Raw genomic sequence first — 72,089 nt, forward strand, 5'->3', positions numbered from 1 at the left:
TTGCATTATAGAAGCCGAGGATGTGTGGCTACCCTTGCATTATAGAAGCAGTGGAGGTGTGGATACCCTTGCGTTATATAAATCAGAGAAAGTGGTAGAATTGAATTGGGTTATTATTGATACAACAATAATATGTGGTTTTCTGAAAGTATATTGTAGGTTGTGGTTTATTGGTGGTTTGGAAATTATTTGGAGTGAAAGATTTGGGTGTGGTGTGTAAAGTAACAAGCACGTTTGGTAATAAGGATTACAATTTGTTATATATATTATTATATATAAATAAAATGGACTCCCCACTAGTGCACGTGCGAATCATTTCCCCAGTATAGGGAGAAAATAATTAAATACCATAAGGAATGGATACATGAAACAGCAGGGCAGATGTTTCAATCTTGGTCTGCGGAAGGCACACATAATAAGAATATGTTACAAAACATGTATGCATATTTAACAGCTAAATATAAAAGGAATAAACTGGAAAGTAGATTAAGTATTATAGAATTGTGGAAAATATTTGAGAAAGAGGAGGATGATAAAAATGGAAATGAAAATTATGTGAACATTGAAACACACACGGAGCTAACTGCCCCTCCTCTGTATGGGTCCCCTCACCCACAGACGGTATGTGGACACTATCCCTTACAACCTGCAACAGGCTATACAAATCCCAAATTTATACCCCCAGAGGAGGATAATAAATATGAGCAAGACCCACCTAAAGATGTGCAACAAGATTTAGAAGCACAATTAAAGGAAACACAGGCAGAATTGGCAAGAGCAAAGCAGGGGCAAGGAGATGAACATGGGGCATTGGTAGCTACAAGCAAATGGAGGGTAGGACAGATTTTGTTTAAAATACACAGTAAATACTTGAGTAAATGATGAACAGACGGTAGAGGAACAGGGTGAGTGGTCAAACGAACGCTTGTGCAGTGATATCTCTTACTCCCATTTAGGGTATGGGGATATTTGAGAAAGTTGGGAGGATGTAGATTTAGATCGCAACAGTGAAATGGATGAGGTCGAACTTGAGGAACCCCAGAGGGCGGAATGGAGGGAATCTCTTTACACGGACAGGAATGGTAGAATACCAGGACAGGTATTTGCAGCAAAAGAAAGGGGAAAGGGAAATATATATCGGTACACAAGAAAAGAGGTACACAATTTCCTTTATTACAGATAGGTCCAGGAGTATCACAGTAATGTTCCATGGCTAGACATTGATAAGGACAATTTAATGAATACTTTACCATCACTTACAGCATTAGTGGGTAAATGGATATATGAGCTAGAAAATCGAATGGCAGGAGTTAATTTAGCTGTAGGCAACATGAAGAGTTTATTTGCCTAACTATTGGGAGAGCAAGCAGATTGTCTCTGGAAGAAGGCAAGGTACCTAGGAGTGACATTGAAGAACAATGCACATGGTGGCTTGCCTTTTAATGATTGTCGAACACGTGTTTGGAGAGTGTTAAGGGTACAATACCCAGACACATTGGAGATGAGCAGCATCATGACCCAAACGATGAAAGTGGATTAAGATGCCACACAGTACATACAGGAATTGCTAGAGGAATGGTATTTAGAAGCAAGGGAACTATTGGATAAAAATCATTCCAATATCTTATCACATTTTGAGTAGGGGCTTACTGAATGAGGTCCAATCAGAATTGAGGAAAATAGTTGGTACATAAATGAAACCATGGGCCGAAATGCAAGCATTAATAGTTCATTTTTCCAGCTTGAGGGGAGAAAGGGAGAAGACAACAGCTGAACAAGAGAGAGGGATGGGGCAACATTGGTACAAAAGAAATTAGCAAAGGTTACAATGGAAGCAGCAGTGATTACTAACCCTGTGGAAGGTCACTTTGAACAGGATAGGTCACAAACTGGACCAACAGGCTTTATGGCTAAAAGGGGAGGGAGAGTGCACTACCCCAGAGGAAAAGGAGTTTTTCAGAGGGGGAGAGGAGGATTTGGAAGTGGATTTAGAGGTGGATTTGGAAACAGATTTGGGAGAGGATTTGATGGTGCAGGTGAAAGAACAGAGCTTAGATTTAGAGGGTTTGGAGGATTTGGAGCACAATGTTGGAAATATGGGAACATAGGACCCTATGCACGGACATGTAGAAGCAGAGGGGCAGTATCTTATGGGTCAGGGCCCTATGGAGTAATGGGAGTACCAGCACAGAATACATTCCAATACCATACACAGTATTAGATACAACACCTCCATGATCTGCAGCATACTATGCGACAGCCGACACAATACCCCTTTGCAAATGCACACAGTACAATGCAGTTACAACAGATGCCATATCCCATGGCAAACAAAATGGACACAATGCAACCACAGTAAGAGCAATACACTGCTATGGCACAGCACAATGCACAATCGCAGCAACAGACACCAATTACTTTGCAAGCACGCACTCAGAACACCCCAGAGCAGTGGAATAAAAACTTGATACCGCAAGGTGCTATACCATATTTTGGTACAGTAAGTGTGGGGGGGATCCTTTTACACCCTCAAGCACCAGCACATATACTCAATAGGATAGCTCACAGAGGACTCTGACATGCCCGATACTATCAGTAACCCCAGACCCAGAAGTGCAACCAGGGGGTGCAGTGAAGATAGCACATATTCATTCCTGGCTGACACAGGAGTGACCAAATCCTGTATCAAGGCACAAGGGTTTCCTTTATCAGACACCATAATGGACACACTTGGATTTTCTGGGGCAATGATGACAGTTCCTTTTACAGAGGACTTACCCATAACAGTTGCAACACAAGAAATAAAAATAAGAGCATGTTTGTTAAATTCAGGAAACACGCCAGATTTGGGTAAGGACATCATGAACAATTTAAAGAAGACCATCTCATTTACTGAAAATGGAACAGTGTGTCCCACTCCAGGTATGCACTATGCATGAGTAAAGGCAGTGTTACAAGCGTTTTGTGGCACTGTGTTGCGAGGAGTGCCTCTAGACCCCCATTGATTCCTTTATGGAGTACAGATGATACTAGTATGGGTGCCTAGAATAGAGCACTTTTTATGCTTATCCACAGAATTCTTATTTAGACCAGCACTTCCTAGAGAAATTGCACATGGGACAATTAGTACAGTGCATCTAGAAGCAGTGATAATAAAGGAAGCAGCAGTAATATTACATGGCGTAGATGAGGAGGGTATTGAATGGTGCTCGGTTTTGTCCATTGATCCAACACTTTGTTTCACTGATTTAACTGACTAACAACATTTTCAAGATGATGATGAGGACGGAGAGGCAATGTTTGAAGTGTGCATACTATACCAGTTAATAGTGTAGCATAGGGAAGTACCCCAGAAAGTAATGTTAGCAAAAATGCTTTCGCCGCATTTTCAGCCAGGCTTGGACCCAGTGCCTAATGAATTATGGATCAGTAGCCCCCATGATGTGAGTTTTTTAAACGGAGAAGGGCCACTAAGAATACAATTGAAAGAAGGAGCTTTATACCCAATGTCCAAAAAGCAGATGAGGGAATATACTATTGCAGCATTATTTCAGCAAGCTATTATAGCACCATCAGAATCTCCATGCAACACAGCTGTGTACCCTGTGATAAAGGCAAAATGAGGGGCTTGGAGATTTATACAAGATTTTCACCCTCTAAATAATATAGTGAAAGCAGAATTACCAATAGTTCCGAATCCAGCAACAATTTCATGCAACATACCCATAAGTGCAGTGTATTTTCCATTGATAGATCTAAAAAATGCTTTCTTCAATACCATTGCACCCAAATTCACAATATTTGACTGTGTTAACTCACCACAGCCAATAACTCCAACATACCTGTTTACTTAAGGGGTACTGTGAATCACCCAGCATGTTTAACAGAGTGCTACAAATGGATATTCGAAATATACAGACACAGAGTAAAGTGATACAATATGTTGATGACATCCTGGTGTGCAGCACCAAAGAAGATGAATGCAGGAAAGATTCAGTGATGCTCCTGACGCTATTAGCGGAGAAGCGGTACAACTTAGATAAAGACAAACTGCAATATAGTCAAAAAGAAGTGATATAGTTGGACCAAATAATATCATCAGAAGGAAGAACAGTGACACCAGGGAGAGCTGAGGCAATACACAACGCACCACAACCAGCAACAGTAAAAGAAATGGAACAGTCTCTAGTGTTGTGCAATTATTATGTATTTACTTGATTTAATCAAATTAATGATTTTTACAAAAGCAAATGAAGAAGAAGACGTATATGCAAAAAGAAGAACGTATGTACAGAAAAGAGGAGCGTTAATGCAGGAAAGAAAGTCTAGTTTGCATCACATTTGGAGTTTAGTTTAAGAACCAAAAAAAACAAGCTTTGTTTCAGAGGGCCAAACTATGTTTCAAAGTCTGGGTGGTGGCAATTGTCCAGGTAGCCCTTTTGCCACTCATTAAACGGCCCCACCATAGCTCCTCTTCCCTAGTGTAAGAGGCCGATAGGTGCGGTAGCAGGACCTTTTCGCCTATTGCATTTGTCCCTGGACAGTTAAGTAGCAGGTGGCGTATGGTTTCGACCTCGTCTTCATTTGTGCAGAAACAGCAATTGGCTGAGTTACTTAGCCCTCTGAGCGCTAAAATCTTCTGAATTTCGAGAAGATTTAGGCGCGCCCTCAAGAACACGTTTCTAGCCGATTTACTACTCAGGTAGTTTGGAATCATGCTTAGTTTGCTCAGATGAGGCGGAAGGTGTAGAACTGATTTGGCCTTTGCTGCATTGTCCAAGGTCTTAATCCAGTCGAGCTCGCCCATTTTCTTTTTTTATTTTTTTCAGGTTTCAGATAAGCTCAGCCTGTGGGGTTCCAATAGTCGTTGATAACAATTAACGACTGCTGCGTGAATAGACCATTTTCTTCAGCAGGCTTTCCCCAAGTTAGCTCTGTTGCTAGAAGATATGTGGAGGGTTTCAGTGTTTTCTTAAGGTGTAGTCCGCTTCCCGAGCAGATGGCTGCTATGTGTCCAGAGAAAGGGTGACCAAAAAGCCCTTTTTTTGCTGGAGCGAAAGCTATTGTGTATCCATCCATTGAGGGGCATTCCATCATCCAAGACTCTTGGATACAGACAATGTCGAAACAGCCTAGATTTAAATCTCCTTCCTTGGTCAGGTGGAGGAAACCGCTAGTGTTCCACGACCCCAACGACATCTCCTCTTTCCCAGTAGTTGATCTGATGGTGAGAGGGGCGAGAGGATGCGTTGTGCATTGCTATTTCTTTTTGTTGATCGTAAGAGCTTTGGGTATCCAAGACCATAGTTGTGCTAGTGGAGCTTGTTTGGTGGTTTGTTGGTACTCTGGGTCCTTCGGTTTGGGGTGTTGAGTAATTCTACGCTGAATTTTGGCCGTAGGGTCAGCCGGGAATCGCCCTATTCCCAGAGGGTCTTTATATAGACGTTCGTCAGTAGACTCGTCTTGCGGGGGGAGTTGTGTGTCAGTCCCCACGTAAGATCTCGGGGTAACTCCCCTCATGCCAGATGATTAGCTCCTTTGTTCTTAGAATCCCGGCCTGTGGGGTTCGTTTCAATGGACACCCGTAGGGGTTGTTCTTGGCTGATTGACTCAGAGGCGACACAAAGTTTTTGGGGCCTGGCCACCTCAGACCACTCTCGTTGCGAAGTGGAAGGCACGCTCTCTTCCACTTCAAACAAGTCAAAAGCCAACTTCAGCAGATTTTCTGCCGCCTTGGAGATCCTCGTTTTTGCCCAATTAGTAGGTACGTATAAGTATGCGCTTGCAGTATTCCCTTCATGGAAGGGCTCTACCAGAGCAATGTCTTTTGTCTCCACTCGTCTGAGCGACGGGACACATTTGAAGAGATGTAGCACAAAGCCTCGATTTAATACCACATATTTTTTGTTATCCGGCAGTTGTTCTATCTTGAATGTGCGTTCTGTTTTGGGTCGGAGGGTGGACCTCCGAGGAGCAAGCTTTGGGCTGGATCTTGAGCCATGCATGGTCTTTTTTTCCGAGTAGTGGATTTCTGAGTGTTTCGACACTCCGGATGGCCGTTGGGCCCGGGTGGCGTGGACCCACTTCTGTTTGGGGGAGTTGCGGGGGTATGGGAGAGGGAGCAACTCTCTCAGCCCCCAATCCGGATGGAGAGAAGGCCTGGCCTGAGCGACCTCCACCAGCGTTTATATGGACAAGCTTTGGGTGCTCTTGCGAAGTGCTCCTAGAGGCCACCGGTCCCCAAGTGGGCTTCTTAATGATCTTCTTACAACGATTTTCCAAAGTCTGAAAAGGTAAATCCTCCTCTTCCACATTTGAGGACAAGCTACTGTCCTCTTGGTCCTCGAGTAGCGGGTAGACACTAAGGTTTAGAAGGTCCACCTCCACCTCTGGTTTGCCCGTTTTGTACTCTGGGGCGCATCCCGAGGAGTTCATCCCTCCCGCCCGGTTTAAGTTTGCCTGCCGAGCTTTGGTTTCTGGTTGTTTGGTACTCACAGATTTCGCTGTCCAGATAGAGAGTCCTCCTTCTTTTGTAGCTGTAACCTCTCTAGACGTACAAGATTGTGGAGAGGGTAAATTGTCATTCATTTTCAGATTCTCAAAGATTGCGAATTCGTTGTTTGGGGGTACTGTTGCCCGGTCTTTATGTTCTAGGGACTCCTCACAATCAGGAAGAATGAGGATGACCTCGTTGTTGATTGCACCATTTACGCTACTACCAGCTGTCATGGTTTTGCTCCCAGCGGACCCTGGCCCTTTGGGCCCTAGCGTGGACTTTTCCATTGTGCCTTTTGCAGTGGTGGTCAACCAGGATTGAGGGGTCTGGGAGCTAGAGTCGATGGGCGTTGCTTTAGTAAACGAGGAGGAGAGCAAGGGTCTGTCCTTTGATCCAAGGGGCTGAACTTGCGCCGGCTCCACTTCTCCAAGGCGTTTTTCCATTCGGCTGTTTAGGGCGTTTATGTACCCTTCCAGGAAAATCAAGCGACTATTCATCATTGAAGAGATGGACACGTGGTCTTTCAAGGAGTTATTTATAGACTCATACAGTTTACAAAACGGCGCCAAAGCAATTGTCACCGTTGACATGATTAACCTTAGGTCTGTCCTCTTCCCCGGCGAGTCTTTAGAAGGATTTCCCGGCAGCTCGCTAGAGCGACGGTTTCTCGGAGGGCTAACTGGGGTTTGGGAGCCGAGGGATGGGACTGTCGGCTGATGAAAGTGCTGGGCCATTGCCCGGCTTAGGAGAAACCCTAATGTCCAGAGCTGCTGCGGCCGGGGTTGATGTGAGGTCCACGGTCCCCCCCGGTTGCTCCTCCACTGCCTCCTTTTGGAGGGATGGAGCCTGTGTAGTGTCAATGGGGCAAAGTTCTTTCAGATCCGCCCCTCGTGCTGGCGGAAGCAGGTCGGTAAGTTGGCACTCGTGATTGCCTGTTGTTGTCGAGTGCATCAGCAGAGACGTTCGAAGAAGACAGGTGCCTCGGAACTGAATCGGAGGGTTGCAGCGTAGCCACAGATGCAGAGAGGGGGGCAGATGACCTCCCCGCTTGCGCTGATGTATTTGGGGTGGCCTTCATGAGCACCGCGGGGCGCCCCGGTGTCTGCAGAGTGGTGCCCACCTCCTCGTTCCGAATGGTGGAAGTGGACTGCCTTGGCGAGGACAAGGTACCCGGGCACGGAGAACCAAAGTGCCATCGGACTTTGGCATCAGGCATAGCGCCGCTGTTAAAGCCTCTGGCAGAGTCTTTCAGAGAAGGGTCCCCCACACCAGAGGGCCACCCAGTGTTCTTGCTCGGGGGAACTTGATCCAAGGCTACTTTCAGGATCTCGGTGTCTGAAATTTCTTCTGGACCGTTAGTTTCTTTTTCAGAAAATTGCCAAAAAATATATTGTTGGGTGCCGGCAATGCCATGTCTCCTTTTAAGGGGGATTTGGGGGGGTTAGTAGATGAGTTGGAAAGTCTAAGGCACAAGCTCAGATAAGCTTTAATGCCTCATTTTTGTCGAAGGTGGGCACAGCGTTTTCTACGCGCCGGCACCCCCTTTTTCTTTTGATGGCAATAGTTAGCAGAAACGTGTAATAGTTTGGGGTTGCGGCCCAGCGACAGGTCTTTCGGAGCAACAGCTGGTGAGACAGGCTCAGTCGTTGACCGCCCGTCCGCTGCTGCCCGCGACGCCTCTGCCTCCAACAGCCGCGTTGGAGACAGGACCGCCAGTGCTTGCTCCTCCAACGACTGTGGGCAAGGATGGTGCAGGATAGGGACCACTGTTATGATAGAAGGCCCAAGGGCAGCAGTGCCAGTGCTTGTCAAGTCAATTGGCGCCCCCTCCATGCCCGCGTCTTGCAAGCCCTCCAAGCATGAGGGTGGAGTTGTAGGTGGGAGGGAGGTGAGCGCCGACCCAGTGGCTGCACTCGTGGATGGTTGTGATTCAAGCAATGCAGTGTCCCATGCTCTCCCCTCCCGCGTCATCCTCCTCACCTTGTACGGCCGGCGTTTCCTCTCCTCCTAGGGGTGCTGCCGGACCCGCCTCAAACGGCGAGAGGCTGCCAACAGGATGTGGGAGCAATGTCGCGGGAGACTGGCGGGTTCCGCAGGGACAATCCAGGTCTTCAGTCGTCAAGGAAGGTTTGAGTTCGATGGTAATGCGAGGCACTGCCTCGCTGCTGAGAGCCCTGCCTCCCGACCTCCAGGGACAGAAGATTGTGTCAGCAGGGATGCCATACTCCTTTTGGAGCTCCGGAGGCAGCGGCCCTCCTCCTCAAGCTGTATTGAGTCGGTCTGCAGAGGCGATGAAGAGGAGGCAATGTCCCTTCTGCTTTTGCTTTTTGCTGCCCTTGCTGCCATAGACTGCAGAGACTGCTACTCTGCAGCTACTCCGCGGCCGCTGCGCGGGATCAGAGGCTTTATATCCAAGCCCAGCCCTCTTGTAGACAAAAGTGTAGAAAGACTCCATGAATATCATGCACAGCCACAGGCATGTAGAGGGTACTGCAGAGACTGCTACTCTGCAGCTACTCAGCGGCTGCCCCGCAGGATAAGAGGGTTTATATCCAAGTCCAGCCCTCTTGCAGACAAAAGTGTAGAAAGACTCCACGAATACCACGCACAGCCAAAGGCACGTAGAGGGTACTGCAGAGACTGCTACTCTGCAGCTACTCCGGGTTTATATCCAAGTCCAGCCCTCTTGCGGACAAAAGTGTAGAAAGACTCCACGAATATCATGCACACCCACAGGCACGTAGAGGGTACTGCAGAGACTGCTACTCTGCAGCTACTCCGGTTTTATATCCAAGTCCAGCCCTCTTGCGGACAAAAGTGTAGAAAGACTCCACGAATATCATGCACACCCACAGGCACGTAGAGGGTACTGCAGAGACTGCTACTCTGCAGCTACTCCGGGTTTATATCCAAGTCCAGCCCTCTTGCAGAAAAAAGTGTAGAAAGACTCCACGAATATCACACACAGCCACAGGCACGTAGAGGGTACTGCAGAGACTGCTACTCTGCTGCTACTTATTTCTGGTCCTAGATTTAAGATTTCACCTCATACACTAGGCCCATTCTAAAAGGATTAAAAGAAGTACAAAAAGAGGGAAAAGTCACTGCCTGATCAGTAGAGATAACTGAAAGCATTCAATGAACTGAAACATGCGACCCAGTGATGCATCAACATTTCCCATGTGAACAAGCATTGGCAGCAGCTATCTTCGCAATTGAGAAATCATCAACAATAACTATGGGTTGCTCAGTGACTCTTTATGTATAGCATGCACTGTTTGCAATTTTGCAAAAACCAAAATCCACACTCACAACACAGTGTGGCTCAGGCTATGAGATAATTCTGTCAAATTCTTTGATTAAAATTGTGAGATTCTGCATTGTCAACCCGGCTACTTTTCTTGCAGAACCTGTGGAAAAGGGAGATTGTGTACATGACTGTTCAAAATACACTGATGTCTATGAATATTTACCACATGTTGAGGATGATGCGCTTGAGTGGGGAGAGATATTGTTAATTGACGGGTCATCATGATAAACCAGAATACTGATTTAAGGCACACAGGAGCAGCAGTGGTAAAATGGGAAGATGCAGAATTTGAAATAGTGACTTAAAAAAGATTGCCTACACAATATTCTGTGCAAGTGGCAGAATGAAGAGCTCTTATTTTGGCATTAGAAATGTATCCAGATACCCCTGTAAAAATGTTTTCCAATTCGGGATAAGTCATCTCTACAGTACATTCGGGACTGTCACGATAGAAAAGGAAAGGTTTTCGAAAATCTGATGGTATGCCAGTACAAACTGCTCAATTATTATCCAGGTTAATTGAAGCATTGTCAGGCCCTGCAGCAGTAGTGGTGGCAGAATGCACTGCCCACACTAATGGAACAGACATAATTGCATGCACTGATAAAAGAAGCCTTGTAAATGCTTGAAATATTGGAAATGGTAGTGGTAACCACAAATGTAACACAACAGCAAGTACAGATAACTGAACCCTATAACGCCCTACCTCTAATACAAATAATAGAGTTGCACGGACGGGCCCCCCAACATGAGCAGGAGCTGTTGACTAGGAAAGGGTACGTTTTGTCACCCACTGACCTAGTATGGAGACAGAGTATTTCAGGGAAACTTGTCATGCCATTTGAGCTACTGACAGTTGCCCTTGAGCAGCTGCACTATCCTACACAGACATCAAAGGAACATGTAGCACCAGATTTAAAAGAAGAGTTATTTGTTCCTAATTTAAAAAAGAGGGAGTCAGAATGAATAACTAATTGTGCAGTGTGTCAACCATATGCTGTAGTACACACACTGAAAATAGTGAAAGCAACATTGCCTCACCCATCTGGGCCCTTTTGCTATTTGCATATCGACTATTTCGATATGGGAACTAGGTGTAAGACATATCGCTATATGATTATTGTGGTCTGCCCCTTCTCCCATTGGCTTGAAGCGGGTCCTTGTAACCATTGTGATGCAAAATCAGCTGCATAGGTCCTTGTACGCAAGGTATTCCCCCTGCTGGGGCATCTGTGAAGTATTGAGATCAGATAATGACCAGCATTCTTTCAAGGATTCATTCAAAGAGATAACATCTCTATAGGGCATAACACACAAACTGTGTTTAGTTTAACACCCACAAGCCAACAGGATTGTGGAACACCTTACAAGTCTGCTTAAAGGGCTCCTTGCATTAACTTGAACAAAAAATGGCTGCAATGCTTGCAAATTGCCCTTTTGCACTGCGGAATCAATCAAGTTCTGACACGCATCTTATGCTGCATGAAGTTGTAACTGGCAGAAGAATGCATGCTCCATTAGCACATGCATGTTGAAATCTTGAAAATTCTGCAACTGTTTTAGGTCATGAATTTCATGGATATCCTAGGATTATGACCGATTCTCTTAAATTCATCTCAAACAAGATAACACGTCGACAACAATGGCCGGCCGCAGCTACCGGAAAAGAGCAAACACAACCAGAAGCATCAGCGCTGCTACCACCACTGCAGCTTTAGATGGGGGACCGGGTGTTGATTAGAAACTTTGTAAGGAAGTGGAATAATCATACATTTGTGGGACAGTTTGTCATTGAATACGCCACAGTGACTGCAGTGAAACTACAGGGCCAGCGATGGGTCCATTTTTCCGACACCATGAGAGACAAGAGCAACGTCCCCCCTTTCTGAAGATATGGAGGGCGGTGAAAAGAAAGTGTTGTGAGATATACCATAACTGTTTCAAACTCTATCTTCCAATTTATTAACAGGGACTCAGAACATTGTATCACACAGCAGAGGAGATGCAAAGGCTTTATGGTAATTGTGCCTTGTACAGCATTTATTATTGTTTATTATTGTCCTTTTTTGTTTTAGTTTTAGTTTTCTTTGGATGGAATATAAAAGATTGGTGGCACAAAAAGGGGTTAATTATTTAAAAATATTTGAAAACAAAACGGTCCCAGGACGAATAGAGAGGTCTTTGACTGTGAAAGATTTGAATGAGGTACAAGTGATGGGCTCTCTACTGAGGGTGAAAATATGTGGTATGGCCATATGCAGGTACGGGGATGAGAGAGATGAAATGAGACCTGTTACGTGTGTTCTCTTGTCCACCATGCCACATGTGCTCCCAGACTGTTTATACCGCAGGGAATAAAACCTGAAACAGCACACTTTCTAGCTCATCTTGCCCCATGCAAGACAAAAGAGTTTTTCCACGGACATTGGCATACGCAAAATGTGAAGAAACTCAGTATTTGTTTATGACTTTATAAAAATGAAGAAAACGACAGATAGATTGGGATCAAAGGATATTGATATGATATATGATATGGCATTTATAACGCGCCTATGCGCAAGTGTTGCAATGTGTTAAGATATAAGATATTGAATGTGTTATACACTGGAGGGTCCACACAGGGGGGAAGTAACATTTTGCACTATGAGTTTAAAGAAATGCACAGATGCACAAGGCAATACAAAAGCTTAAAAGCTTAATGCAAAAGCTTAACATACTGTGATAATAGTACATCTTTTACAATAAAAGAACAAAAGATAATGATTACATGCACACATAATTGACAGGCTTTCTGGTTCGGGTTGTGAATAGGCTTGTTCCATCCCGCTGATGCTGAGACTTGCATATATGATATGATATGGCATGTATAACGCGCCTATACAAGGTGCGATATATATGAACTGTGCTGCACATAAAAGAAAAGTCATCCTTGTGTTGGGCCAGAATTGCACTAAGCCCCACGGGACTGGCCTCCACCACACATTTTGTGGACATATCTGTGTCATAATACACCATGCATACGGATGAAGCAATGCATTCTTTTATCTGACAGAATGCTTGTTCTGCACTCTGATGACCATATGAAGTCACGGCCTGTGTTTGTAAGCAGATGCAGGATTATTTATTTATTTTATTTTATTTATTTATTTCTAACGCGCCGTAGCTCGCAAGCATTATGCTTATGCAGTCAAAATTTGTAATGTACTGGGTGCTGTAGCTTGCCATACCGAGGACTATCTTACTGCAGAACCGTTGGGGCTTGGAGTGGACACTGGAAATTGCACAACTGCAAATTGTGCAACAGGTGCAGCGTAAAGACTCCGGAATCCTGCTCTTGTAGCAATCAAGAAATGCTGCCATTACCTTTAGATATTTGGAGCTTCAATGATTAAGAGGCATTCTTTTCCATGGCTGTTACTTACACAACCTGGTCTACCACATTAAGAACAAGGGTTCCTCATTTTTCTTGGCCTTCATATGTCTCGCAGCATTTCAAACATCTGTTAATGGGGCACCCATTGGATTTATTTATTTACTTGTAACGCGCATCTCGCCCTAAGGCCTCAGTGCTCACTTAAAACCACACAAACAAACAACAGCAAAAAAAGGCATTCAGTATGAAAAGAGAGCCAGGAGTCTGGGGAATAACTGAGAGTTAAAAAGATAACTCAATCATTGGGCAATGTCCCTATTTGTCACTATCACCCAGCAATCTAACCAAGGGATACAAAAAGGCAGAAAACAATTATGCTTATAATTCTTGCTAGAACCACCTTCTAGTAAATATGAGGTTTGTGCCACACCCCTACATATGGAACCAGTCACCTACAGCAGCACACTCCTTTCATTATTGGGCAGACACCCCTGGATGAATTCTACTGAGCCAGTGGGTTGTGAAATACCACCTAAGATAAAGTTTCAGTTCCCTTTCCTTGATGGTTTTACACTGTGAAGCATTGTTGGCCCTCTTCCAAATGTTCTGCCCTGGCTCTTTTGTGACTTAAAACCCAAGGTCTTGATCCCAGAGAGCCATGCATTAAAGCTGTTCTAACAGATCATCCCTATCTAAAATCCTAAATAATCTAGACACCCACCTGTCACCAACCCCATTTTCCAGGTGCGACTCCGTAGAGACTTGAACCCTGGGCCGATAATGACTCCAATGATGGAAAAGAAGAACAAAGGCATTGCTTGAAAAAGGCCTCTGTTGGGAAGGGGACATGAACTTCCCGTGCCCCCAAGCGCTTTAGGATAAGGCAAAGGTTGCTGTAGGTACTGTAAGAGACCAGTGGGGTGCCCTTAGGGCTTCTACACAACTACATATTGCCTGCTTTATAGGGCAGCACACATGCAAGAATAACAGCCATCTTAGATATTAGAGGCCATACTGTTGCACAAAGCTTACACGTAGCGTGCCAGTCAGTACCCCAGGCCTAGGCCGCGAACATGAGTAAAGGAAAAGGTTATATCCCAGGGACTGATGAGAAAGGCCAGAGCTGCACGGACCCATAAACCCTCCATTGTTTAAAAAATGTTGCCAACCTTTGCGCCGTGGGAAGAGTGTAACCTGCAAGGCCACATGAGGAGGGTTGAGTGCCTGTGAACAGTGCATCCCATGAGAAGGAGGGCACAGGCCTCCAACCCCCACCAGTCGCAATCCTAGATTATAGCACCCAAATGCCCTGGCTTTAGGACCTCTGAATTCCAATGTACCAGATAACCATCGACCACTGACCATAAACCTGTTCGACACCCGATCGATCGAAAAGATCAGAAAGCGGGGCCGTCCTGCCTTCACTTTTAGGTCACATGATTTGTGCTGTGAGGTGCAGGGAGGGATGAAATTGTAGCCCAGAACGAGGGTGGGAGAAATGCTGGCTTGTCTGGGAGCGAGTGAAGTGTGTAAGTTAGTATGACATCAGCTTTCCCACGGGCCCCTGTCTGCTCGTACCAGGTGCACTGCTACATAGATAGAGCTGTGTTGTTTAGTTTGTGAATACATTGCTAATTGGACAGCTTGTGACCAATGAAGACTGCAACATCGCCCACGTGGAAGAAGATGGATGGATGGGCTGGGTCCAATGGCCTGGCATCCCCTATGGAGCAGGTGAGCTATGTGTAGGGTATGACCAACCAGCAGCATGGGTTTCTACTGTATGTAATGATGTCACTGATGACGCTATGGGCTAGCAGAGCTGTTTGTTTTTTTTTTTTTTTCCTTTGTATTTTTTATCCTTGCAAGAGGTGTATTGGGCCTTTTTCCCTACTGGGTTGCATTTTTTTCTGGTGTGAGCGTCTGGGGGCTTTCCTACATTTGGTGAACCTGATGTGATCCCAGCGACCCTCTGTCACGACAGAGGCTTACAGGCCGCTTCTCTCAAGGCCCACCTACAGCAACCAGCCCCAAGCATCAAATCTGCAGAGGTGTGCAGGAGGCGTTTTCACAGAATTCCTGTCTATTCTTTGGAGCGGGGCACAGCTCCTGGGAGAGTGCAGGTCGTTATTCAGACCCCTTGATGGAGGAGTGAACACGCAGACATGAGTACACCCCTTAAGAGGGATGAGAACAAGGGTAGTGTGCGTGCAGGAGTGCGGCATGCATGAGTGAGAGTAAAGTGTGGTAAGGCCATGTGGCGAGAATTTGTTTTTATTGTTATTTTTGGGATATTTAAGAGGATTTTAGAGAGGAAAAACAGGAGTGTAGGGAACCTTTCTGAGTGAGGAACGATGATGGCACCATTTGTTTTGTGACAAAGAGATAAAGGAAAAAATAAGGAGCGCCGTATAATTTGTGGGCTTGCCGGAAGTAGTGGTTGTTATTTTAGCTTGTTGTTTTAAGAATACTATGATTTTTGTGCAAAAGAGGGAGGCCAGAGGTAGGCTAGAGTTGATAATTCACGTTGAGAGCTTATATTGTGGTAGTGTTTGTGCATATGTGAAAAGGGGGGAGGAGGAAAAGATCACAGGGGGCGACAGGGAAATGGGGGGGCTGTGGACTGTAATAAAACTGCACAACGCATACTTGTAAAAGCTGTGGTTTTGAGATGAGCAAACTGCAAGATGGGAGGGGGGATGCCATTGGAGTATATGTACAGTGCATTACCATTGTACAGGGATAAGATAGAGTAGTACCACAAACAATGGGTGGCAGAGGCACAAGGGGGGATGCCCAGCTCCTGGCCAGAGCAGGACACCCACAATAGAGGGATACTAGACCACATGAGCAAGTTTGTAGCTGCTAAATATGAAGGGAAACAGCTTCAAAAGAGGAAAGAGGTATTGGATTTGTGGAAAACGGTAGAGGATGTTGAGGACCCTGATGGGGATAGGATCCAAAATACTCATGGGGCTGTCCTAGACGAGATATTCGCAACAACTCAGGGACTTTGCCCACTTACCACCTGCCCAGCCACAGAGTACACAAACCCAACATACGTGCCCGCCCTGGCGACCACTCCACCTCCCTACATACCGACACTGAGTGCTATTCCACCCCCGGAGGAGGCCATGCAGGTAGAGCTGGACAGACTGAGGGTGGCACAGGAAGGAGGGGGCAAGAAGGGGCACAGAGTAGATGAATGGAGGGCGGGAGACGTTTTGTTTAGGTTAGACAGCGCGGCCATAAAGGATGTGCATATTGAGAGGGAGGGAGGTGGTGATGGACGAGCGGGAAGCACGGGGTAAGTGGGCGAAGTCCCTGAGTTGTTGCGAATATCTCGAGGAAAGTCCTCTCAGCTAGATCATCCGCAAGCACAGCCATCATGTGCACCAGTCACTTTCAGCCTGCTGGGCCCCAATCCCTCAAGTGCAAATGGGAAAGAAAGACAGAGCAGGGGTGACATATGGGGTAAAAGTCCCCAGCTGACCCCACCGTTCAGCAAGCATGGGCCCTTCACCTCATTCCCAGGCAATTCCTAACCTTGGGCACGTAGATCATAGGCTGACCTTGTTGCATCTTTCATTAACCGGGCACCGACAACGCTTTCATCTTGGCTCTGCTAGCCTCCAATAACTATAATGTGCAGGCTTCATGTGATACAGCGATCTACTCCTCATCGCATTGCCCAACGACTCCCAGGTAGGCTGCACTTACTAGGTCCAGAAAACCCAAAGGAACAGTCTTGGGCACCATGCAACTTGTTCGGTTGTCCCATTCATCGACGCTGTGCTCACAGTGTTCAGGGGCCCCTATCCTCATGGTGCCATATTGGAAGCTTATCCTAGAGCACAGGGGCCATCTACTTTTACACAGTGTAGCTCAGCTAAACAGGGTTCCTTGATCTGCCAAACTACTCATGCCGTTGCACAACATCTTCATGGGGCCATAGCAACTGTCAGAGTGCGTGTGTCCATGCAGTGGGCATTTGCAGGGTGACAGCTACTCTTATTGTAGGGGTCGACAGCTGCCATGGATTCCAGACACCCCCTCCTACAATGGCTCTTTCTTGGGATTTGAGTGTGAGGCCACTGCTCATGAAATGCCTGAGGTTTTTGATTTTTGCAGTCGGCTGTGGGCAAGTTCCCATTTCTTCAGGCTAAGGGACTGAGATGGGGTCAGTTGTTGTGGTGCCGCAGATCATCTTTTCCGCTTTAATGGGGTTACGTTCGAGTTGATTTGCTTTTGAGCCAACTTTTGTGAGGTAGGTATCAAAATATGATTTATTTCAGAATGAGTTGTTGGAAGGTTAATAGATAACGTGGGTATCATCTGCATAGTTGAAGCATGTGAAGCCTGCGTTGTCAATGACTTCCAAGTGGGGGGTGATGTGGATGTAGAAGAGAATTGGCAAAATGCTGGATTCTTGGGGAATTCCAATGGTGATGGAGAGTGGGCCTGACCAGGAAAGAGCCATGTGTGTGGTGTCTGCCCTCCCATGAGGAGGATGTATTCCAGTGCAATGCATTTCCCTCCAACCCGATGGATGTCCCCGAGTCTTTTTAGCAGCATTTCATATCTGATAGTGTTGAATGTTGTGAAGATATAGGGATGAGCACGCTTTGCGTGTTTGCATTGGCATTCTTTTTTACAATGTCCCAAATGGAAAAGGGCATAGATTAATTTCCCTAATCTGTGTTTTGTTTCAGGTTATGATTTATGCAAGAGGTTGTTGGTTTCCAGGAGTTAGGCATTGAAGAGTGTGTTGGAGATGTGGTGATAACTTGCCCGGTCGTTGGGGTTAGCTGTTGTAGAAACTTTACAAAAGTGGTTTCGAAGGCTCATGGGATGACACCTTGTTCTATCAACGAGTTGTAAAGGGACTGGAATATGGGGGCAACTCCGGATATTTGGTTATGACTTGTAGATGTTGTGGGGGTGGTGTTTGGGTGATTCTAGTGGGTTGATGGCATTGACTGTGGTTAGGAATTCCTGCATTGAGAATGGGGGATGTCTTGTGGTTTGCTCTGTGCTGCGTTCAATGCTGATTTTAGCTTTCAAGGGTCTTTTTTCTCCAGGTGATCTTTGATCTGCCGCATCTTGCCACTCAAGTGTGCTGAGATGTCATAGCCGGGATGTGGTAATCATGTTGGTGATGTGTTGCAGGCTGGAAGGTTTATGAACATTTCTTTGTGGCTGTGTTGCTCAGACTGTATGCTATGTGTGTAGTGAGCTTATTTTTGCTTTTATAATTTATGGTCTGTAGATCCAGAGTTTTTGTAGTATATCATTTTGTCCATTGTTTAGTAGTTTTCTGTCCAGGTTCCAAATTCCAGTGTTATAGCTTGAACGGTTGAAGCCACTTACTGGCTTTATTCTTTTGTGAGACTTTGAAGAGCTTCTTAGTGTCCAGTATGTCAAGAGTTTGTGATATCCATGCATGGAGTTTGTGGAGTTCTTCATCTGGTGTTCCCATCTGGTTTTTGGGGAAGGGTTGGAGTTTGGAGGTTTCTTGTTTTTATAGGAGCCTGTGAAGTTTGGTATCCTTCCAGGACCTTATTGGTGTTGGAGGAGCCTTGATATGTTTTGGTAGTGATGTGGCTTTGGCGAAAACAGTGACTGAGATGGCAAGGTGTTTGCCCAGGGAACCAGTGGTGGGGGGATACTAATAATAATTTTGCATTCATATGGCGCTATGACCCCTGCTTATTATTACCCATGGTGTATGGTGCTCATTTATCGACCTCGGAAGGATGAAAGACTGAGTTAGGCTCTGCAGGGATGTCAAAGCGAACGCTCTACTCGCTGTGCAACTTGGCGCCGGCTGTTTTTATTACAGAAGCCTGGGATGTCCAAGGGTGTGTGTGTGAGAGAGAGAGAGAGAGAGAGAGAGAGAGAGAGAGAGAGAGAGAGAGAGAGAGAGAGAGAGAGAGACCCTTTACTAATTTCTTGATTTGCAGGGTGCCCAGCGTCACTAAAACTAGCGAGACGTTAACAATCGCACCTGCAAGGTTGCATGGAAATGACCGTTTGTATATAGGGGGTCACGAGAAAAGAAGCAAGGTCAGTGTATATGTATGCGGGGTGTGGAATAGAGTTGGGGAGTTAATTTTAGTCCACAATACTATCCATGGGGAGCAAAATCACAGTGGGGCAATGTTTATTACCTGGTTGATGAGTGGTCTTTGGTCGGAACTGGGTAGGAGGGTAGCAGTACATGGGCAACACTGCGAACAGTCAAACAGGTGTGACCCTTTGATGGCTGGCCAGCCAAGGCTGCCCTGGGGATCTCAGATGTGTGTGGGCCTGGGTCACGTGACCTGCTGAATGGCATTTTGCACTGGTGTGGAAATTAGAGGAATAGTGACAGAGGTTCTGGGCAGCAAGGGGACAAGGAGATTTAAAGAAATGTGCCCAAAATAATAGGGCCTCACTGGAGTAAGGTCTGTCCTAGGTGTCTGCGGCTGCTCTGAAGCAGAATGCATTGAAGAAAATGTATTCCTGTTGGAGCTCTGTACTTACTGACGAAACACCCATCCTGTTATGTGCAAGGACTACCTTATCATAGGATGGGAAAACCTGGCATGTGATCTTGTGCCTGAGAGGCTCTACGAAGCATGTGAGGCTTTCTCTGTTTTATGAGACTGTGCCTGGACGTTGGATGCCTTATCCGGATATACGCTGGGCGTAGCTGGGCAGATATGGCTGCATTTGGAATGCAGTGCCAGTGCCTGGGTAACTGAGAGCAATACCTGGCCATGCAGAACTGCCTCTATCATATGGTGGTTGTACAGTAATGGTGCAAGGGATGCTGCCCCTTGGCAAATGATGGCTGCAGATGGGATGTGGTGCTGCAAGTTGCTGCAATTCACATGAAATAAAACCAGACTTACTGCCTTTGTCCGTCCTTTTTTTTTAGATATTCCTGGAAAAATCACCTGAATGTTTTTAACATGCAAGTTTATTATTATTTTTTTTAACTTTGTGTATTGAACGTCATATCGGTATTCACATAATACAGTCAAATCACCACCAGTGCAGTGTCAGGACAACAACAGACATATGGAAGAACAGCAACAGATCATGGTGTAGAGGCTGGAGAGAAATCACTTTCGAATAGCATCTCACATAGATAGCTTCTAAAAGGTGCCCATATATCCTTGGGGCGGCTTGTTACCGGCATAGTCAATGCAGACGGCTCCTCGCATTTGTTAACAAATGTCAGTTCACGGAGGAAATCATTAATTTGGGGTGCATTTGTGGCTTTCCAACATTTCAATATACAACGTTTTGCAATGACACATAACACGTTGAAAAGGTGCCTGGTGGTTTCAGCCAATTTGCCAATGTCTCCGAAAAAAGATTTCTAGGGCGAGAGGGATGCCGGGATTGATGTTATTTTCTCGAGAATCTCTGCAACATCACCCTAGAACACAGCAATCAAAGGACATGCCCAGTACATATGAAAAGCATTTGCATTCAGTTCGCTACATTTCAAGCACCCCCCTCCCCAAGCAGCAAGTCCCTCTGAACTTCGCCATTTTGACTGGGGTATACTGGAGTTGTTTGAGAATTTCAAACTGGATCAGGCGTAGGCCAGCATTTAGGGATACAGATTTTGGCAATTGGCAGTATCTGAGCCACAGTTCCTCGCCCAATGACATACAGAAGTCTAATTCCCATGCTGTTTTTCTGGTGTTCAGGGATTTGGAATGTGTCTGCACGTATACACTTGCACAGTGGGCTCCACCGATAACGACGGCCATCTCGCACCGAACGCGGCCCTCATGCGGTGATACTGAAGCAGTTTAAGTTGCCCTCCCCCAACAGTATTCACAAAGTCACCTATGCTCACATAGGTACCCTGTGGTAACATATCCTGCATTTTTAGTTGCTTATCCGGGTCTCGTGTTTTCTGCAATGCCTCGTCAAATGTGGGGGACATTCCAGTGAAGCACCATAGCGGGGCTTCAGGGTCGTAGGGTATTTCTAAATCAATTAATTTGTATATCTTGGACCATGCATGAACGGAGACACTGACACGGTTGAACTTGCAAGAGTCTTTGTGGCGAGCACTGAACATGACAGACCGAAGGTCAGTGGGGAATGCTGCATACCTCTCAACAGGGATATGTCTAGCAGTGTCGTCCGGCTTGTACCAGTGTTTGGCGAATTGGGTTTGAAGTCTGGTGCAGCAATGCCACTGCTCGAGTACAGTTCCACCAACTTTTCCCATTTCGCCCTTGCAGTCCTCTCTTCCACACGAATGAAGTAGCTAGGGATTGCAACTTTGTAAAACATGCTCTGCCTGGCCAGAGGGGGACATTCCCCAAATAGTATAGTAGTTTGGGAAGAACCACCATTTTCAGGAGTGCCACCCGACCTTACAATGAGATGGGAAGTTTGGCCCACAATTGAAGTTTGACTGTTAGTAGTTGTAGAAACGCTTCATGGTTATCCGCATATAGCGTATGCTACTCCCTGGACACAATTATACCTAAATAGCAGACTCGCACGGGGGTCCACTTAAATCCGCTAATATTGGATGGGAATTTGGTTGCAAGTGTGAGAGGAAACAATTCAGACTTAGAATTATTCATTTTATACCCAGAATAACGTGCAAATTCATGTATGTCCCTCATAAAAGGTTCCAGGTTTACCTCAGGGTCTCGGATATAGAGGAGAGTATTGTCCGTGTAGAGAGCTATTATTTGATGTGGACCAGGCATTCTGATGCTCCTCTGCGCATGTTCCTTCCGGACAAACTCAGTCATTGGTTCAGTTGTAAGGGCAAACAGTATGGGGGAAAAGGGGCAACCCTGTCTGGTACGCCTGCCCAAGGGGAAGAGTGCGGATAGAGTATGGTTAGTGATGACTCTCGCACCTGGGTTATTGTAAAGTAGTCGAACACATCTTATAAAGTACGTACCCAAGTCAAAGCATTCAAGCACCGAGAACAGATACACCCAAGAGACCGAGTTGAATGCCTTCTCGTTGTCTAGTGCAGCTACTACTGCATTTGCCTTTGGGCATATCTGTGCCATCAATCCGAATAGTCTCGAAGATTAAGGGCTGTGGACCGAATTGGGATAAAACCAAACTGGTCCGGATGCACCAGACAAGGAGGGGTCTGGTCACAAGGATTATGGCAAAAATGTTTGCATCAGTGCTAATCAGGGAAAGGGGCCTTATGAGGACATGTCGTGAGAGGGGTGTCGAGGCTTCAGCAATACAGTTATTATATCCTCTTATTATAGCCTCGCGCATTGAATTTGGGAGTGTACCCCTGTCCAGGACCTCCTCCTACACATTCAGCAAGATGGGGCTAGTTTCCCGTGGAACTCCTTATATAGTTCAATACTGAGGACATCAGGGCCGGGGGCTTTCCCAGAGACCAGGGCCTTGATAGCACCCGTTAGCTCCTCTAGGACAATCAGCAATTCCAACATGGATCTAGCCTCAGGTGACAACACAGGGAGCCCAAGCCTATGTAGGCATTCGATGTTTCTTCGGCAGACCTCTCATCACGATTACAGCATAGTTCTGTGTAAAACTGTGTAAATGTAGCATTTATTTCTTCCTTCTGGTTCACCACCTCACTTTGTATTGTTTGAATACTAGCAATAGGGTTGCAATAGCTTTCCACCTTCAGCATATTGGGCAGGGATTTACCCGCTTTATTGCCCTCGCCGTACCTAAGGGCACTTGCTGGAGCAGCCATATATTGTACTTCGCTATCAACCAGTTTGTGAAATTCACTCAGTAGTTTATGGGTGTCCACAAGGGTATTTTTATTATGTGTAACACTATAACTTTGTTTAAGTTTCAGCAGTTGGGATTCCGCCTGGCTCAATTCCTTCCTGACTGATTTGAGCAGCCCGATGGTCTTGGCAATGAGAATTCCGCAGATCCACACCATAAATGTTTCCATAGTGTTGCGTAGGAGCTAACAGAGCCTTCGTTAATAGAGTTTCCTGAAGCATCAATATCTGCGGGTTGTGTTTCATCACATACGTAGCTACTTTTCTGGCCTTACTCGGGTTGTTGAGACCCCGCACATTCCAAGAGAGCAGCCTAACTTTCAGCCCGTTGCCCATGTGTGTGTTGTGTACCATTTGTGCTCACAGTGCTTGTCATATGTTGTACACATAGTCCTAAATTCAGTACCGTTCATAGCGACATAACTTTCAATTTTTAATCTTTTAACATCCCCAAATCGGTCCGATTCCCTCAACAATGCCCCCTTCCCACAGGCATTTTAAGGGTCGACCATTGGAAACCCCAACCCCCTCCCCCACCCGCACCATCAACCCCAACACGCTGATGACATTCCCCATTGAACTTGTGAACTTGGTCTGACTCTCTGACCTGTACCTCCCTCCCTACAGGTGCATCAGGGACTGACCATATCACACCTCTTCCCCCACCCCTACCTGCACCATGAACCCCAACACGATGATGTTCCCCTCCTTAACTTATGGAATCTTCCCGAGGTGCATATGCTGCAGCTCCATGGCCGCCGCAACCAAGCACCCACGATCCAGGCTTAACAAACATTTGATATCGGTGCCACCCATTGACACCACATTTCAACAAATCTAAAGGATATCACAGTCTGAGACATTCAGTCTGCCGGGTCTCTCCTCTCATCATTGGGTCGTGGACTCATGTTCTGATCTGCTGCACGATCATGAGTTGGTAAAGGGATAGAGGCTTCGATGTAGTCTATTGCAGCCCTAGGGTTCTCAAAGAAGTATGCTCTGCCACCATGATGTATCCGCATTTTGGCCGGGAAGATCAAGGCGTAGGGGATTCGACGTAGTCGGAGTTGCCACTTCACTGGTTCATAGGATCTCCTTTGGGCCTCTACCCCTGCTGCAAAATCGGGATAGATATGTATATTGTTCTCCTCGTAGTGTGGTGTCCCCATCTCTCTGGACATTCTGAGGATCGCATCTCTATCCCTATAGTTGAGTAGACGAGCGATGATAGTACGGGGCGGAGGTCCCGGTTTAGGCATAGGGGCCAGGGTGCGGTGTGCTCTTTCCCCCAGAAAATGATCTGAGAATGACTCCGACCCGAAGAGGGATTTCAGGAGAGCCTCAACATGCGCCTCCGTCCGGCCTTTACATGAGGATTCGGCATATCCGGATGTTGTTCCTACTGGATCTGGATTCCAGATCCTAGCACTTGCCCCGCATCTTGGAGAGATCTCCCTTCAATTGTGCGATGTCGCGGCCATGTTGGACAAACATATCTGTACAAATGGTACACAACACACACATGGCTTGCCAACGTATCAGGCTGCCCTTCCGCGATGTTGGGCGGGTGGTTGGTATTATGCGAGGTTCAATGTCGATTGTACCGTTACATGCAATTTGGTCCGTATGTAGGAGTGGATTGTGCTCTCCGACGTTGTCAAAAATGCAGGCCGGTATGTCGGATCTGTAGTCCAAAGTGTATGTGGCCCATTGTAGTGTCAGACCAATTGTATTATGCGCTGAATATGGGTCCTGGTAGCTCCGTAATGCTCTCTGCTATCTGCCCCACAATGGCACCACCCCCTTACAATGCAGACCGCAACATGCAATATCTCCCACGGTGCGTGTCCTGGCCCTGGTAAACCGTCTCTGATGCTAGCGCTGCGTAGGGTGTCCATGCAGGAGCTTGTCGCGGACCCTTCTAATTGCCTGATTCTGAGCCCGGGGCATTTCAGGGTCAGAGCAATATGCAGATATTAAGGTGTGGGTAGGGCGTTACTTCTTACCCGCTCTCCTCTTCGTTGCGTGTCGGATGGTGTCTGGCGAGGGTCTCACCATGCGGCCCACCAGTTCACTGCATGCGTCAGGTTTCCTCTGGTCCCGATGATGTGCTGCAGGGGGGAACGTGCACAGGAATGTCTGCCACCCCTGTCAGCTTCCACTGCAGTTCATGAATCGCTGCAGCGCTGGTCGTGTCTCAGACACCAAATAAAGCTATCCACACTAGCATTCAAGGAGCATTCTGCACGTGCTTCGTGCCGGCCAACAAAAGAGTATGTCAAGCCAATTGTATTGTACATTGAGTGTGGAGGCCAAGAATATCTACGAGGCTCCCTGTCATCCCGGTCGACGATGGCCACCTTCTCCGCCCAAAGCAATCACCACAGCTGGTGTCTTCCAGGATGTGTGTCGGGGCCTGGGTAAACTGTTCCTATTGCAGGCACTGCATAGGGAGTCCAAAAAGGAGATCGATACAATCCTGTATCATGGCCCAATGTTGAGCCCTGGGTGTAAATGGGGCTAGGATACACACAAATAACGAGCTGCTGGCTGGGGGGGCAGTATCCCCTGCCCGCTGTCCTCCTCGTGGTCTCTCAGTCGGTGTTTGTTGTGGGCCTCACCACACCGCCAGCCCGGTGCGCGCCGCCAGCCTCCCCCTCGTCTGATGGTGCCACTGGGGGAGGCGCATGCAGGAATGTCCACCGCCTTCCGTTAGTCCTGATCAGCACCGCCGCCAGCCTCTGGTGCGACCCACGTTTTGGTCGCCACTCTGCCCCTGGGTTACACAGAACCCGGGCTACACGTGCAGGGTAGCCAACCCGGTTCGCTACAGTCTCTGTGTGCTCCGGTCTGTGCCCTCGAGGACTCAAGAGGTGCGGCCGGACACCAACAGAGTAGGGCAGAGCACAGGCAGAGCCAGCTGCAGCATAGAGTGCCCACCGATAATTTGTATTAGGGGGGCAATCTGGCTCTCCCATCGAACATGGGCTGTGTTGAAGCGTGCAGCAGCCGTAGGATCACTTTGCATGGGGAGGCTTCCAGTGAAACGTCGCCTGTCCGCCAATTGTCTCCGTTAGCTCCTCCTCCTCCACCTCCATGGGCTTCGGCGCAGCGCCCCCAGCGACCTTCAGTAATTATCGCCTGGATCTAGCAGGCGTCCCCACTCACCTCGCTAGGAAGGATATCTCAGTCATTATTTGTCAGATTTCCACGATATTTGCGAATGGTGTTTTCCGATCCTTAATTGACAAGCGTCACAGCAGATCTTGTCATTAGGTGGCTCCAAAACGGATTTATTTGTGTTCAGGATATGCCACGGATCAGAGCTCGACAGTTAGGCAGCCATCACGTGCGTGCACAACAGCGCCCCCCTAAGTTTAGGTTTGACATGGATCGAAATGTTCAAAATATTTGTAGGAGCTTTGTATAAGGCAATCAGTTTAGCGACGAATAGACATCTTCTATCGTTTAGTAACATATTTAAAGCAGCTCAAACCAAAGGATTCATTTGCACCGCAATTTTGCAGTTTTACCATGCAGAGCGGGGTAAGAGTTTATTTTTGAAATATTCATCTTGTTAGCAATTTGCGTTATTCTTGTTTTTTACACGAGACTTGGCTTTGTCTGCCTCAGACTGGTTTTGAGCGAAATGTTGAGACATGCAGAGTAGGAACCAGGATTAAGTAACCGACTTCGTACACTTCCCGAAAGTAGGGCTCCAGGCTTTTATTTTAATTGTTGTATATATGAATTGAATGGGAGAACATGATTAGGTCAAATTGAATAAAATAGATCATCTGATTGGCAACAGATGGAAGTGGCGGGAGTAGGTAATATGAAGTGTAATTGGAAACATTTTCGGTTTTCTTTGTTTTACACATTCAGCGGTGCCCTCTTCTTTAGCTTTGCTGGGGCACGGAGACCTGATTCACATTGTGTAAAGAACAATCATAAAACAGTGTGCGCAGTTCTGAATCATGGTGCAAGCAGTGAAGCACGATTACATTTCACCCTGTTAAGTAAACAGAAAGGGTACCTGTGACGCAGCTCTCTTCCCAGGCTTCATTATTAATGCCAGCTCATTGGAGAACGAGTGTACTCCAGAAGTCACCAGAGACCCACTGTAGCATAGGATTTGAGTCGCTTCCAAACCTTTCACTGACGTGGGAATTGGGTGCCTTTGTCACTCCAGATTTGTACACCCTTTAAAAATACACGCATGTAATTATTGTCCTTCTCAGTTATCCTATCCCGACGAGCTGTAGGTACATTTTGGGCACAATTGGATCATTTCGTGGCCCATGCTCCAGAATAGTTGGATGAGCCTCTGCTTTTCCAGAATCTGAGCTATTGAACATTCAATCTGACCCAACCCCGGCTACAGAAACAAGCCTGCATTTTCAGACTGGAGAAAATCTAGAAGGTCCCCCATAAACCTGTCTTCCGATATACAATACAAATGACCTATCTCATTGTGCAATTGGTAAATTATGGCACCTAACAGGGAAGTCTAAATGTTGTTGAAGACACACAGAGTTACATGCTAGATGTGCATATTTCTTTACCTACAGCAGTGCAAATCTGGGTGCCAATTTGTACGATATGAAAATCATGCGGCTATCATCTTGTAATCCTAATCTTTGCAAAGATCCTCCGATTGCTCCACAGAGAGCTCTTTGTTACTGCATTTCTGCATTGCCTGCTATCCCTCCCAGTCAGTCCATTGATCCTTGCAGACATTTTCTCTAATTATTCCGAACAAACTCTCAGTTCCTCAAATTAATGCTTGTGCTTGATGATCATCTCATTGTCAAAAAGAGAATACTTTGGTGGCAAGACTTTCCTACTCAGGCAACTGAACTACCGTCTCCCACTACACATCTGATTTGCTCCTGATCAGATGGTATTCAAGACTCTTAAAACTTGTTTTTTTCTCTTTGTACATTTCATACCTTCAATAGCTTATGTGTGGCTTCCGCACTGTTAGCATTACCATTGATGATGTAGCAAAACACTCAACAGCACCTCCTAGCATTAACAAAAGTAAAAGTAACAGGAATCAACTACAAAGCCCACCATGCACTAGTTTATAAAACAACCATGGTATTGATGAATCATAGTAGCCAAAGAGGAGTTTATTTAAGGGATCCTTGTGAAAAACCAATCCTCTTTCTACAAGTCCAAAGAAGTGATTATGTACAAGCTCAAAGTTTGTCGGCTATTAGAAAAAATCCATGCTGAGAAATGTATAAACAAACACATCGAAAAGTAGTGGATTCCCTGGCAATAACAACAAGAATGATTGCTGCCACACTGGCCTTAGAATCCTAAGAAGCTGTCAAATTTCATATGAGTTTGTACCTGGATGGCAGTCAGATAGAAACCTTCTGATGGGGTTATCAAATTAAAATCTAGAACTTGTGAACGTTAAACCTAAAATCATCTGTAGTTATGAGCTTGTAAAAATGTGAGCTGTTGGCAACACAATTAGAGTTCCTGTCAAACAATTGATGTAATATACATCAATGGGCAATGACTACAAAAGAGATTGTTGCCACAATCGCCTTAGAAGCTGCTGATCCAACACCAGACTTTCAACTTAACTCCAACTGGCATGGCCGAACTGTGGCTCATGAATCTACTTGAATGTCTCCTTTTCAAATCCATTCCGCGTTGAACCTCCGACAATCTGCTCCATCTTCTTTGCACTTTTAGTTTCCCCACTTTCCTTATCCTCCCGGTGCTTTGTTCTTGTAGCCTTGGGCCTCATGTACGTGTGGTTGCTTTCTGGACTGTGTGGTGCTAGACCCTTCTGGGAATGATGAGGATTTTTGGGTTAGGTTTAGGTTCTGCTGGGATGAGGAGGATTTTCTGATGGGGACACTCAGGAGGGGATCTGGGCGAGAAAAACCCTCTTGGCTCCTGGCACCATAGCCAGATCTTGTGGAACTCTGGGGAGTAGGTGTGACAGCCAGGTTGATTTAATGTCACAGTTCAAACTAAGCATGTGAACCACACAACCTGTTAAGGGTGGAGATTAATGGGCGGTGTTAGCTTCAGCCGGATGCCATGGGACTAGTGGGGTAGGATAGGGGGACTGAAAATCACGGATCACATGCTCTCCTGTAGCCCCAGTTGCTGCATGCAGGGGATAGATAGACCAGACCTGTCATAGCAAAGATCTTTGACTCCCTTTTTATTAATGGAGGAATTGGGCGGGTATTATGGAGTCTCATGGAGGGCCTGGGAAGGCCTGATCACCACTGAACAGCTTTCCTTGGATATGACCCTTAACCCACAAAGCTTTGTGCTGTAGCAATCAATTTGGACATAGTGGATTTTCTGTGAGCTATTGTCAGTTTCTTTCCACTGTGGGTGATTGTCTTGGAATTTGGAGCTTGGGAGAAGAAACTGCTTTCGCCACTGACTGCCAATTGCCTAGCCGATAAAGAGCACCATTTGTCCTGACGAAGGCCTTCAGGAAAACCTATCTGGAGATGGGGTTTATTCCATAAATAAAAGGCTGAAACGTGTTGACATATCATCTCAAAAAACAAATTAGCTTGGGAAAAATCCTCTTGTATGTAGTAAAACGACAAAAGAATTGGTTTTGAAACAAAGACAATGAGCCTCATTACCAGCATGGTCGCTACCGGCACCGCCTCCCATGATTGGGCAATAACCTGCCCATTACGAGATGAGTTGGCCGGTAATTGCCCATTCGCGAGAGGCGTTAATGCCGGGCTCCCGATCCCCATTCTGCCCCGTAGGGCAGAATGGGGGCGGGGAGCATGGCTGCGCCAGCACCGTTAACGGTGCCGGCAGCATTAGGAGTTCTGCTCGCGGGTGTCACACAGGCTGTCAGGAACTCTCAAGCAGAACTCGTAATGCGCCGGTCCGGTTTGAACGCTGCCAGTGCCTTACCGGCAGCGTTCATACCGGGACCGCCACATTTATGATGAGGCCCAATGTCTGTAACAGAATGGTATACTAAGTGAACCAATCTATGTATAACCCTTAAAAAAAATGTTTGTTTAAGTTTGTTTTAGAGTGTGATGTATTGTATATATAATGTTGTAAAAAAGTAAAAAAAGAAACTACTGTTGAAAATAAAATGAATTCATCAACAGTGATACTTGGCATAAACAATAAAGCACTGAACTCTGGGTATTTTAATATGATGATATATATTATTATCACTTGATGTCATAATACAAGGTCTGGAAATTCGTATTCTATAACGGGGGACAGGGGTAGTTTGTGTTCCATACATATCTCATTAAACCAAAGGAGACATATTTACATATCTTCTCTCTTATTTTCAGTCTCGATAACATTGTGTCACATGCCTACGGGTTTGGGCCTTCTATGGGCCTTTTATTAAGCTCTGGTACCATAAGACCAGAGGTATGCTCCTGATTATTGAATCCTGAGGAAATGGTGGAGAGTTCCCAGCACAGATCCCCATGGACCACTGCTTGTTCTGGGACTCATGCCATTATCAAAGCTCACTGTGCTCCTCCCCCTTCTGGAAGTCCTTCACCAATGCTCCTCTTAAGTCTCTCGTTTGGGGGATATTGAAGATCAAAGCAAGGGCAGGAAATACAGGAGAACGACTTATGAAATTAATGCTATTGGGGGAGATGTTTTTGATGACATGTATCTGGTGAAAAGGGGGGCCTGGTAAAGCCTCGATTGCCCAAGTTAACAATCTACTAACCTCCAAAAAATGATCAAGGACTATATGTCAGACAGACCAATTACTCAGCTGAATTATTCAGAGGAAATAATTATAATTTTCTATTTCAAATGTTTCAAAGCACAAAGCATATACATTTTTGTTTTAAACATTCAATGTAGTGACATACGGTTTATAGTGAAAAAATCGAAAAAAAAATCTCGAAAAAAAGGTCGAAAAAAAAATCTCAAAAAAAAAAAGTCGCATTTTTTTTTCAATACGTTTTTTTCGAAATGGGGGGTTCCCCCTCATCCCCCCTTTTTTCATTTTTTTTTATTTTACCCCTTTTTTTTACTTACCTGACCCCAAGAATACATATAAATAAATAAATAATAAATTCGACCTTTTTTTTTCGAGATTTTTGTTTTGAGATTATTGACATTCGAGATTTTTTTTTGACCTTTTGACTGACCACCGTGACATACATATAACGCTAAGCACAAAATTAATGGTCATACACACCAGAAAAGCTAATACATAGTGACACCTACTCTTACTCTAAATACAATTGACATACACATGTACAAAATGTTGCCAAAAATAAACTCTCTGAACATAGGGAAACAAACTAAGTTAATGCAAATTCACACCAAAGAGAGACAAACATTCAACTTCTACATAAAGAACACCCTACTCCATTCTGGGTTAAAAAAAAATCCTAAATTGTTTTTTCACAACACCTGCACCTATTTCACAATGTGTGTATTACTTAAATATAATATCTAGTCGACACGTGTTTCGGCTGATGTGCAAGCTATTGTAATGTTCCAGCTGTATACAGCCTTCATCAGGACAAAAAACAATACTGGCTCTTGAGCCTGCCAATGGGATCTTGCATTCATGTGTGTCTGTGGTAAAAACAATAAAACCTGGTCTTAGATCACAGTGGTCTGTCTGACATTTACTTTTACACAGAGTCAATCAGTTAATCTGGTGAAGGAAGAGGCTTTTGGCAGAGATTGTCTGACAGAAGCTAAGCTTCTGTAGGCATTTCATTTATACTGCAATATGTTTTCAGTTTGGTTTCCTTAATGTTTCCTTATTGTTACATATAGAAAGAGTCGAGAGGAGGGCCAGGAAAACCCCTTGCAAGTGCAATGTGCCCCACTCAGAACAACAAGACAGGCAAGACCAGGGACAGTGGGACTCTTCTGAAGCAGTTGAGTTACAGGCGATGGTACAAAGTCAGGAACATTTTATGAATTGATTTGTTATATGTTTAAAACATTAGCTTATCATTTCAATTCAAATTGTTTGATGTTGGTTGGATTGCTTACCTTGTTTACCTTGCATGAATAAAGACCAGAGAATGCAAAAATTGCCAAAGAGGAAAAAATTATGTTTGATTCATGGTATTCTAAATTGTGTTCAGTTCAAAGCACGAAGGCCCTATGTGTAAGGTTTGTGACAATTATAGCCACTGCAAAACTTTTACACAAGCGATATACAAAGATATAGCAAGGACTGGACCCTCACCCAAGGACTCACCAGCAGAGTGGATACTGGAACGCGTCTGTGTCTGAAGTGTAGGAGAACCAATGCTAAAGGAATCCCCCTGAAACTCCTCTCTCACCCCGTGACAAAATGCCCCAGGCAGAGAGAGAGAAGAACTCCAGGGAAACCCTTGAGGGGAATAAAACCCTGCGCGCCTGGATATCGTCTGCTTCAGATGTTTCTTCTAGGCAGAAGGCTGGTTCAAGGCGGTGATGTCTACCCAGGAAAAGACTAAATGGATATGGTAAGTTGTTGTAAAATAAAGGGTGTAGTAAGGTAAGTAAAATAGAAGCGGACGAGATTCACCCCTTTAAATGTTGAATGCAGTGGGTAATGACACAAGGACTGAAGATCCGGATCCTTGAGAGGTTTCACTATCAAATAAATAAGAGTTAGACCAAGATAGTGAGAAGGAATAGTGACTGGGTTTCTTCCGACTGAAATATACCTGGGACGCTAAACTGGATAGTATCTGAGCTGTAAACAGAAAGTCGTGTAACGCTTCTTGTAAGGAGAGGACTGAAAGATAGGAGATTACAGAGTTAGGCAAGAACTAGTAGTTGAGCAGAACTAAGAAGCTAACACAGTCATTTACCTCCGAAGAAGCCGGAAAAGGATTGGAGTGGGAACGCGAAGGAGAAGTCTGTGTATGTGTAAGCGTTCGTTCCGGGAAGTCTGGGGTAGAGTTTTCAGGTCGGCGAGTATGAGTCAATTCGCTCTGATAATTTGAAAACAGAAACAGAAAGTGAGCTTCAACAGAGTTTGTAAGAGGAACAGGAAGACAAAGCCTAGGTCCGTACTTACAAAGCGTTGTTTCAGAAGAGTAGCAACGGATCTGCTTGTTGGAGAGAGCGTCAGGTATGCTGTGCGTGGTGTTGGGGGCGGAGTCAAACTGCCATTCGGGAGTCGAACATCTAGACTGCTGCAAGCGGGATGGACCGCCATTTTGGGAGAAAAAATGGACGCCGCATACCATCGAGTCCACGGATGCCACAGTGACCAGCGCCTCCCAAGGGGCGTGACACTATGTGAATGGGACTTAGCGCTTCACCAGGATTTTGTAATTCACAGGATACCACATTACTTACAATATCTGAGTAAAACAACACTTACATTAAATGATAAATCAATAGAAAACTGAATCAAAAAAGTATAGTCTTTTGTCAGTCACCCTCAATTATCGGCAGAGCCTTACATGAATCTCAAGGTGGAACCAATCATCATTCGATCCATTTACTTCCGTGCTGACCCATGAAAACCTCATGTCGCTCTCATTCAGGAATGTAGCTCAACAAAGTTCTTTCTCTCTCTCTAGTTAAAATAAGGGCTTCACCTAAATCGTATACCTGCAACGCCCATTTAAAGCTTCCCTGCTATGTTCAAGTGCCACTACGAACAGCACCCAAATTCACTCTTCATTATTGATATATCGGCCTATTAAAAATCCATACTTCCAATGCCCAGCTTTCCAATTTATTAATGGGTCTAGGGGTTTATGGAATTGTGTAGTTCAGTCTCTATTTATCCAAAGGGAAGGTCATAATTAACTGACTAGTATGAACACTCATCAACCTTACCTAAGATGCCAAACAGATCACAGAACCTCCTAGTACTATCTTTAACAATAGATTTAATGCAAGGGCAAATTTGCGTAACACTCTCCACTGCAATCTTCAGTCCTGAGAATATGAGCCCTGAAAAAGGTTTTCTGCTTTATTGTGTGGCTGAAACGCCTGCATGGCAAGAATCATTGAAAGGCGGCACACCAGGTGGCCCTACTGAAACCATAGAAAACAAGTTTGTTCTTGCAATAGATAAGGCAAGATGTATGGCAAAACGGTGCCTGTAAGACCAGGCTGCTGGCCATACCTGCAACTTGGAGTATTCTTCTAGCATTGGTTCAGTGATTATTTTTCTCTACATGGGCAAGAGTTTGTTTGTGCCTGCATATCATACTCTCTAGAGGGATATTACTCATTACTTGATTCAAACAGTAGTGAGCCCCTTTATGTTTCAATGTGTATGTAGCAGATTTGTGTGAGGAATCCTGTGGAGTCATCACTGATCACCAGCATAAGATCTCCAATGTGGCCAGGGGAGGGCAGCCGCTGCCTGATCCTGGCCCTGAGGGTGGTATTATGAGGGAGGATCACATGGGAGGAGATGACTGTCGGGGAGATGTGGTGACCCCATCAGGAGAGACGTGGTATCCATGTGAAGAAAACCCTATAATTCCTAGTTCTTGATGGCATGTTGTCATTATACAAATCCTTCCAGTTGTAAAACCGTAAAAAAACCCTTCTTGTCAAACACCCTAGACAGGATACCATTCACACTTCATATGTACATAACACATATATAACACCTCTTGTTTCTGATGGTTTTGATCTAAAAGAAAATCCAAAGCAACACCATTTTAAGAAGCACAATAATCCTATGGACTCCAACTCCCAAAAAACCTCAAGTACTGAGACTTGGAAGAGATAGAAGGAGTCAATGTGGATTAAAAGAAACACCAGGCTAAACGTGCAGACTAGTTGCTGTGATGGGAATCAGCTGTGTGGGACATTTAAAAATGGTGTGCCTCTTCAAATCAAAAGTGAAGGTGGAGAAGAGAGATGCAGAGCGGGCGAAGCGAGAAGCAGAAACGAAGGCAGACACCTGTGAGCAGACTGTGCTGAAGGAGGCAGGCACTTCTTCCAGAAAGGTGAGCGACCAGGAGCAGCACAGCGAGTACTGCAGGAGGACCGCTGGGGAGCGAGCAGCAGTGGACAAGCTGTTGGGGAGGCAGTCGCATTGAAGTTCAGCAGTCCAACCGGCGGGTGAATGAGAAGCCGGCAGGAGAACTGCTGAAGAGTCTACACAGTGGGAAACAATTTCCTGAAGCAAGGACTTTACCACAGCCGTACCCTGTGGGTCGGAGATGCCAGCAAACACCCGTTAGTCTGCGCAGAAGTATTGGGAATCCTGGGGCATACCGACAGGCGTACAAACAATTGGAAACTTGTTTTGAATATGAACCAAGCAATAGAGAAAGCCAGAAGTCTCCATGTATGAGATGTCGATATGGGGAAAACTTGAGTAAAATTTATCATAAGCAATTGAAAGCTAATTAAGAAGTTGAAAGGCAAGATCTGTACAAGCCTTCATATATTAAATATCAATATGGGGAAGATTGGGACAAGTATTGCCACAAGCCAATGAATACTAATAATGATGTTAACAAACAAAGTTTGAACAAGCCTCCATATATGAAATGTCAATATGGGGGAAGTTGGAACAATTAATACCTTTAGCCAATAAAGTATAAACAGTGGAGTACAACTGGGTTATACTTAAAGAGAAAGAGAACTGAAAGATATAGAAAAGGTTATAAGAAGACCTGGTGAAAGAAGTACATGAGGCTGTGAACCTTTTGGGGGAAGGATACCTGGCAGGAGAGCATACTAGGGGATTTGCAAAGCCCAGAGGGGGGTTGCTGGCAGGGGAGTAAACTAGATTATCCATCTAGAGTATGTGAAAGGAAAAGACATTGTGAAAGGGTTCCTGGCAGGAGAGTATACCAGGAGACCATATGTAATGAGTTGCTGTGTAGAAAAGACACTTATGCCATCCTTTAAAACACCATTGCTTGGAAAAGACACTTTTTCATCATCCTTAAGAAAGTGTTATGTGAAAGAGATATTGCTACTAATATTAAAGAATCATTGTTTGAACAAAACATTTTCAATATTCTACCTGAGATAGTTCAGGGGAAGGGAATCATCCCCTGGAGGTACAAATTGTTTTGTTGGATTTATATACTTAGTTTTTGCTTGTCACGCCACCGGCTCTGGTGACTGTGGCGTGACAACAGTTAGCAGTGCAGTCAGATGCAGTTCGAGGGCTCAACTGTCTCAAAAAATGTCCTTAAAAGATGGACGCTGGATGATGCTTGTGTGGCACTCCTCCTAGCTTCTTCACTGGGCTTGTGTCCTTTCAAGGCGGATGGCCTAAAGCTCCGGAGATTGATTGCAGGCAACGGCCTTGACTTTTGTCCAGAGACTCTCCAGCACTTCCCACCTGGGAAGCTTGCTGGCAGAACCAAGCAGGGCACGCTGTGTGCTGGCTGGATACTGGTTCTGGAGCTGCTGGACGGGTCCTCTGAGTCCGGTATCTCCCTCTGTTTCCTGGGAGATGCTTAGCAGAGGGATCTTGCTTCCCTCTTGGAACTCCTGTCCTTCCTTCACTGGTGAAAGATGTGAGGTAGACTGTACGTTCAGCTCAGATCCAAATGAGTCCTTCTTCTTACTCCTTTCAAAGTCTTCAGATGATCTGCTAAGTGAGGGGTTCAGCCCTCTTTTAAAATTTTGTTGAATCTAAAGCAGAGCCAATGTCCTTACAACTTTTTTTGTTCATTTTTAGTGTCAGGGTCAGATAAGCTTTGGACACAATGACAGTTTGCTTAATCTTGACGAGGACACACAAACTGATTCTTTCATTTTGATTTCCTAGGCAGAGAAACTCTCTTTAGAATAGGGACAGAACGGCCTTCATCTAAACCCTTTTATTTTGATAACATGCCTAATGTTGAAAACATTACTACTTTGTATCCACCTCTCATTTCCGACCCCTCACATTTCCCTTTTCCTTTACCTAAGGTCGATCCTTTCCTAAACTGATGAAATAGTACTGCTAGACCATCTCCAGATTGGACTTTATTGTCTGTTGGCTGCTCTACAAGAGTACTGTGTCTGTAATGACTCATAACTCATACCAACAAGACAAAACTCATGCAGTGGGGGAATTGGGATTAAATGTTCAGCAGGGTTTTGGCGAAAGACAGATTGGGGTTTGTAGTCGGCTATGTCTATCTAGGGATTTCTAGTGATCGTTGATTATCTCTGACTCAATTAAGTCCAAAAAGGCAAAGTTCACCCAATTAAGATCAGTGCTCAGTAAGTTTTATGCTTAGTTTGGAGATTGCAACGCTGTTTCCTCTCTGACGTTCTATTCATGAAATGTAGTCCCCGCCATGGTATTTGTATGTGAAATATGGAGATTTATGCGTTCGGTAAATTAACTATTTTAGGGGGAACGTTTCAGAGGCAGGGCCTAGGGCTAACCTAATCTACCACTATTCAACAAATTCCACTGGAGATTGGTCTGCACATTACCACCTTATCAATCATTTGAATAAAAATGGAAGCTTTAGATTCGGAGTCACTTATGTTTTTTTTTACTTCTTTCTATAAAGAAGTACACCAAGAAGAAAATATAGATTTTTAGCAGGTATATTTGGGTTCATTTTTACTGGATGGGCCAAATCAACATAAAACAGGAGTATTCAAAAGATACTAAATCAGTATAGCCTGCTTCCCATTTTGAGATAGGCCTCTCTGGCCTTCTTAGTTCTACGAATGTCCTCCCGGGTTCCACCAGATATGCTCAATGTTCAAAAGGAGTTCTGTCACTCCTGTCAAAGTTAATTCAGTGTTTCAGGTTTCAAGACTCACAAACCCTTCTTCTTGTTCTCACTATTTGCAGGGTTCCGAAGTCCTGTACCCCACAGACTATCTCTGGCAGGCAGTCCTCCAATCAGGCATGGGAAGCATTTAAAAACCTCTCGGGATGCCCAAGGGGGAGATAGAGAGGATTTATTTTTCTCTATTTTATCGTAGGCCATTGTTTCTCTTTCCCCTTCCACCTCTCAATACGTAATGTTCTCTCTCTGTCCCCTTTTCATACCTTCTCCCCCCTTCTGATCCTGCCTAGGGCCGACCTAGTCTCTTGGAACTTTCCTTTGGCTGACTGACTATTCCCTTCTCCGGTCTTCCCTGTCTTCTCACTGCTGCATCCTTCCCTCTAAATTGGCTTTCAATTTCTGCTGGTACCACCATATCCAAATTATTGCCTACAGGTTCTGATGTTACCACCCCTTCCTTTATATCTCCTTCACCTCATGATATTGCCACCTCCTCCTCTTTGCCACATTCACCCCTCTTACACTGACTTTCCCACATATTGGCACTTACTCCTGAAAACCACCAGTAACACATACTGTTACCATCTCCTCCAAAGTGCCCCTTCACTTCATGTTGTCACCATCTCCTCCATAATACTGCTTGTACCACCTGTTGTTACCTCCTCCTCCCGTGTACAGCCCTCACCTCCTCTAATCACCATGTCCTCCTTAATTCTGTCTTTGCACCTGTTGTTACCACCTCCTCCTGAACACATCCTTTACCTCCTGCCATCGACACCTCGTCCAATATATCACCTTCACTTTCTGTTGTTGCCAGCTGTGACAAATCAACTTCCGGGGCACCAGTGGTCCAGGGATGAATATCGGTTTCCAAATCATCAATCAACTCCACACCGCTAGTACACCAGAAAGGATCCAAACAGATTGGAATACAAGTGAATGATAACACCTCCTTGTCCAATTTTGGTAACATGGACGGAACTGCAGGCTTATCTCCGCAAGGTCGTGGATCGTTGGTTAGTTGCAACACAGCGAAAATACAATTATTACCCAATGATAAAAGGGACTGTCCAGTCAAGGTTATAAAAATATCTACTTTATTATTACTACAACAGACAGTTCTAGCACATTACAAAATACAACCCACCTTGCAAAGGAACACATAGGACAGACAGTTTCCCAAAGGAAACGGATGTACTCTGGATATGGACAGAAGGGTAGTTGGTAAAGCAATCAGTCTTACTGTTCAAGGTTATTGATTTCAGCAACAAGGGGGCAAAGGGTCTTAACTGTCTCTAGGGGCCTTCGGAGAAATACAATGTACCTGGTGCTGAAGAAGTTCTTGGTGCTTGACAGTTTTGAGGCAGTTCCAGGGCCCTTTGCAGCCCTTGAGACAGATTTAGTGGAGGGAGACAGCTGCCGGTAACAGGCGGCAGGTAGTTCCGCAAGTGAGGCTGGACGGACGTCTGCAGGCTGTCCAGCGCGGCGGCTAGGGGCCAAGAATCATTGTCTCTGAGCTGGTTGGGGGATCTGGAATGCTGGTCGAGGTGTTTCGGACGGTTCTGGTGACTTTGGCGTGATAACAGTCAGCAGTTCAACCAGATGTAGTTTGAGTGCTCGACTGTCTCGAAAATGTCCTTAAAAGATGGATGCTGGATGATGCTTGGGTGGCACTCCTCCTAACTTCTTCACTGGGCTTGTGCCCTTTCAAGACGTACGGTCCAAAGCTCAGGAGAGTGATTGCATGCAACAGCCTTGTCTCTTGTCCAGAGACTCACCAGCACTTTCCACCTGGGAAGCTTGCTAGCAGAACCAAGCAGGGAACACAGTGTGCTGGCTGGGTACGGGTCCTCTGAGTCTGGTATCTCCCTCTGTTCCCTGGGAGATGTTTAGGGGAGGGATCTTGCTTCCCTCTTGGAACTCCTGTCCTTCCTTCACTGGTGGAAGATGTGAGGTAGATTGTACCATCAGCTCAGGTCCAAATGAGTCCTTCTTCTTACTCCTTTCAAAGTCTTCAGATGATCTGCTAAGTGAGGGGTTCAGCCCTCTTTTAAACCCAAATGGGCCCCAGTGATTGGTGCATGCTAAGCCTACCTTAATGAACCAATCCTGGGTCCCCATCAACAATCTTCCGTTATGCATGAGGTCAGGAACAGAGTGATCTGCAACAGGACAGACAAGGGGTGACAACATATACCCAAGTCCCACCCATCTTCCTGTCTGTTGTAGATCAAAGTGTCTCTCTGTTTAACTGAGCCCTCTGTGACTCTTGATTAAAGCGCAGGCTTCCCTTGAAGTATGTACTAGGTGCAGACTTCCTTCCCAAATCACATCCTTTGTCCCTCTGAAAGGGGTCTGCTCTGCAGCGACACCTGCGGTAATTGCGGGACCCAGACTGGCCATTCACTGCCTTTCATACAGAGTGGTGGGAACTAACTTCAAGTTGACACATTGCATACCAAAGGGGTGTTAGTCCCGCCTTCATGTTGTCTATTCCGGCAACCAAGTCCTTTTAGGCTTGCTTCAATCATCTTGTTAGTATGCACTGCCACCAGCCGGAGTAGCCAAAAGGAATGCAGATCCATGGAGCCATTGATATTTAAACTAGGCGGCTCATGGCTGGAGGAAGGTGTGCCTTCCCCCTTCTGGAGATGCTTTCATGTACCTGGGGCTGTCACATTCCAGCTGAATATGACAGGGGAAGACATCGCCTGTAAGCTATTTCTTCCCGGAGCACATGGCACTATGCGTTTTGTGCAGGAAGCAGATAGACTGTGGGCTGAATGGCCTCACACAGTCCTGAGAGGTTGATCTCCCATCATTAATTTTCATTTATCAAAAAATCAAAAAGTCCTGGCGAGCGCAATCTGCCCATGCGGGTGGTTGATATCCTCACACCAGCTTCTCCAATGTACCACTTTTACATCCAGCTCTTACCACCTCATCTTATATATCACTTTCACCTCATGTTGTTAACAACTCTTCCAATACTGAATTTACCCTCCCACCCAACCCTCACTAAAAAAACGTTTCCCTCCCTACTCCTCTGATTCTCCAACCTCCTCTGCATCGACATTGTCTGCACTCCCCGATCTTCTCTGCTCACCAACTGACTAGAATCTCTGGGTTTTGTAGGGCTCAGTTCCCTCCCCATGAATTGTCCTCTTTTTGAGTGCCTGCACCTGTTTCTGTTATTGGAGCAGAGGAGGTACTGGTTGCTGCTCCTGGTTTCACTTGGGCTTACTTGGGGCTTCAGGAGCCAGCCCAAGCCTTTTTCTGGCCTTGCTGCCAGCTTGAAATCCACTTCCCTCCCTCAGATAGTGCTTAGTACTGTCTGGAAAGGACACAGTACTTCTGCTTTTCTAAAGTGTGAATCTGCAGCTGGTAAAAACTATGAGTGCCTTTCTAATTCTCCTGAATATAAAGGAATTACTGATTACCAGTAAAATTGTAAATGTGTATCCTCACCACATGACTGCTCTGCCAGTAGATAATGGTTTGATACATGTATATCTCCCATTGGGTAAATATGGTGTTGAAGAATCACGCTCTGGCAAAACTGTGCCCAACAGAGGTTTTCAGGGCCTGGGAAATGTTTCATAAAGCTGTTGGGGTGACTTTCTTTCTCCCCCAGGAGGCTTCACATATGTGTCAGAATGTATTGTTGGGAGGCAGATAAATACATAACCCATAGCTGCTGCCCCTCCCCCCGGCCCAATGTCGTAAAGGTGAGAAACGTTACTCACTAAGACAACCGACCTCCCTTATCCCAGGCAGGTACAGCAGGAGATGGACACAATCTGAGCTAAAGATGGCAAGATTAATAAAACTAACGCTGTTAATACATGTGCATGCATTAGACATGAAGCAAACGTGCACTCAACATGAAGAAAACGTACATTAGGTAACATATACATTTATACATGAAGAATATTAATATAGCATCCATAAGACATGAAGAATACTAGCATAAGCTATGCATAAACTGAATGCAACATGAAAGACAAGCGAATATAGCTCACCAACATAGAAATGCAACAGTGATTGGCTGCCATCTTTTCCAAAATGGAAGCCACAACATGCTTCAAATTAAACGAAGGGCCTCAAGGCTTCACAAGAACTCAAAATGCTGAGACTACCGAAATAAAGGTCAGTGCAGAGCGCAGACAGGAGCTGACAACCACAGCCAAGGTTGCCACGAATTAAGAGAGGGTCAGAACATTGCAGTGAAAGTACGAGATAGCAATTCCCAGGATGCAAGAAGGATACTCCCAGATTAATTAAAGTTTTATAAGAGTACAACCAGCCTCTGTAAGCCAGGTGCAGCACAATCATAAACCAAAAGACTCCATGAAGAATAACTCAAGAGTGTGCCCAGTGGCAAGAGAAAATATAACACTCACATCAACATTAGCTAAACTCCCAATAAATGAAGGGTGAAATAATTTCAAGCACAGTCCCATCACATGTGACCCATAATTGGAGAACACTGTCTATTCATTAGCAGCGAACACAGATAGGACACCTGCCTTACTCCTAACACGTATCCCCAGATATGAGATGCCATGCAAGGCCAAATACAAAGAGATCACCTTGCCTCTTGGCATAGAAATGAGGGATGGTATCTTCTTCAATTGAAAGGAAAGCAGTCTGTGGACCTCTCTCCCCCTGCTCCTGTATGGCTCATGGCTTGAGGACCTGTCCGTTGTCACGATTGGTTAGCATGAAGCCAACCAATAAAAATCCGCAATGGTACGCCACCCATGAAGTAAGGTGCCAGCCAATTACATATTGCCGAAATTATGGCTTTTTTTACCTTTATCAATTTAGAGGTGGTCACAGGAAGAGCCATCAGACAAGCGTTACCCAATTAGAAATGTAACCCCTATAGATTGTATACGTAATTACAACTATTATCCAATCACAGTTGCCCATAGGTTTCGGTAACTAAGATTACAGTATGATGTCAGTTATGACAAATGTTGAATATATAAACGCTTGTTTGTATGTAACTGGCAAGAGCACCAAGAATTGTATGCATGCATGCTGTCCCTGCTTTATCTTGATGATAATAAAGATGGGGGTTGCCTTGCACTTTGTCTATTTCCGTTATTGAGTCCAGCTTCAACTGGCTCCAGGACGTCTGTGTAATTTAGGACTTCCCAGGCCTCTTAACAGTATCTTTTCTCCCACCCTCGAAACTGATTTCCTGTCCACTGCCAGGCGGTATAAATTAACAGCAGTATGAGTCTTGCTAGATCCTAGGAGAGAAAGATGCTCGTGAAGAGTGCAACATGCTTGGTTTCTCCCTCTGGGGACCTGTATTTGTCTAAAGGAGCTTTTAGATCTTATCAATTGGGGAGGGGTCTGTATCAATATTGATGCAACTGTCGCCAGACACCTGGTGGGGACCAAGGACAGGTGACGAGGGGATCCACCCCATTCGGCCCCTGAGTACATTATCCACTGGAAGGCCACAGGCCCCGTGAGTTGCCCCTTTTGCTCTCCCCAGAACGAGACAGGGGACTTTGTTACAGTTTTTTGAAGGATGCTCTCTTCTATAAATTCTCTTCTGATTTTGCATGGTTTACTCGAAGATATAATGCCTGGATATTGATAAGTGTGCATCAAGCGCCTTATATTTGTCCATGTATTCAAGCACTGAAAGGTTGCAAAAGCGCCTAAAAATCTCACCTAATGAAGGAAGATCATATGAATGAATTATCATCATGTTTGCTTACTAAATCATCAGCAATGAATGCATGTACTGGCCATTAACTGTATCCAAAACTATCTTTTGCACATTCCTAGCAAAAGGGGCAATGGAAATGTATGTTATTTCACTTCAGCCATCTAGGGATGCAAGTGGCCTGAGTGAAGATTCCACATGAGGAATGGCCCTGTAGATTCTGGTGGCGTGTGAGAAAAGTCTAAGGCACTTATTGATGGAATGTGCTGTGTTAGGCTCTGAGCAATACTCCCCTATGTGCAGCACTCGGCTTGTTGCACCCCACCTAGGTTTGCGATTTAGAAATCCCATACAGACATACCGGTCACCTTTTGTCCAAATTTAATTGTGGGGCTGTGGTGACAGAGAAAGCAATGGCGGTCTTGGTGAATGGCTCCACATTTGCTATGGTGTCTCCTGTGTTAGAAATGTGAGAAGCAATTGAGAGAAGACTATTGGATTGTTAAGTAGCAGAGCAAAGGGAATTGGATCATATTTCTCTTTCATAGCGGAAGTATGTTGCCTTACCTTTGTACAATGGGTGTACTGGTATTGGTATTCATTTTATTTTGTTGGTACACGTTACTGTCAACATGCTTTTGATGTAACCTAAAGTTGGACATAATAATACAAATAATAATAATAATAATAATAACAGAATAAACAAGAAGGCAAATGTAGTTCTTCCACTGGGCTTGAAGAGAAGAAAAATGTCTTTCAAGGAACCCACAAAACCAGGGTGACCATGCAGTACAGATATTTGTTAAAGGGCTTTGGCTCCATCGAAAAGGTCTGGAGGTGGACACATATTTCAGAAATAATTCATATTACAAGGAATGAGCGCCTTTGCGGATCAACATGTCTGCATTTCCTTGCATAGATGGAAGAATAGATCAAAATAGCTCGAGCAGATGTCGAGAAAGGAATGATAGTCAAGGTGAGATGCCTTTTCAACACTGCAGGAGTTACCCCACTGAGCAACCTGACATGGCAATTTATAGACAGATCTCAAATGTCTGATGTCCAGCCACCGAAACGGTATTTCACAATGTATGGCTGCTAAGGATCCCTGTTCCTTACACAAAAATGACAGCAGTGTCAGCTTTTGTCAAATATGGCTACAGGGTGTAGTGCCTGGGCTTACAAGCTGCCTGCTGCAGCGGCTACAGAGCCTGGTCTCATGCCTGCACACAGGCTCGCACCTTCCAGAATGCATCACAGCAGCTCTGAGATCGCAGAGCCTGACCGCATGCCTACTCAGAGGCCTGCACCACCCAGAGCGCATCACACCAGCTTTGAGATCTCAGAGCCGGGCCTCATGCCTACTCACAGGCCCACACCACCCAGAGTGCATCACAGCAGCTCTGAGATCTCAGAGCCCGACCGCATGCCTATTCAGAGGCCTGCACCACCCAGAGTGCATCACACCAGCTTTGAGATCTCAGAGCCGGGCCTCATGCCTACTCACAGGCCCGCACCATCCAGAGTGCATCACAGCAGCTCTGAGATCTCAGACCCCGACCGCATGCTTTGTCAGAGGCCTGCACCACCCAAAGAGCATCACACCAGCTTTGAGATCTCAGAGCCGGGCCTCATGCCTACTCACAAGCCCGCACCACCCAGAGCGCATCACTGCAGCTTTGAAATCTCAGAGCCTGGCTTCATGCCTTCTCACAGCCCCGCAGCAGCCAGACTGCATCACACAAGCTTTGAGATCTCAGTGCCTGGCTTCATGCCTTCTCACAGGCCTGCACCACCCAGAGTGCATCACAACAGCTTTGATATCTCAGAGCCTGGTCCCATGCCTACTCACAGGCCCACACCACCCAGAGTGCATCACAGCAGCTTTGAGATCTTGGAGCCTGGCCCCATGCCTACTCACAGGCCCACACCACCCAGAGTGCATCACAGCGGCTTTGAGATCTCAGAGCCTGGCACCATGCCTACTCACAGGGCTGCACCACCGAGAGAGCATCACACCAGCTTTGAGATCTCAGAGCCTGGCACCATGCCTACTCACAGGCTTGCATCACCCAGAGTTCATCACAGCAGCTTTGAGGTCTCAGAGCCTGGCCCCATGCCTACTCATAGGCCCACATCACCCAGAGCGCATCACACCAGCTTTGAGATCTCAGAGCCGGGCCTCATGCCTTCTCACAGGCCTGCACCACCCAGAGTGCATCACAACAGCTTTGATATCTCAGAGCCTGGTCCCATGCCTACTCACAGGCCCACACCACCCAGAGTGCATCACAGCAGCTTTGAGATCTTGGAGCCTGGCCCCATGCCTACTCACAGGCCCACACCACCCAGAGTGCATCACAGCGGCTTTGAGATCTCAGAGCCTGGCACCATGCCTACTCACAGGGCTGCACCACCGAGAGAGCATCACACCAGCTTTGAGATCTCAGAGCCTGGCACCATGCCTACTCACAGGCTTGCATCACCCAGAGTTCATCACAGCAGCTTTGAGGTCTCAGAGCCTGGCCCCATGCCTACTCATAGGCCCACATCACCCAGAGTGCATCACACCAGTTCGGAGATCTCAGAGCCTGGTTCCATGCCTACTCACAGGCCCACACCACCCAGAGTTCATCACAGCAGCTTTGAAATCTCAGAGCCTGGCCCCATGCCTACTCATAGGACCACACCACCCAGAGTGCATCACACCAGCTAGGAGATCTCAGAGCCTGGTTCCATGCCTACTCACAGGCCCACACCACCCAGAGTTCATCACAGCAGCTTTGAGATCTCAGAGCCTGGCCCCATGCCTTTCTCATAGGCCCACACCACCCAGAGTGCATCACACCAGCTAGGAGATCTCAGAGCCTGGTTCCATGCCTACTCACAGGCCCACACCACCCAGAGTGCATCACAGTGGCTTTGAGATCTCAGAGCCTGGCACCATGCCTACTCACAGGGCTGCACCACGGAGAGAGCATCACACCAGCTTTGAGATCTCAGAGCCTGGCTTCCATTCCCACTCACAGGCCTGCATCACCCAGAGTTCATCACAGGAGCTTTGAGATCTCAGAGCCTGGCTTCATGCCTACTCACAGGCCCACACCACCTAGAGTGCATCACTGCGGCTTTGAGATCTGAGAGCCTGGCACCATGCCTTTTCACAGGCCCGCACCACCCAGAGTGCATCACAGCGGCTTTGAGATCTCAGAGGGTGTGCAGTCATTTTTTCGAATGCAATATTTTCGAAAGTCATAATGTCGAAAATATTTCTTCGAAAAACAAAAATGTCAAAAATACAAAATGTCGACTTTTTTCGAAAAATAATAATACATGCAATATACATGCAATAAGAACATTAAGGATATACCAGGTAAGGTAAGTATTTTAAGGTATAAGTAACCTAGAAAGAGACTGCGCCTGATTTTTGCAAAATATTTTTATTTCTCAGAAAATTGCCCTTAAATTTGATGACACGTGTTTCGGTCCTCCAAGGACCTTTTTCAAATCAGGGCTATTGATTAGTCTTAACATCATATTCTTTTTAACTGTACACTTCATTGGAGTGCGCTTCCGGTATTCCTTTTCTGAACTTTTAAATCATACAAAGATACATCTTTGATTGGTTATGCACATCTTTGTTTTTTATTTCCTTTCAAACATAAACTTTCTTCTTCAAATAACCATACCCCTTTTGTCTCTCAACACGTGTTTCTCCACGTTTAACGCACGTGGTTCATCAGGAGAGTTTTCTAATATAAAACAAGAAAAACATTTTTTATATCAACTCAAATACATTGTTTATGTACAACAAATTAGGTGGTAGAGGCAAACCACCAATTGAAATATTCATTTAACATACTCACCAATTTTTTCAAATTCGATAATATTCTCAACTTTTAAATCCTTTTGTTAAAGTTATTTTTTTCCATTTATAGCAAACATTTATCCTTTCTTATCTTCCAGAAAAAATATATGGGATTTTAAACTCTCTCAAGTTACTTTTCACTATATCAGCAATTCTTTTGAATTTAGTTAGACATTTTCACAACCCCCAAACAAGGCTCTCCTCGCAAAAACTTCAAAAGATATGATGGTCAGAATAATCAACCATTCGGCAATAGCCCATGAGAAAGCATTGGAAGAAATTAAGATACTAAAAGAAACAATTGAGAAATTGAACTTACCTGAAATAACGTTTAAAAATTATCAAATATTAGATGATTATTTAAATAAATTCACTGAAGAATTAAAATCTAAAAAACAAAAAGCATTCCTAAGAGACGAAATAGATTATAAAATTGGAAGAGTATACACATATCAGAGAAAATATGACATCAAAGGAAGAACTACTCCTATTTCAAAACCTTATTCTAAGGCAAAAAATGTGAATATACCATCTTCAACTACTCAATCTTCTGACACAGAAACGGTTAGTGAAGCAGAAAGAGAAATGGAACCAAGTACATCAGGTAAAACACGTGAATTGGGTATAGAAAAAATTGAAAGCATGGAGAGAGGAGGCAACAGAGAGCTACAATTAAGGAGAAGAGAAGCGAAATGGATCTGTATTTTGGATTCATGCATTTTTCGCGCACGCGAATGTGCTTTTGTTACCTGCATAGACTTACTTTAACGCTTTAACATGTAATATCGCGCACGCGATTGTGCGCCTCCAGTATAGAAAACGTGTCAAACCACCATTACGATTTCACGCGTTTGAAACATTCACGCGTTTAGCTAAGATACGACCATCTATTGTCATCTACTAGTTTGTGCACGCGTACGAGCGCTAATTACTTACCGGTTGCTTTAACGTATTAGGATCCCGTCATTGTAATGATCACATATTTTTCGCACGCGTATGTGCGTGTCTTTCACGGATCAGACCATCACCTCCATTTATGCGTGTATTTTTTCACGGGAAAGTACATTGCGAGTATTCGTACGTGTAATACGCTTTTCCACGTATAATTTCATACGCGAAAGTGCACCATGAGTTATTAGGAGTGCGAACACTTTTTTCCGTGTAGCTTTCACTTAACAAACTTTGATAATTAAGAATATGTGCTATTATGGCACACTGCATATGCAGGTTGCAGTTATTTTTGTAGTTGGAAACCGAATATTAAGTGCATTTTTCACTATTTAGTTTTCATATTAGGGTAAGATAAGAGTTTGTTCATGATATGATTTTTTACTTACAGGGATTTACCCCTTTGACATATGAAAGCTCATTTTTCACATTATGTGACAGGGGCATCTTACATGACTACAAGGTAACACGCTTCTACATATATTCTGTGACATGAAAGAATATGAATGACCATAACAATGTTTTGATTTGTAAATGCATCATGTATCATAACTAACTAAGACTTTGCATCTATCTTTCTCCGAATCTCACCCCTGCTTTCTCCAACCCCTATTCCCCATCCATTTATTGTCTCGCTTTTTATTTCTAACATCCATGTACTTTTTTGTTTATGTATTTTATCAAAAAATGTTTTCTTTCAATGCATACTTAATCTTAATATCTATATCAACACTTTATTTTTGGATATATTCACATGTCTACCAATGTGACTATTTGCTTATGTTTTCATTTTGTGTCTTTTTTTGACTATATGTTGTTAAGACTAATCAATAGCCCTGATTTGAAAAAGGTCCTTGGAGGACTGAAACACGTGTCATCAACTTTAAGGGCAATTTTCTGAGAAATAAAAATATTTTGCAAAAATCAGGCGCAGTCTCTTTCCAAGTTACTTATACCTTACACTATTTTGCAAGGGGTCTTGTACTTGGCTAAACCCCAGACCTGGTGAGACGCAACTCCATGGACTTAATGTACTGATTGTACCAACTACTTTCATTGTTCACCATTATAAGATGTCGCCAAGTTAGACCAAACCTTCCAAGCCAAGATTTTTGAAGAACTAAGGTAAGTATTTATATTTATTTTATTAAGCATATGTAATTTAATATTGAAACATTGCAACATAGTATTACAATATTTATAATGTTTTTATAATTATTTCTTTAAAAAAACTCTTTTTAAGTTTAACTGTAACAATAAATATTAAATAATAAATAGGTACAATGCATTCCTGAAGTTGAACATTCAGGTGAGGGAGGTTGGGGGGGACCGCCTCATTTAAATGCTACTATGGGGGGGACCCCCCCATTTAAACGCTACTATCCCCCCCATTTAAACGCTACTATTGATGATACTTTACATTTGTATATTACCTTTGTTGGTGGACTTTTTTCCGACATTTATTTTTCGAAAAAATGATTTTTTCTATTATATGTATATGTTTTCGATTTATTAGTTTTCGGAAAAAGAATTCGACATTTTTGTATTTCGGCATTATTTTTTTGATATTTTGACTATAAACCGGCTCGCCTGGCACCATGCCTTTTCACAGGCCCGCACCACCCAGAGTGCATCTCAGCAGCTTTGAAATCTCAGAGCCTGGCCTCATGCCTACTCTGCATCGAACCAGCTTTGAGATCTCTGCTTTGAGTCTCATTCCTTAAAACCCTGTTTATCACACAAAAGGCCTTCAGCAAAAAAGGTCCATACTTTAATAAAAAAAAACCTTCTCATTATTGTCTAATAATAATGCTCCGATAGCTGTAAACTCAACTCTTTAAGGTTTAAAAAATCTGTGACGTGCGGTCCGGATGGTACTCTTATCAGGGTTGGGTGTCCTTATGTTCCATGCAGGTCAAGGACAGTCAGGAGACATCGGAAAACACCCAACACCCCCCACATAATATTTCCCTAACAACAGATCCTTTCGACAAACAGTCTATGCTAGGTCCAGTCAGTGCCAAGAGCCAAGATTTACTTTATTTTACAATACAACTTTACAAGTTCCATTAACATGAATAACATAACACATATGTGGTCTTGTGAGGTCTCTACCATCACATCTTAGAGATACTGTGGACTATTTGCAGTTCCGTAAGAACCTGAAAACACTTCTTTTCCTGAGTTTGACCCTTATGATTGTTTTCATTCCTCATCAAAATCATTTTTGCTGGCGCCTTGATGCCTTCGGGCCATTTATTTGCGTGCTATAAATTACCTTACATTACAGTACATTCCATACATTACATCAGTATCAGCACATATACCTTTTAATGTCAGACATGTGCTCGCCCCCTCCTTTGGTGATGGAGAACAATGTTTGAGGTGCCCACACATACAACTATATAGTTTATGATTCTAAACTCTCATGCAAATCTTCAGGTGAAAGACAAACCTTCCCTCTGCAGGGCTGGCTCTACCTTCTGGAATACTGGCGCACATAGTTACAAAAAGTACATGTGCATGCTCTCTTTGTCACACAGGAACATACAAATAAGGCAGGTGGATCCTGAACATAGATAGGTTTCTATCTATTTACTGTGAGCAATACACGCCTCCTCTAAAATGCACCATAGAGCATATACATTCTCTGTGTTGGAAAAGGGATCTACAAAACTACCTTCATATATAGCACAACTACAAACCTGTCGATCCTGCACACTAAGGAATCTAAGGTAAGATATGGGTTACCGGAAACTCAGCTTACCGTTTCTGCCGCCCGATATCCCGGTACTACCGGGGTGGCGGAATAAAGTGTACGTTCTCATTCCCATCCATGGGAATGGGTTGCCGGAATCACCAGCAACGGTACGACTGTTGCCGGTAATTCCGGCATTTTATTGTCGTTAGGGGCCGGTACTACCGGATTGTCAGGCCTGCCGGTGGTTTACAGCGCCTCCCGGCAACATGGAGTATGCCAGTCCACAAAAGGTGTTGGTACACGTTGTTATCGGCACCTTATTTCCAGACCAGCATGCTCGTAATGGTCAAAGCTACTCATTGCCCCTCACTGCGAGACTGCCGGTAACCCGCCGGTGCTGCCGGCAGGTTACCGACACTCTCCCCTTACCATTACCAGCCCGATATCCTGGTGTTACCGGTATATTACGGGCGCTGGCAACGGTGGTAAGTTCCCATTCCTTGGAGTCCCATAGGACTCCATGGAATGGGAACTGTTGAAGACCCGGCACCGTTGTTAACGGTGTCGGTGCTTCAATGATTTTTCTGCCAGTAGGGGCCTGAACTACCAGCAGGTCAGGCCTGCTACTATTTCACTGCCCCTACCAGCCATATCGGCAGAAAATGTTGAAAATAAAAGACCGAGGCCCTCATTAGGACCATGGCGTTAAGGGGTTAATGGTGCCGTAAAAGGCTACGGCGCCGTTAACCCCTTAACGCCTTACTACGAGGTCCCTTTGCGGCTCCCAACCTGAATGGCTGGTCTGGACCAGCCGTTAAAGTAGGGACCCGCAAAGGGACCTTGATGGCAATTACGGTACCGAAATTTGCGGTACCGTAATTGCCGCCCTCCCCATTCCCATTGAGCCCTATGGGGCAAAAATGGGAATGGGGAAGGGCCATGGAGAAAGGGGAATTACCGCCCCGCCAACCTTGGAATGGGGTGGTAATTGCCCCTTTCTCCATGGCGGACTCCGGCATGGACCATGGTGCTAATTTACCATGGTTTAGCGCCGGAGTCCTAATGAGAGCCTCGTGCAAAAAATGTGCCTTCGGCATGGTAAAAAGAAACTAATCCCATTATCTCGAACGGGGGTTGCCACGGTGTCCCTCGCTCCCCATGTTCGTTATGATGGGATTCCGGGGCTGCGGGTGTGTCCCCCGCAACCGAAAGAAGGAATGCGGAGAGGAACAATAATAAAGTTCATTCATTTAAAAAAAAAAAATCACCCTACGATGGCAGTCACTACCCATTTTAGGGGTAGAAGACATACGCTGCAGGGGGGAGGCGTGACAGGAGGAGACTCCGGGAAAGAAGGTAAGTGGCAACAAATAAGGTAAGTGGGGAGCGGGGGTCGCGGGTAGGTGTAAAGCAAGATTCAAAATGTTTTTGATGCACACTTTTCCGCTTCGCATAATGTCCCTGCGTTCATTTTCGATATGGTTATATCATGTATATCAGCTAACGGCAGACTCAGAGGAACCCGGTCTGAAAAAAAATGACGGAGCCGGTAGTACCGGTCATTTTAACTGCATTTTTTTCGGCCGGTTACTGGTAATGAGGCCCATTCCTCCCCTTCCCACCCCACCACCCGCACTCCGGTTCGTCTGGCAGCCTCAGTGAAATTCTTAATGTCAAGCATATGGCCACACTTGCCCTGTAATTCTATGTCCGCTGGGCAGATGGACACTCTCACCTGGTGAGCAGAGCAGCCACGTTCGTCCTGGGCGGGCCGTCATGTGCTTGCATAAGGTGAGAGTTCCCGCGCCAAGCACCCACAAAGCAGGTTCTGAACAATCGCGAAATGTGAGAGAAATGTTTCACTTAGAGTGTGAATGCATCTCTTGTTATGCTTGCACACAGTATTGTTGTGTATCCCTGGACCAAAACGTGCATCAAAGGCTTGGCTTCTTACACCATTTACGGATTGTATGCCTTTAATGTTTAATGGAAACAAAAAGGCACTCTGCTGCAGGCAGCATTTCAGAGGCTTAAGGGCTGCTTACGCTTTTCTAAATAGGACAGCTTGGAGTGTTCTAGTGCTGCTCTGTCGGTGTCCATTACCACAGACCAAAACATAAATCAAACCTCCCATTAGCCCAGTGGCCGTTGGTGATCTGGCGAAGACATGTAATATTATACGCACCTGAATAGGATCTAGTCCAGTGGTGCACAGCATGCGGCACGTGGGGGAAATCCGGCCCTTCAGGACATTCTTTGTGGCACTGCATACATGAGTTTATTGCCTGGCCTAAAGTCAGTGAGTCAATCATTCTATCATGTCAGATTTGTGAAGCATCTGTGGCCCAATTTCTGTCTTTACATCGAGATTCTTGCAGTTTTACTTCTACTTTAAAACATGATTTTAGTTCCTCAATACATATAAATCAAGGTGGTAATGAAATCAAAAGGCAATGTACCAAGTGTTTCAATGAAAAAGCAATACATAAAAAAGTACTCCACGGATGCCCCTAACACCCACTCATTCCAATGGATAGCTCGGCCTAGTGTGTGGTACATTAAGTCCTCCGGCTACATTAGGCCCTCGGCTGAACAATTTCTGCACCCCTAAACCAGTCAGTGAGCCCAAATTCCCTGCCCACCCTGCCCCACATAGACACGCAGTGAACCCTGGCGGAGAAAAGTGTGTACATAATCTCTCTAAATTGGGCATCTTGCAGGGCAGTTTCTGTAAGGAATTGGATACAAATCACACGCCATTAAGAATGACACCAATTTTAAATATTGCACCAGGGGATATGCTTACACAAGTTTCAAATACTGCGTCGGTGTTAAAACGCACCTCATTGGTCCTGCGTTCCTTAATAGGGTTGACACAAAATAAAATAATATAATATAAAAAAAATTGCTTATACAGTAAAAGCATGATTATCTGTCACCAATAGGGACCCAATGGTGCCGTACAATCAAAAAAGCGGGTTAACCAAATGTCGGTTGTCAAGCTGGATAACAAAGCAAACAGGCCAGGTAAGCAAGCCTGCTGGCTTCTTTGCACTGCTATCCGGATCCAAAACTTTCTTAGCCAGCATTTTTTTTTTTAAACGGAAATTGTTCATGTTACCGGCAATGGAGATGCCGGTTCATAGAGAGTTCTCGTTAATGAGGGTGGGGGTGTGGGGGCGCGGATATCAAAGCTTTTATTCCATACGTAGGGTTGCTGCCACTGCATTCTAAGTTGCTTCCAAAGTACGTGTGTGTTTGTCAAATAAACCAGGGAGCTGCCAATAATAGCATGGTGCCACTCAAATGTTCCAAGTTGCTGCGTATACGTTTATAGAAAGTATCAATGTCAATAATGTTTAAGGTTTCATATATTGTCACAATAAAATTAGTTTAATCAACACAAATACAAAACCTCTTTGCGCGCTAGTTAACATAAACACAAACACCAATTGAATGATTGAATTTTTTTCTTAAAAGTATATTCTCAATAGTCAGTACATCAAAGTTACTGTATCTTTTGGAGAGCAAGAGATACAGGGACGTCATTTCACCAAAATGCCAGGGGTAGCAGAAGTGACATCACACGACCCTTGACAGCTGATGACATCGCAGGAAGTGCTGTCATTTGACCCCACCCCGAAGTGACATCACGGGAAGCGATGGAACACAACCTTTCCCCTCTTGACAAAACAGGACGTGGTATCACATAGCATTGCCCCTAAGCACACTACGCAAAATAGGGTTACAATGTCACTGTAATGTGATATACATTTCATACAAGAAGGGATCACCATATGTAGCGTTAAGATCAGTGAGTATGGGCCCATATTACCAAATTACTGTGAATGCAAGCAGATGTCCAAGGCCAAATGATAAGGATGTGTCCTTAACACTCTCCCTCCAGGAAGAGTCACTCCCCATCAAACTCTTCGATATCTGGCTCCTGAGCGTCCTTATACCCCTCAGCCCAAAAAAACGGACCCCTCAGCGATCTGGACCCATTCCCAGGTGGTACACTGCGAAACTCAAGTCACTAAAAATCCTCAAGCACCGTCTGGAACGGACCTGGAGAACCATGCCTACGGATCAGAACAAAACCGCCCTAGCAAGACTAACCAGAGCATACAGATAGGAAATCAGAAAAATCAACAAGGCATTTAATGGGAACAGAATTTTAAACTCTCGCAACCCGCACAAGGAACTGTAAAAAAAAATGTCCGAATTGAACTCTCTGTCCTGCTCTATCCCCCCCACCCATCTCCCAATCCCTATGTAACACCGTATCAGAAGACTTCCACAATGTTGCTATCAACAGACACTCCACCATCATCTCTAAATTGGAACACATCCCCCTGCTCCCTACCCACCCACAGCCCGACCACTGTCGAAACCCCCCTTCGATTCATTCACCTTCTTTCCAATCTCACACCAGGAGTTCCTCTCACTCCTAGCACAAAGCCACCAATCAGGCTCCCCAGAGGACCCCTGCCCACCCCCAACCTCCTCAAAAACATCCCAGCCTCAACCTGTGCAGGCAGTATCGCACGTTCAATCCTCAACTACTCCTAACATCCTGAACCTTCCCGGAAGCTCTAAAAACCTCCTACATCAAACCCCTCCTCAAAAACCTACACTCGACCTGCTCCTCCCCAGAACTACCGGCCCTTCTCGCTTCATTGCCAAACTCATGGACCGCACAGCATACAAGCCGCTTGGCCTTTTTACGGAAGCCAACAACCTCCTAGACCCTGCACAATCTGGCTTCAGATGACTCAGAGGAACAGAATCCTCCCTAGTGTCCATCTGAGATGACAGAAAAAGAAAAGCTGATGCAGACGGCTGCGCTATACTCATCCTTCTGGACCTCGCTGCCGCCTTCGATACCATTGATCAGAGCATCCTCCTAGATAGACTACACTCATTATGAACCAAAGACACAGCCCTTTCTTGGATCTCCTCTTTCACCTCCAATCGCTCACAAATTAGTCTCCTCCACCCGTTCACCTCCACCTCATGACCAGTAACAAAAGCTCTTGGCTGGAGGTAAATTAGTACCCCCATTGGCAAACGTATGTTTTGCCAGTTCGGGAAAGATAGCTGGTGCAGGAAGTACCAGCAGTTTTACCAGCAGTTTTTCCAGACTAGCAAAGCTTTAATGAGCCCCAGAGTCTTCATCACAAGCAAGAACAGGCAGTGCATAATCAAGCAATAATACAAAGGAAAGGAAAGCAAAAAGGAACACTGTCCCATCATTATAACACTATTGGTTTCATGGTCAGATTTCGCAAAAAGTCAAAGTTATAAAACGTCTGGGGTTTGTGGGTTAGATGTTCGTGGTCTGTTCAGTAAACAATAACATGTAACAGGGTCTGGTGGAAGGTTTGAAAGGTGCAGTTTAGAATTTAGGAAAGATTCCCATTTATGTGTAATTTTCCCTTCAGTTGTGTACCCCCCAAATTTTTTCTGTTGTCTGACAAGCCTAGCCTGACTTTTGCCAGTGGAGCACAGCCTTCTGCTACACTCTACTGGGTTTTCGCTCACTTTGTTATAGGGAAACTGACATGCCTTTAAAGACAGTGGGCCTCATTACACGGACGGCGGTAAACATGGCGCTATTAGCGCCATGGTTGCCGCCGGTATTTTACCGAGTCCGCCATGGTGAATGGCGGAATTACCGCCCTATTCCAAGGTGTGTGGGGTCGGTAATTCCCCATTCACCATGGCACTTCCCCATTCCCATTCCTCGTAGTAAGGCGGTAAGGGTTTACCGGCACTGGTACCCTTACCGGTACCGGTAAACCCTTACCGCCATCCGTGTAATGAGGCCCAGTCAGTACTGGGGGACTTTTTTTCCCAATGTTGCAATCTTTCTGCAACATGTTACCAGTGTACAAAGTACCTTACAGTACAGTGCACTGGGGTCTTCCTTTCGTTTTCAAAGGCCCTAGACTCCCTCAAAGGATTTTTTGGTAGAAGTGCAGGTGTGCTTTGGACAGGGCTGGTGGCAGCTTATCTTTTTGCATATTTTTAACCCTTTCTTGCCATGCAAACCACGCTTACTGCAGTTGGCACCGGAAGGTGTCCTGGCTCCAAAATGGCCATGCCACAAGGTTCTTTGTCCTGTCCTTTGGCCATCTTGTCCCTTTGCCTTCCCTAGATCGAGCCGACCTGAGTCAGTCCTTATTTGGTCATGGATTTTCCCTCGAAACATCAAGCTTTCGCTGACTTCTGTATGCCTTGTGTGTGTGCCTCCAGGATGTGGGCTGGACTGTTTAGTTCCAATACACATCCTGGGTACCAGAGAGTCTGCTGTGATAAGAATGACTGGGACCACCATGGTCCGTGATTGGTCCACATCTGGCATGCCTGTATGTGAGCAGATCTCCCATTGGGTCCTCTTTGTTTAGGCGCAAAGGAGATTCTGGATAAGAGAAGGCTCCAAACACTCATGCCAGGTCAATCTCCTGAGTTCTCAGTGAACTTTGGATAGGAGCCAAGTCTCCTAAAACTATGAAGCAAAGTCGAGGAACCGCTGGTGACCCGCTGGAAGGTTTGGCACCCTGAGCTCGCTGTCGTCCCGCAGGACCCCTCTCTTTTCGGATCTGCAAAGGCGCTTCGACCCACTGGAATAGTGGGACCAACTATTCTCGGCACCTCTAAGTTAACCGGAAAGCGAGCCTTCTCGGAAGTGTTCCTGGGCCAACCAGTGAACTGATGAGCTTTCATGGGACCATAGCTCTGGAACCACCACCGTCTCAAGTAGACACTTGAGACTCTGCAGATCACTAGCTCTGTGTTCACAGCACTCTCACACCAAATTTTGTACACTTGGCATTCCCAGGTCTGGAATAAAGAGAGAGTGCCAGAACCAGAGTACACATGGTCGCTGGGACCCCTTAGCCCGGGTGACGAACTTTGTGGGTGCACCACTGCTGTGCCCCCCTTTGCCCTGAGACGTGCTGCAGTGAAACTGAGTCGATCCCTTCAACAGGAGAGGAGAAATTGTCACTGTCCCACCACAGAATCATCCCTGGAACTCGGCCGCTGAAAGCTGCAACGCCGCACAATTCCATCATTTGAACCCGCAACTGAAGTGGACTCGACTGATGAAGTTTGATCTGGAGTGCACCTGGGGTCAGTGAGTACTTACCAGTGGCCCCTAGTGCATCCATCAATTTTTAACCACGAGTGTCCCCTGAGGGCCACTCTTCCTTTCTCGAGGTAGCCTGTGTTACCAACCTATTCCCATCCTCTGGAACCTGTTCTGCCCTTTTGGGGAGACCCTCCTTGAATAGTGGGAACTTATTCTTCATTGCCTCACCCACCTTCCTGAGCTTCTAAAGCCCCTGCAAAAGACCCTGTTTTGCCTCTACCACACGATCGCGTGCACCAGCACTGAACTGTACTTTTGAACGTAAGACTCCACTCTGCTTCGGGCTTGGACTGCCTCTCAGTTAGGGTTGATAAAGTGAAGGAGTACCTAAAGGTATTGCCACTGTATAATCCCTTTCTTTACAGGTTGTGGACCCTTACTGTGTGTTAGGACTGGTTACTCTATATATATTGTATAATAGTGTTGTGTTGGTTTGGTTGTTACTACTGTGTTTTATTTCTGTGTTTAATTTAGAAGGCATCAAATAAAAGTATATGTATTTTTGATATACACCTGACTGAGAGTAATTTGTAGTGTCCTTTACAGTGTGTGCTCATTGTGGGCTTTCGATCACCCTCACCCCTCCTGAGACCTAGTCTTGACCACCGCCAATGCTACCTTAACTGGTCTGGCTCGTCCAGAAGGTTACCCAGTTCCAAGAAACTAGGCTGGCCTTTGAACCTCTGCCCACCAGGTCAGAGTTCAGAAATCCATTTTAACAAATAGCAGTGATCTTTTCCATAGCTACTAGGGACCAGATTCTCACCCACCATTGTGCTACCATTGGGCCTTCTGATCGCTTCCAGGCTGCTGCCAAAGTGAGTCTAGCAACCAGGAGGAGTTGGGTGATAACCCTTGCTTTCAGCCCTCCTATGGGGTAATGCCCCTCTTCATCAGTGTCAGCCAGTATCACCACCCTTGGGTCCCATGGGATTAAAACCACTGTGACATCTCTGATATGCAAGAGTATCTCCTTCCAATAAACTTGAGAGACTCTACATTCCACCATACATGCCACATTGTACCCTTTTCTCTGCAACCCCTTGAACAAGAATCTGGGATACTAGCATTTATACCATGGAGTCTGTTTGTGGCATGTACCAGCGGCAGAGGATTTTGTATGCACACTATTTGAGACCAGTGCAACGAGAAGCCCTATGTACCCTTTCCCAGATGTGTCCCCATGATGTGGGTTGGATTTCCACTCCTAGATCCTCTTCCCACTTTTGCATGTTCGGTAAAGGGTCTGTGTCCTTTGTCGGGTCTGGGAGTCTGTAACATTTCGATGTGCGATTCGTGGCTTAGTCCTCCAAGGAGGTTAATTCTATACCCCTGGTTTTCATTGTGCCCCATTTCTTTATCTCCCTGTTAGAAATCCAATGTGGAATTTGGATGTAGCCAACCTTTCCTTCTCCCCAAGATTAAATGTAGTCTTGCATTCTTTTAACGTGAGAGGCTCTGAGTTTGTGTACAGATGTCCCAATATAAGTGTCCCACCATATTCCCAGGCTTTAAAGGCTCCTGTCAACATTCTAGGGCTAAAGTCCAGGTTCAACAAAACCGGGGTTGGGGCCCCACCCCTCCTGGAATCCTCACCATGCATTTCCCCATCTCCCAATGGTTGAGAGAGGCCTTCATAGTGCTGAGAAGTTGATCGCCTCCTTCCCAACTAAGGGGAGACAAGAACTGTAAATGTATTAGTGGAGTGGTTGTTCTCCCTTCTTCTATCTGCACCCATTCTTTGATGGCTTGTATTTGACCCAGTCAAATAATGCTCCAATTTGGGCAGCCACTTAGTACCGTTTCAGTGATGGGACTCCCAATCCACCCGGCCACGGTGATCGCAATAGGGTCCGTCTACTAATCCGTGGAGATCTTCCCCCCACATGAATTTCAAGACGGTTCCTTGTAAGCGTGTAATGAGACTTGAGGGTACTTTAACTAGTAGAGAATGACAGGCATATAACAGTCTGGACACGATTCACATCTTCACCACAGTTACCTTACCCAGCCAGTAAATCTGCTGGTGCTCCCACCACTGCAGATACGGCTCACATTCTTTGAACAAGGCCAGGAAATTCGCCTTGTATCGCTCGGGGTTAGGACAATCCCCAGATAGCTTAATTTATTCTAGGTCCAAGAGAGTTGCGTTGTCGCTCGTAAGTCTGCTATAGTTTGTTCAGATTCTGAAATATTCATGCCTGTGTATTTAATGTAGTTAATAGTAAAGCCCAAATGTCTACCAAATTCTTCTATGATTCCGAAAATGCTGGGTAAGGATTTGTTTGTGTTGGTAAGGTTCAAGAGCACATCATTCACATTTAATGTTATTTTTTGTTGACCAGTTGGTGTAACAATGCCGTCCACCCGATCATTCGTCCCTAATTGTCCACTCAAGGGCCTCCATTGTCAAGGCAAACAATAAAGGGGACAGAGGGCATCCCTGTCTGCTGCCACGTTTGATCTCGATTTGGTTGTGTATCCCTCGTTCACTTTTATTCGAGTCATAGCAGTGTGAAAACTGGCTAGGATTATTTTTGTGAACCCGGGTCCCATACCATATGCCACCAAGACCGTCTCCATATATGGCCAGAGCAGGCTATCAAAGGCCTTGTTCACGTCTAGTGAAAGGGCCACCACCCTTTGGCCCATGCAAGCCTCCTCACCGTCCTTTTTTTTAACACTTTTTGCAATGCTCTATCTGCCCTTCTCTTAGACCAGTCCACTGGACAGGGGACACCTGTACAACAGTCCAACGGCTCCTCTATGTGAAGGGGATCTTGGTTCCACCACTTCCAGCTAAGTAACACAGTAATGCACTGAAACCACACTGTACTTAACTGCACAGTACATAAACTGTTTGAACGACCCCTGGTGTTGTGTGTTCTTCAATTATTTCTCCATTATAAGTGCTATATTTGCGTGCGTAAGCTGGTTTAACCCATGATCATGCTGGCCCCACTGGTCAGGGATTACAGATTACTTTTACAAGTTATAATTGCATATTACAAAAGAATGCCTATTGTAGATATACACTTTAGGAATATAAAATTGAAATCATATACTCACCAAAGAAATGTAGAAAATGTTTTTGATTTTGGTAACAATCATTGTTTATGGCAGGCAGGAGAAAAGAGTTGTGTGTCAATTGCTGGCCCCAAAAATGTTTTTGTAGAGAATCCAGCTAAGGGGTAAAGCCTACGGGAGAGTGGGCCAGAGGGGGGGAGATATGGTATACAAAGCGTTTGCCGTTATTTCTCTCAGCCAGTCTAATGCCACTGGCATTGTGCATGGCAGACATAAAAGGATTTACCACAAACTCATGGATGTAGTGGATCTTTGTTACAAATCCCAGAGAAGCGGATTCAGAGGAGAATCCCTGGGAAAAACTTAATCCCCAGATGTGGAAGCGGTTTCAGATATTTCCAGGCAATTACCACCCCGGAGGAGGATGCGCCGCTATGTGTTTATTGAATCTACATAATGCAGTGGGAGAACCTACATGAATCCTATGTAAGTATGCCCAACCATGAAACACTTAAGACTGCGGCCATCCACATTCATCTGTGTTTTTCTAGTTGCCAGGATGGTGTTCACTTCTACGCTGTTGATATGAATATCTCCTGATAACTTTGGATACTATGAAAATCTTTGTTGGATTATTGAAAGCGCATGTCAAGCTGTGGCAGAAAATCCTAAATTGATTACTTTAAAAACATTTTTTTTATTATGTAATAGTCCCAAAAAAGACTTTTCACAAACATGGTAATAAAAATGCAATTTACAGAAATAAACAGCTAAAATACATTCTGAATAGAAAACAGATAGACCTATTAGTATCCATTCTTGTGGAAATAAAAACAAAAACAGAAACAAAGGAGAAAATGATAAAAAAGAAAAAAAGAAAAAAAACATAAAAAGTACGAGAGAAGACATCAGAATAATAAACGATATCCCAGAATAAAAATAGAAAACCACTACTCAACTTACAACTGTAGGTCATTACATTCAATTGATTGCTATTGAGTTGGGTAGCAATAAACATCAGTTATCTGTCTACAGCGCCAAGATAACCTTGTGGGTCCGAACATGCACTCTAAAATGTTAAATTATGTTATATTGAGGTTTTTACTAGATGTTAAATATTAAATGGAAAATGGGAGGAGCGCAAGGAGTTCCACAAATGGCCAGTGTGGAACTGATCCCTAGCTGTCATATAGCCACCCGGATCTACTCTACAGTACGTTGGGTGCCTGTTCGGAGCCGTAGGAGCCAGGGGCCAGGATCTCTGCCCTTTCAACTCCAGGATCTCTCACTATCAGAAGTTGGAGACGCCCTCAGCCGCATTATACTGATTCTAAACATGTATGGTACATTGGCCATGTACAGCACCATGATACCTATCAGCTTAACTGAACTGTTTTGGTGAGTAATGCTTAACTACATAAGACGGCTAAGCTCTTATAAGAAATAACTGAAGCGATACACCTACATTTGTAATTGTTGATTTTCTAACAACAAAAGCGGTAACAATCACCAGCTGCGGAAATTCTGAGATTCTCTAACGTTAAACAAATTGTACGCATTTCTTAATGTGTGATTGGAGCTCTCTCACTTACTGAACAGCTATCACTCTATAGTACTCAAGAAGCAAGTACAGTAGACACGAATACATGTTTACTCATACACAGCAATGCCCTCAACACCACAGATCCTTCTTGGTATCATGCGCCCCCCCGACCATGTGGTAGTCTTTTTCTACTAACTGGTCCAACTTGCAGAGTTATCTATATGTCTGTAGCCATTTCTAGCCCAAATGTGATTACCGAATTTAGGTGAACCCCTTGCCTACTTGCATCTTCTTGCACATGCCATTTTTAGCCTAAATGTGATTACTGCTCTTAGGTGAACCCCTTGCCTACTCGCATCTACTTGCACATGCCATTTTTAGCCTAAATGTGATTACTGTTCTTAGGTGAACCCCTTGCCTACTTGCATCTACTTGCACATGTCATTTTAGCCTAAATGTGATTACTGTTCTTAGGTGAACCCCTTGCCTACTTGCATCTACTTGCACATGTCATTTTAGCCTAAATGTGATTACTGTTCTTAGGTGAACCCCTTGCCTACTTGCATCTACTTGCACATGTCATTTTAGCCTAAATGTGATTACTGTTCTTAGGTGAACCCCTTGCCTACTTGCATCTACTTGCACATGCCATTTTTAGCCTAAATGTGATTACTGCTCTTAGGTGAACCCCTTGCCTACTCGCATCTACTTGCACATGCCATTTTTAGCCTAAATGTGATTACTGTTCTTAGGTGAACCCCTTGCCTACTTGCATCTACTTGCACATGTCATTTTAGCCTAAATGTGATTACTGTTCTTAGGTGAACCCCTTGCCTACTTGCATCTACTTGCACATGCCATTTTTAGCCTAAATGTGATTACTGCTCTTAGGTGAACCCCTTGCCTACTCGCATCTACTTGCACATGCCATTTTTAGCCTAAATGTGATTACTGTTCTTAGGTGAACCCCTTGCCTACTTGCATCTACTTGCACATGTCATTTTAGCCTAAATGTGATTACTGTTCTTAGGTGAACTACTTGCTTACTTGCATCTATTTTCACATGCCATTCTTAGCCTGAGTTGCGAACTCAGGTAAACCCCCTGTCTATTTACACATGCCAAACCGTACAATGTACCTCAGCAAGAGCCAAACAGCCACCCTACTGTATCTCCTCATACATATATTACACCTTACCATCTTCATTGCCACCATAACCATGTACCCTGCAGAAAATGCACCCTGTCCAACCCTAGAAAGAAACACTAGACTACGAGCCAGACTACCCCGTCTCTACGAGCCCATCTACCACAACAAGAGACCCACCCTGCAACACACCAAAATCCACCCGAGACACATCACACCCTGCTACAACTCCACCCAACCCAAACTCATCCCTATAACAATCCAGGATACACCCAACACTACCACTATATCCGGAGCTTTGATCAACGTCAGATCAATAATGGCCCACGCCACAGAAATAGCAGACACCTTATCCTCAAACAACCTCGACCTCCTAGCTATCACTGAATCATGGCTGCACGAAGCAGCAGGCCCAGCACTCTCAATAGCCATTCCAGAAAATTACCAAATAATCAGAATGGACAGGCCCAACAACAGAGGAGGCGGCCTAGCCATCATAGCTAAAACAAACCTCGAGCTAAGACCACTGCCTCAAGCACCTCTCAAATCCTGCGAACTCCTAGTAGCCAAACTACCCATCTCCAACTGTCGCACCTTAACCATCCTTCTAATATATAGGCCACCCGGCCCCATTGGCTCATTCGAAGCAGACCTATCCAGCCTCCTAGCCAACAACATAAAAGACACCACCCAAATATTATTGCTAGGCGACTTGAATCTAGGACTAAACGACCCTGACGACAAATCAGCACAAGCTATAGCCAACATGCTAGATGAACACGGCCTAATCCAAAGAGTGCTCACCCCCACCCATAATAAAGGTAGGACCTTGGACTGGATCGCCACTCTAAACTGCGACACCGTCATTACCAAAACCACTCCCCAGCACTGGACAGACCATCACCTCATTGACTTCACCTTATCTCTCAATAAAGAAGTCAACAAAGGAAAAATCATGGCACCACCACTACCCACTAGAGCAAAAAAAAACATAACCCCTGACAACCTCCTACCACTACTACTGCCAACCCTCAATGCTCTCCCCGATAATCTAAAACCAGAACGCCTAGTAGAAAATTATAACAATATCATAAAAAAAGGACTAGACATCATTGCCCCTCTAAAACTGCAAAAAAGCAAACAGCAAGCCCACCTGAACACCTGGTTCACCCCACACCTGAAAGAACTTAGACTGCACAAAAGAAAACTTGAAAGCCAATGGCGCAACTCCCCTACAGAAGAGAATAAATCACAACTCAAACTTTGTGCAAACAACTACAAAAAAGAAATTCTACTCACCAAAAAGAAACTATTCAATGAAAGAATCGCAAAATCGAGCTCCAACACCAGAGAACTATTTGCTATACTAAGGGAACTAGAATCCCCTATACCCCCACCAGACAATATAATTAAAGATAAAGTATGGTGCACCAGCGTCCAAAACGCCCTAACTAATAAAATCAAAACTCTCCAAACCAAAATCGCTCTGAAAAAAGACTCTCTCACCACCAATGAAGCATCTCCCAGCAACCACGACAAAACAGCCAACCGTCCAGGCCAGAATCTCTTCAGATTTACCAAAATATCTATCCCAGAAACAGAAAAAGTTATAGCCTCACTTAAACCATCTAACTGCAAAGGCGACAACTGCCCTCCCCAGATAATCAAGGATGCTGCTAGGGATCTAGCCCCCTTTATAACCAAGCTGATCAACGCATCCTTCTCCTCCAACACCATACCAAGTAACCTCAAAGAATCTTGGGTCCTGCCTCTCCTCAAGAAGCAAACCCTAGACCCCGCTATTCCCACCAATTACAGGCCCATCACCACGGTGCCATTCCTGTTAAAGATAATAGATAGAGTAGCATACCTGCAGATTCAGCAATATCTTGAAACTCACAAACTACTAGGCACCCACCAATCAGGCTTCAGACCGAAGCACGGCACCGAGACAGCCTTAATCGATCTTAAAACCCAGATCAATGAGATTAACGACAAAGGGAACACTGCCATGTTACTACTCCTCGATCTGTCGGCAGCATTTGACCTGGTAGATCACGCAGTCCTGTGCGAACACCTGGCCTCAGCAGCCCACTTCTCGAAAGAGGCCATAGCCTGGATCCAATCATTCTTGGACAACCGAACTATGAGGGTCTTCTCCACCCTAGCCTCAGCAGACCCCATTAAAATAACCTGTGGGGTGCCCCAAGGCTCCTGCGTCTCTCCCACCCTCTACAACATCTTTACCAAGCCCCTATTTGACAAGTTGGACAGACTGGGTGTCTCATATACCAATTATGCAGATGACACCCAGATCCTCATACCCCTTTCAGGCAACTACGCTTCAGATACGGCCTTGGTAAACAAAATATATCTCATCATTCAGGCATGGATGGCCACACACGGTCTATGTCTAAATGATGAGAAAACCGAAATCCTGCTCCTCGGATCCAATACCAATCTCAAAAAACTCAGTTCCAACTATAAGGCCTTCAACATTGATGGCAACACCATCACAGTGGCCAAAACAGTGAAAACACTAGGCTTTCACCTTGATGCAACCATGTCACTAAAAAAACAAGTTAACTCACTAGCATCCTCCACCGCCTACACATGCAAGCTAATTAGGGCAAGCAGAGCCTTCCTCACCCAAGCTAGCTGCATCATCATAGCCAACGCCCTAATACTATCCAGACTGGACTATTGCAACGCCATGTACCTAGGAGCCAACAAATGCATAACCAACAAACTACAGACACTACAAAACAACGCTCTCAGAACAGCCCTCAACCTACCCTCTAAGGAACACATCTCCAACAAAAGGAGAGAACACAAATGGCTTAAAATCCACGACCGCATCTCCCTCAAAACGGCATCACTCACCTACAAATGTTTAAACAACGCAGCCCCCCCCTATCTCGCATCCAGAATAAAGAAAAAAACGTCCACCCGCCCCACCAGATCGATTAATTCCTACTGCCTGCAGGTACCCAATTTCAGACAAAAGAAAACCGGCGGCAGCAGCTTCCCTGTCTTGGCAGCCCAACACTGGAACGCCCTCCCACTCTACATTAGGACAGACCAATCCTACTATAGCTTCAGGCGAAACACCCTCACTTGGCTGCGGGCCAATGATCCTCACGACTAACCCTGCCATCTAATCTGATCATGCCAGTGCTATAACCTGACTACCATGCACAGCCTTAAATATGTAAATATGTAAATGCAACCGAACTGCCCCTATGCACAGCACTAAATATGTAAATTTGTAAGCTTTCGCTCAATTATATGTATATATGCACATCCCACACAATGTAACTGTAAATGCAATGCTCTTTTTCTCATGCCTATCTTATTCTGTAACCAAGTTTTTATGTAATCCTATCTTCCTGACCTCTGTTGCGCCCTGTTACCTCTGGGTTTTGCGCGCTATACTAAATAAATAAACAAACAAATAAACAAACAAACGTGTCATCCAAAGTGTTAATATTAGGTTACAAATCAGCCAATCCCACCTTAACCAACATTCCTCACCCTTGTGTAGTGCAAATAGCTGTTAATGGATGAGACAGCACAGATTAGGTAGAACACTAGAATATGCAGATCACTGTGTCTAGTGAGGAGAGTAGTTGATCCTGCAGCCATTAATTGATTCTCATAAGGCAGTGCCCTTCCATCTTAGTGAAGTTAAAGTAGGTATTGTGGAAGAACCAAACACAAACCAGGCGCTGGGTCAGGGATGTTGCTAATATCCGTAAGTGCAAATGCACTTGTAAGCAATGAAAACAGAGTCTTGTTACTGGGTATGTTGAAGGTGATTTAATTAAACACATATGCTGACACGTGTTTCGACCCAACCTGGGTCTTGTTCAAGGCTGCAGTGGTTATGCAGTGTGTGAAATACATTCGGATTAGTGCGTCATTACCTGTGTGGTAGAACCCAAGTGAGTTTGTGAACCATGGTCCAAGTAGAGATATGGTGGTTGTGTGACATTCAAATGTGGACCTCCAAGGTGTGAATGAAAACGTTATGTTCAAATGCATAGCATACATAATGATTGAGGTGCCAATAATAGGTGAGGATTTCTCCAAAGTTGATGATTGAGTGATCAAGATGAGACATTTGGGAGTTCATTAAAGCAGAGTTTTTGTAGACATGATTGAAAACATGGGAGGAATCATGAATGCAAGTAATGTCCAGTGTGAGTTCAAACAAAGAACGCACCAAGGAAAAAGAAGGAGAAGAAAATAGGAAGAAAGGGGAAATTTGTGTTAGTTGTTGAGGGCGTGGGTACCGGACTGTGTGGAGCCAAGAAAATAAAATAAAGTTAATGTGGTTCCTTACTGTGTGTTGGATAGCAAGAAGAGTGTTTGTGGAATGTGAGCTCTGACGTGATGGCTCTGTTGATTAACAACCTTTGGGGTAATATACCAGAGTATACCCCATTACTCTCCAACTTTATTTTATTTTCTTGGCTACACACATCCTGGTTTTTCCTACTCGCCTACAAAGCATTGTGCCTTAAATCTTCTACCACATTCATGGCACATTTGATGCCATGTGACGACACGCCTGCTACGAAACGTGTGGCCAAAAAAACTCATTACAAGGACACTCCTTGCGGGAATGTGCACATATAAAGGCAGTAGCTGCTATTCCTCGGCATATGGACAATGTGTGTCGTGGGGTCAAACCAGTTCCTTGAATTCACTGTGGGACAGCAAGCTACTGGTGAGCACAGCAGACCTCTAACAACAGTGAACAATTAAAGGCAACACATTCTGGTCAAAACTAGACTATCCCAAATTTGACCATCAATCTCCATGATACTAACAAGGACAACAAATCTGCTAAATTGTAAAATGATCCAAAATTGTCCTGAATTTCATGTACGTTATCAGAATTCTTTCTTCGGTTGGTACACATTTTGGGAAAGGACCGAAGTAGCACACCTTTTGGAATTTCTTGTTTCCCCACAATCAGAGTCATGGATTTCAAGCACATTCTGGGCACCTTTCTGGGATAGTTGCTCCGAATTTCACATTCTTGCCTGGCTGTCCTTTGACGAACATCCCTTGCTGATTCTGCCCTCAGTCTGTTTCCGACCCATTTTCCGCTGGCCTCCCTCGACTCTCCTGGCTACTTTACTGTATCTTCTTCACTCTCCTCCGTTCACCGCCCACTCCTCCAGCCCCCTCAACCGCTGCATGCACTCCTTCCTTCATGCTCTCAAAACCTAGCCCATGCTACCTGTCCATGCCCTCTTTTCACCTCATCCTTCTGCTGCCCCATAGGGCTGTTCCCCCTTTTCCTATTTTATAACCTGCTCACCCATTAATCCTGTTGAGGGCAGCTTCACCTGCTACTCTCCCAGCTTTTGGATTGTTCTTGTTTCTTTTATGGCCAATTTGTCTCCTGCTCATGGGTGCTGATAGCCTTAGCACCCTTTGAAGCGATGGGGTTGATGGCCCTTAGGTGCCCTAAGCCCTCTTCAAGGGCCCTCTCTTTATTTGGGACAATTAAGTTAAGCTTGCAGCCACTGAATGGTTGTGAATCCCACTCCTCACCAAGGGCGCTAAGGCTTACATTGCTTTGATTTGGGATGGGCTGATGAATGCAGGAATGGCCTCCTTAGAGATTGCATACACCCTATCTATGAAACTACGGCCCAACATTATGTTATGTTATGTTATGTTAGAGATTTGTCAAGCGAAGAACATCTACCCAAAGGGCATCTTGCCACTAAAACCCAACAGAACAGAAGCTAACCATAGACCAAGGAATTTTCAAAAAAGACGGGTTTTCAACATTTTACAGAAAGCAGCATGGTTCACCGTAGCACGTAGAGTATACAGAAGGGCATTCCATAACTTAGCTGCTGCTACTGAGAAGGTTCGACCACCCATACAAGAAGGCCTAAACCGAGGAACCTTGATACACATCATTAGAACAGAGAGTGCAACAAGGGACATACGGGCGGAATATCAATTGCAAGTATTACACCCCCTTCTCATAAAAAGCCTAATGGACCAGACATAGAGATTTAAACTGAATGCGTTTGGCGATGGGAAGCCAATGCACTTTACAAAGAACCAGAGAAATGTGCGCACTAAAAGGCGTCCGAGTCTCCGCTCTGGCAGCAGAATTGTAAAGCGTCTGCAAACGATGAGTCAAATACAAGGGTTGAGCAAGATAGAGTGAGTTGCAATAATCAACTGCTCATAACCAGTAAAGCCACCACAGAAGCATGAAACTGTCAAGGAAGAAAAAAGAGAATTTTTCACAGCATTTTAAGCTTACAGTAGCCCGCCTGGAAAAATGCAGCTACATGAGCCTTGTGTGAGGCAGTGATCTTAACTCTAAGAACCCGGACAGTATTAGCCAGAGAGGGTAGGGGACCAAGAGCTGAAGGCCAGAAGGCAGATGTCCATAGAGATGAAGCAGAAGGGGGGCCAACCACAAGTACCTCCGTCTTGTCCCCATTCAACTTGAACCACTTATCACTCATCCAACATCCCACGTCCTCCATTGCGTTGCACAAATCCAGAAACTGACAACTACACAAGAGGAGAGGTTGGCCAGATGTCATCGCAACACTTCATAATTGCACCTCCATGTGTTCAACAAGCAGAGGCATACTGCTATTTCCACATTTTGCAACACACCTGGTCAGAAAGGAAGAGTGGTCTTGCAGTTAACTCATCTGCTATGATGGCATCAGCAGATCTGAAATTAACCCAGCTATCCCGACTTCCCACCTTGATATAAGTGTCATTTTCAGCAAACCACTTCCTCTCTGTATCTCCCTTCGATCAAGTGCTGAGACACACGCGATTCACCTGCAAGAGGCGCCGGACAAACTAACCAGGCCCTTATGTACACATAAACCTGCCCATTTGAACAGCCCACTTATTTTTATTTCGTATTCGTTGCTGTTGGAGGCCTAGACCACGAACCTGCTAACAATAAATTAAAGATAAAATGTATATCCAATAAACAAAAAATACTATCTTTATTATTGCTTCTGTTACACTAAAGGAGGTACTCTCAGGACCCTCAAGCCTTTTTAAGCACCGCAAAGAGTTTCTCACTAAAAATGTTTCCTTTCCAGCAATGGCAAAAAAACGCAGTTTCCTGTGAAAAGCATTTTCCTTCCTGTGGTGCAACAGCCCATAAAATGATTCACTTCCACATTATCATTTCTCAATGAAAGCATTCATCTCAGGGCAGCAACTTGTGCATGATGTAGATTCACGGTTTTTGTATTTCTACGCTGGATTGAGAGCTCATGTCAGGGCCACTACTGAAATACATGTATGCAGAGAAACACCCCCATTCTGGTGGGCCCATGAAGCCCTTTACCAAAAATGTTGTGTCAGTTTCCAAAGGGATGCCCATTCGCCATGCCCATGGTGAACTGGCGGGAAACCTCACAGGTAAGGACAGAAAAACGTGTCCAATATCAAAGATTCATGACTGAAAAATAGGTGAAGCTGTTCCACAAAAGTGAAACTTATGTTTCTTTTCCCAAGCAGGCTCCGAGCTAGAAATCTAGAAAGAGTGGACCCCACCCTTTGCAACAATGTGGCTTTGCCAGTCCGATGAGCAGCAGACCATACAGTTCTCGTAAACAAACCATATTAAACCATGCATTTCTTACTGGCTTTGGGCAGTTTCGAAGCATTTCTGAGCCTTGTTTTCTTTTTCAAGCTTCAGCCAAAATTGAACCAAACCTTAAATCACCTGATCGACAAAATCGTTGACACAGACAGTAAAAAAATAGTCATTAAAGTTTGGGGAGTTATTTCTTTTCGCCTGGAAATCATGACTTCATGGCACACCCAACCAAAGATAGGTTTATGGGAGGGCAAAAGGGGCACGTGCCTGGAGGGGGCGCACCCATGGAGTGCCAGAGGGCCCCCATTGAAGTTTCTGGCAGCTGTGGTGGTGGAGATGGGAGTCGGGGTTACACCTCCGACAATATATCCTGGGGGACCATGTCCCATGGTGTGGAGGCAGCAGAGCAGATGTGGCCCCATCGGGGGCCCGCGGGCAGGAGTGCTCCAGCGAGAGAGCGGAATGGAGGAGCGCCGGCACAATGGCTTTTCAGACTGTAGGAGCACCCTGCATGGGCCAGAGAGAAGTCCTTGGGATGTTAACTCTAGAGATTCTCATTTTAGTACTTGAGCAACCTGTACTCCAGTAGCCCATGACACTGAGACAGGACACTGTATCAGAAAGAACAGTCTTGGCACTGTGGCCCACTTTCAGGTGGAGAAGCAGGTTATTCCACCACTTGAAGTCGCTGGGGGGCCCACCAAACCAGGGTAGTGACAGGGCGGATATACCAGTCTAGAAGGGACAATACCAG

The 72,089-nt window shown here is 45.1% G+C and overlaps 1 protein-coding gene across 1 annotated transcript; it reads left to right on the plus strand.

Annotated features, from left to right (window-relative positions):
• The first annotated feature begins 44,577 nt into the window (after nt 1–44,577).
• LOC138528061 (uncharacterized) lies at nt 44,578–46,044 on the plus strand. Its single transcript, XM_069639503.1, has one exon. The coding sequence runs from the start codon at nt 44,578–44,580 to the stop codon at nt 46,042–46,044; it is 1,467 nt and encodes a 488-aa protein (XP_069495604.1).
• Nucleotides 46,045–72,089: the final 26,045 nt, after the last annotated feature.

The sequence above is a fragment of the Ambystoma mexicanum genome, chromosome 7q (genome assembly GCF_040938575.1).
Source record: "Ambystoma mexicanum isolate Mex_15411 chromosome 7q, UKY_AmexF1_1, whole genome shotgun sequence".
Classification (NCBI taxonomy): Eukaryota; Metazoa; Chordata; class Amphibia; order Caudata; family Ambystomatidae; genus Ambystoma; species Ambystoma mexicanum.

Excerpts from the sequence above, each read along its gene's own strand:
- LOC138528061 (XM_069639503.1), top strand. The coding sequence starts at position 44,578 with ATGCATCACAGCAGCTCTGAGATCGCAGAGCCTGACCGCATGCCTACT.